The 72,089-nt window shown below is 39.3% G+C and overlaps 1 protein-coding gene across 1 annotated transcript; it reads left to right on the top strand.

The window, feature by feature from the left end:
• The first annotated feature begins 21,813 nt into the window (after positions 1-21,813).
• On the top strand, positions 21,814-66,884 carry IPO5 (importin 5). Its single transcript, XM_083854418.1, has 26 exons — positions 21,814-21,949; positions 26,887-26,967; positions 32,401-32,593; positions 33,067-33,169; positions 33,374-33,470; positions 34,469-34,573; positions 37,734-37,856; positions 37,945-38,065; positions 41,557-41,644; positions 44,763-44,869; positions 47,222-47,346; positions 47,436-47,525; positions 47,613-47,786; positions 48,011-48,229; positions 48,681-48,764; positions 49,466-49,598; positions 49,692-49,813; positions 50,318-50,414; positions 50,901-51,073; positions 51,511-51,622; positions 52,222-52,277; positions 55,492-55,614; positions 56,183-56,402; positions 59,678-59,906; positions 61,386-61,527; positions 64,123-66,884. The coding sequence occupies exons 1-26, from the start codon at positions 21,866-21,868 to the stop codon at positions 64,207-64,209; spliced, it is 3,288 nt and encodes a 1,095-aa protein (XP_083710544.1). The 5' UTR covers positions 21,814-21,865; the 3' UTR covers positions 64,210-66,884.
• Positions 66,885-72,089: the final 5,205 nt, after the last annotated feature.

Raw genomic sequence — 72,089 nt, 5'->3', positions numbered from 1 at the left:
TAATCTTCTAGTTAATCTTTAAGCAGTATCAATAGAGAAAGTGAAAGACAAATTATATTATCTTGGCTGGTCGCCAAAGAAAGATCATTCTGTTGATAGAGAGTGACTTCAGTGATTCACAAATGTCTACAGCCACAAGCCATGGGTACAGTGATTTTTTATTTAAAACTTCAATAAAGTACTGATAATTCATAACAAAACATTTTGACTCCTGCTAATAATGCAAATTTTAATTTTTTTTCAGTCAGCAATAAGAACTAGATTTACATCTTCTTCTGAAACTTACACACCTATCTGATGCATTTTCTAGGAAGTGCCTTAAATAATATACTATTGCTCAGCCCTATCGCCTACTGTTACTGCTGCATCTCTTGTCAGTATTGAGAAAACTGCATATCTATATAAGAAGTCTTCATATACATTTCACAATTTCTATACACCTAGAAATAATGTTCTTTTTTTTATCACATAAGGCCCACTTGTGGTTTTTTCATGACTTTTATTTGCAATTTTTTTTAAAGCCTCTGTGTTGTAAACAAAAAGGGTGTTTCTTACAATAAAATATCCTGTCCAGTGATCTTTCTGCATGTGTCTGTACCTGACTTGAAACAGGTATACTTTTCTTAAAGCACAATATCTTAGTCTCTTATTAGTAATTAGCAATTACAATATTAAACTACAGCTGGATCATTAAAACAAGAACGAACCACAATCACAGCTTGCAGTCTTTTCTTCCTTCTTTAGAAAGCTTAACACTAAAAAAATAATAAATTGAAAGTTATTTTTACTCCTTCTTGGAAAAGTACAAAGTTGAAGCATATGTTAGGAGGAATACACTAGAGGTTTCTAACATCATGGTGATGAAGATGGAAAGATTTTGCATCACCCCTGCTGGTGAATGAGTTTTCAGTGAAATTAGTAAGGAGCTGATTTGAACAAACAAGAGGAAGCAACTTTTTATACAACACACAGTGAAATCATAGAACACTGCACTAATGATTGCAATGAAGTAAAAATAAAATTACTTAAATAATTGATTGATAAATACTCAAATTATGGAAGGATAAATTGGTCATGCTTTTGAGTTTGGTTTTGTTTTTTTTTTTAATGTTCATCAGTACTAAAAGCAATATCTAAGACAGAAGAAACCCTGTAACCTTTATATATGGAACTAGTACGAGATGAGGGAGTGTATTTTCCCCTTGGCTTCAAGAGCACCTCAGTTCTTGCTTGAGCCTTGAAAGCCCAGCCCTGCTTTGGGAACAGCTCTGCAATGGCATGAAGGAGGCATGGTGCCACTATAGGAAATGTCAGCAGTGTTTCCCTTCCAGATTGACCAAGGCTGATGGCTGCTAGGCAGGATCTCACTATACATCAACCTTTAGGGACAGTTGCAGGCAGGCAAAAGCATATCTGGTGTCACAGGTATTTGTGGACTCCCTGTGCCATTCTTCAGGGTACAGCTGGATCTCTCTGGGTCACCGTAGCCAGCTCCTGCCATGTGCCCAGAAACTCTGCCAAAAAGGTAAACACAGCTTAGCTGGGTTTCCAGCTTTTCTTGGTGTATACACACAAGAGACAACTGGGGTTTAAGGAGTTACTGAGCATTATATGCTCCCCATGCTGATAAGACCTCTAAAAGAGCCTTTGCCAGCCCAGCAGGCATCAGGCAGGTGGAGAAGGGTCAATCCTGCTGCTCCAGGCTGTGACCTACCACCTCCTCACTACAATTTCCTTTAAGATTTTATACCTTTCCATATTGCTCAGTTTTGCCTCCTAAATTGTTCTCAACAGCCCTACCTTGGCCTGCAGTTCTGCCTTCCTTATATTCCATGATTTTCCTCACAGCTTGGCCACACCAGTTGATGCCTGAGCCAGGGCTGCATAGTTGAGACAAACCCAAGCTGGATTCTCCACATCAGAGTTCTTGAGGAGGGTGCTCACCATAAGGTAAAACAATGCAGTGATTACACCATGTGCCATCTCCAGGCAGTCCTAACATAAATTTAGCTTCCCTGGGACACTAGTGGGTACTTCTGTGGTCAAAAATAGTAGGGATGACGCACACCCTGCTGCTTGTCCCCTCCCCAGCTGCACACCCATGACAGCCGACCTGTGACAAGGGACATAAAGCTGTTCTGCCAGCTCCAAGCAATAAGTGGAGTCTTTGTGAGACAAAAATTTTTGTTTGTTACAAGAGAAACTTCTCTTTATAAGAAGAAAATTCTTCTGTGACCTTTTCCTCATGCCTTTGCTTCCATGTAGCTGTACAGTTGCACAAAATTTGATACCACAGAATTTCCTGCAGCACAAATCAGTTTTTTTGTGACCAGGAGTCACTAGCAGGATGTCATGGAAACAACTTGAGCTCTCTTATTTACATCAGAAAATTGTTTATGCTGAGTCCAAGACAGAGTGAAGTGAAGCTGCTAAAATATCTTCTCAGAGCTCTGAGGACATCCAGTTCCCTACATTATGTCCTGACTATTAATAATTTGGAAAAAAAATGCATCTGATTTTAATGAAATCAAAAGAAAAGTTTCAAAGCATGCCCTCAAGACACACACTGGATATACTTGAGAGCCTGTGCCTCAGCAGTCAGTTCACATGATCTTGGACCCTTGACCCACAGGCACATTGGGACCTGGCACCTGCCACACCATTTCTCCCCATCTTCTCAAATGATGCAGGATCCCCTGCTCTTTTTTCTTCCCTCTCCACTCTCACTCTTTTTCTAAAGAAGGATCCAGCAACCCCTCCCCTGCTTGACATTTTAGCCTAATTTTTGTACTTTCTGCTTGCAGCGGTGAGCTAAAGTGGAAAGGGACATTTCCATAATTAGCAATTTTTAAGAGTGGGAGTAGATGCTTCTGGGACATTGTGACTTCTGTGCAGCAGAGTTCAAAATTATAATCAGGGTGACTGACAGAGACACGGTACGCTTGGGGACTGTGGAGGACAGTTAGTAGGACAGAGCATGCAGTGTATGCTGGCACCATCCCAGAGGAAGCTTCTTAACCAAGGATGTGTTTCATTAGGGTGGTATCAAAAAGACAGGGATTGTCAGCATGGAAGATGAATACACACAGTTATGAAGAAAAGACATGTTTTTCCAGAAAAGCTTTAAATGCTCATCCTAGTTTATATTTTTTTTTCCCTAGTCCAGACCTATTTCAACAGAGATAAGGCTAATTCTCCCCTGGCGCATATATATTCACCCATATATCAGTTCCCTGCTTGAACTTAGAAATCAGTCTTGGTTTGATCATGCTGTTGGACTAGAGGGTCCTTTGGAGACTCTTTTCCAGCTGAAATTTTTTTGTGATTTGATATTTTAAATAGCTAGAAAGCACGATTGTAGCCAACCAGTTGGCTTTTAACATTCCTTTTTCACTCTCAGTGCCTCTGTACAAATGACAAATGTAATGCCAAGTGGTCAGAAAGCACGCTTCAGGTGTTTCACCATGAGCTTGACAGCTCGGATCACTCCCGAGCAGTTATCCCGGCTGGGTCTGTCTAATAGGGGCAAAGGGCAGGATCAGGAGGTGTCATCTCCAAAGGGATGATGGCTGCCTCTCGTTTGACCTATCTTCCTTTTATAACAGCTGAGAGTAACCTGAACTGCGTTTCAGCTCAGATACTTTCTCTTAGCTGCTTCAAATGAACAGCAGGCAAAGAAGAAAAGAATCTTACACAACAGCTAGAACACTATTTACCAGGATGATTTTTATGCAGTGAGACATAATTAACTTTTAATAGAATGATGCCTTAAGTTTTAATTTTACGATTTTTGAAATTTAGTCAGTTTGGTCAATAATTCCATTTTTGAACTCAGAGGAAGTGTCTCTGGTGATTCAACTACTCCTAAAGGAAGAATGCAAAGTATTTTCAATATCCTAGTGCCAGCCAACAAAGCACCAATATACATTAGTTTGGAAATTATGGGGTGAGGTGCACAATAATTCTCATGAAGAATAAGCAAGAATTCCAATTAAAAATAAAATTGCAAAATACATCCAATCAAATGATGCAAATGACAGGGAAATAGAATCATATGTTTTACTTGAGATAGTGACTGCCACAGCTAGAGTGACAGAACAATTTTTCACATTTTGAAATAGCTCTAGAGAGAAAAGCTTCACAGCTTTATTTAAAAAGTATTCAGACCAGAGGTGCTCCTGGTGATTAGCTGCTTTGAGAATTTCAGTTATGGTCATAAGCAGAGGTACAGTATAAGGAGCACCTTAAATTATTATTTTACCCATGAAATAAGTGTACACAAGAACTAAATTGGAATAAGCAGAGCAAACAAATCCAAATGTACTTTGTGGACATATACATTTAATTTTTATCTTACTGAAGAGGATTTTTACAACAGAGCAAAAGAAAACATTCTTTGCAATGAAGTAGAATAATGTAAAACTGAGGAGAAATGGTTGATCTTGAAGGCTCTTAGAAGGACTTGCTAATTTCAACACAAGTTCATATTACCTTTTAAGCACTGATGAGGGCAATCCAACAGTATTCAATTTCGAAGTGGAAAAAAAAAGTGCAACTAATCCTGCAAGGAATTCCCCTCTCCTGTGACCTCAATGGGACTCCTGGTCTAAAGGTTTAAAAACAGCAAGAGCACGACACATTAACTGAGTATCAGTTAAACTTCAGAAAAAACACTAAACGTTGTGGTTAGTCGACCTTGCCTGGACACCAGGTGACCCTGTACCACTATCGCTCTCCTCGTCACCTGGACAGAGGAGAGAGAATATAACAAAAGGCTCATGGGTCAAGATAAGGACAGGGAGAGATCACTCACCAATTATCTTTTTGGACTTGGGAAAATTTGTTTCATTTATTACCAGTCAAAGCAGAGTGGGGTGATGAAAAATAAAACCAAATTTCAAAGACTCTTTGTCCATTCCTCCCTTTTCTATGGGCTCAACTTCACTTCCAATTTCCTCTACCGTCTCCATCCAGAAGCTCAGAGGGACAGGGAATGGGGATTGTGGTTAGTTCATCACGTGTTGTCTCTGCTGCTCCTTCCTCCTCAGAGAGAGGACTTAGCACGCTCCTCCCCTGCTACAGGAGATGGTCCTTCATGGTCTTCTCCAACTGAGTCCTTCCCATGGGCTGCAGTTCTGCACCATTTGCTCCAGCATGGGTCCCTTCCATGGGGTGCAGTCCTTCAGGAACAGGCTGCTCCAGCTTGGGTGTTCTACAGGGTCACAAGTCCTGGCCAACCTGTTTCAGAGTGGGGTGATCTTTCCTTGGGGCCACAGGTCCTGCCAGGAGCTTGCTCTGGTGTGAGCTTCCCGTGTGGTGGTCATTTCCTTCTTTGGGCACTCACCAGCTCCAGATCTTTCACAAGCTGTAGGTGGATGTCTGTTCCACTGTGGACCTCCTTGGCTGCAGGAACACAGGTGCCTCACCATGGTCTTCACAACAAGCTGCAGGGGAATCTCTGTTCTACTGCCTGGAGCACCTCCTGGCCCTATTCACTCTCCTGTGGGGTCTGTCTGCACAGAATAAATTGCAAAGGTAAAGACAACTCCCTGTAACTTGTAAGAATAAGCCTTACCTGCTATCAGAGAGATCTTTATTTTGGTGAGCTGTTTTTGATACAAGGAGCAGGTTGGTACCTCATGAAACATCTGTTCAGTTGCTTCTTCTTTCTCACAGAATTTAAGTGCCTCTGGAGATGGCAGTGTTTTTTCCACTAGAAAAAAAGCATCTTTTCCCCCTTTTCACTGCTTAGATGAAGGAAAATATCTTTGTGACTCAAAGCCTATAATTTCATGCAGACATACAGAAAGGGTAAGGATAGATTTTATTTATTAATGGTCTCTTCTCCCCTTGTCCTTTGCCCAGACATGCAGTAGGCACCAAATTCATTTGCTTCCAAGATATGCTTCTTCCAGGAGACCAACTTCATTGGAAGAAGGGGGAAGGGACTTGCAAAAAGTTCTTAGCATGCAACCACAACTACTGCATCTCAGTCCATTGAGAATATAGAAGAGCCTGGTTAACAGGACATCTTTCTTCCTTTCTAGTATGTTACATCAAAAACTACTGTAATGCAGGGAGAGTTCTTTAGCATTTAATCTGGTTATTTCAAGAGAGTTAACTTTACCAGACCACTTCACAAATTGATGTCCAAAGAGGCTTCTCTGCAGCATTTCATACAGAGACAAGCACCAGACATGGGCTCTCTGTGCTCTGCATGGAGTCTATGCATTGATTCCTGCAGCACTCCACTTGCAAGATCCACTGATTTCTGCAATCCCTCTGCCAGATTTCTGAAATTTCTAGCACAGAGACATAGGTAGGTGACTTCAATCAGCAACTTCTCCAAGTGCCCAGTCAAAGGTTCTGCCAAATCCCTCATACTCAGTTTCTCAGTCTAACAACTTTTCAAGACCATTGGTAGAATCAGCAAGCAGGGAGTAAAGAAGGCCTCCTTCTCCCAGCTCCCGTGCAGTGTGACAAAAGACCTAGACCCATGCTACCTAAATGGCATAGTTACACTGGAAATCCTATCATCCTAGACTTTGACAATAGGAAGAAGGGAGCAACATCCTGGAAAAATCCCAGAGCCAAGTGAACTGAACTGCCGTTGGGTGGCAGCTACTGCTCCTCTTTAAATAGATAGGAAGCCTGCAGTAACTAAACACCAAAGAGATGCCTTATGGGGAGATGTGCCATGGTAAGTACAGAAAGGGATTAAAAAGGAAGGAAAACAACACAGGCAGTGCAGGACACAGATATGTGAGGGTTCTTGTATACATTCAGGATAGGGCAGCAAAACTGGTGAAAGGGTTGGAAGCCATGTCTTGTGAGGAGCAGCTGAGGACTTTGGGCTTGTCTAGTTTGGAGAAAAGGAGGCTAAGGAATGCCCTTTTCACCTTCTTTTGCAGGGAAAGGGGAGAGGGAGATGCTGGATCCAGCAATAGGATGTGTGGGAATGATTCAAAACTGTGTCAACAAAAAGTTTAGAGTGGATATTAGGAAGCACTTCTCTACAGAGAAAGTAGTCAAACCCTGAAAGAGGCTTCCTGGAGAAGTGGTTGATGCCCCAAGCCTGGCAGTGTTTACGAGATATTTGGACATACCCTTAATAACATGCTTTAACTTCTGGTCAGCCCTAAAGTGTCAGGTAGTTGGACTAGATGGTCAACATAGGCCCCTTCCAACCAAAACTGTTCTATTCTTTTTCATTACACCTGCCTGGCTTTTACTTTGATTTTTCAGATAGCATTTTGATAGTTAAGATGGTTAATTTTCTTTTTGAATCAGCCATCTCCAGTTTATTGATATTAAATTTGTATTAATGTAAATGTGTGGGTTTAATTACACTGTTTATCTAACCACAGCTTGTTGTCCAGTAACTGGGAAGAAATAAGAAGTGGCAGTCATACTCTAAAGTTTTTTCAAACATAATGAAACACCAAGCAACCCACACAAGCCAATAAAACCATGCCCAATATAACTATCACAGAAACACAGAATGTCAAGTTGGGAAGAGCTCTTCAAGATCATCTAGTCCAATCATCAACCTAGCACCACCATTAAGGAATGCTGCTCAATGGAGAGATTTACACATTATATTTGGTAAATAAAATTGATATTTCATTTGGCAAATAAATCAACCATCAGACAATGCAAATAAAGTGAATCTGGCAGGTGATGCTCATATCCTCATCCCAGGAAATTTAAACACTTGACACACCATCAGTTACCCACTACCCTCAAGAGACCCTCACGCATATTTCATGCTGTTTAATCTCAAAGCAGCACATACAATGGCAATTGCTCAGTGCAATCTGTACGTGTGGCATGGATATGTGCACAGACTACAGCGTTTTACTGTAGTGATTTCCACTAGTGCAAATTCATTGGTTTTGGTACATTCTTTAGGAGAAAAAAAACCCCAAAAACAACATTAACAAAACCAAACAAACCTCTGGTATCAGAGACATTTCCTTAAAAATTCTTGCTAAGCTCAAAAGCAGTCTTTCCTGTAAAGAATCTTTTTCATCAGGGAATCATTAACAGAGAAAATTATTCACCCATGTTTGTTCATAATTTAGAAGCCAAATTAAGCAACCCCATATCTGTCTCACTTCTTAAAGACCCTTTTACTGATTCATCCCCAAACCTATTTGTGTTGTTTCTCTCTTCTGGGAGGCTCAGTTAAGTGAGGAAGTGAACTTTGCTTAAGTATCCTGAGTATCCACTCAGCCTGCTCAGATTGCTCCTGGGCAATCTTTCTCTGCTCTATTAACAGTGTGTCTGCTGTGCTGCCTGGCTGATATGTTCCATGATGTGCCTGTGGTCCAGTACAAGGCTGCCTCACTGAAGGCTCCTTTTTCCAGAGTATTGATGTTGCCTCTTTCTTCTCCTAGCAAGAAAGTTGTTCCTTACCATCAGGAAGCCCCACTAACCCTAACCTGTGCTGGCAGCTCTACCTGTGCAATTTACAACATTCCCCATAGATAACAGAACATGGACCCTCTGTTGGCAAAGGTACTTTCAGGATGATGCAGGATTTCTCTGTGTGAGTTCCCAACCATATAGAGAATACAACCAAGGAGGCCAGTTGTCATCAGACTTGCCATGCACTACAGACAAGTGACTAGACTCACAGGCATGTGAGAAAACTGGTGACATTGCTAGAGGGAACAGCAAGCCAGATGTAGGGACCCTGAGTGGCTTTGACATGGAAATAAATCTTACACAGCATAAGATCTCTAAAACCAGAGATGAACCAAGCCATAGCATGAAGCTGCTCCTGCTGCATTGTGTGAGAGAGGCAATGCTGACAGCCCTCAGAGCCTGATTATTAAAATCCACATAGTTGGTAGTCCCAGAGGCTGTGCCCATTTCTTAAAATCAGCTAACCCTCAAGATAATCACAGCCAAGCATTTCCTTGCCTAAAACATCAAGATTTGCTGTTAGTCAAAGCAACCACATCTTGACTGTCATGTCTGCAAAGCTACTTCCTGCTATCACACAAATTAGACTGTGTTTTAACTGAGAATTGAATTGCTACCTGACATGAGACTCTTCTAGTCCTTGATGTAGCAGGAAAATAAGTATCTCCTGCACCCTCATACTTTTCTAGATCTAACCATTGAAAAAGTTCTTGAAACATACAATTCACAAGCAGATGCTTTCATCAGACAACTCAGTTGCTCTGCAGCAGGTAAGTCACTTCTGAGACATGTGGGAACACTACTCAATATAACTAAGGCAGAGCTGCTGGTTGCCTGGACAATGCTATCTGCTATGGAAGATGCTGTTACATCGTCATGCTTGTTTCTTCCCTAACACTGAGGACAAGCAGACATCCATTGCACTTCATAATCTGTTTTGGGAAAGGAGTGTTTCCTTCTGAGAAAGAACTTTGGGATACCCTCCAGTTACTATATTCTGTAATTGACAGACAACCGCTCATCATGTTAACAGCTTTCCCATTAAGATCAAAATTTGCCATATTGGGTCCAGCTTAATATCTTTTTAACCTGGCACCCTCCTTGGAACTGAAAGTACATCCAGACATTTCATGGGAAATCAGAGGGTTGGAAGGAACTCTTGAGCTTCTGATTTTAATGGTCCTAATGCCTCTAGTTTAATATCTCTTACGTTTTGTTATCTTCCATTCACAGATATTCCAGATGGGAATATTAAACGCTGATGTGCACAGGGATAGGACATGTGTCTTACTGCATTAGGAGCAAAGCAGGCAGGCAAGAAAGCAGAAGTGAGGACCTGCATATTCACAGACAGAACCCTAATGCAAGTTTTCACCTGCCACTTCCATCAGTGAATATTTGCAGGGGTATTTAATTACTATATTTTTATTCTGAATCTTTGTTAGTATTTTCCAAAACAGAATTATATCCTCCCAAGGAAACACATTTATTTATGACTGTAGTGCCAAAGGAGACCAAATATAGCAATAGTCGTGAAGATGGTTCTCTTCCTGCCCCTGTTTCTAAACAACCTACTTTCCAAGCTAGGTACGGCTTCCCTAGGAAGACTTCTACAATTTTAACACATCAAGGACCTGGAACTTGGGCTACAGCATCCAAATAACAAGCACATAAAGCACAGAGATAAAACATCACACATCCACTTTTTCCACAGGTTTTCTCTTTATATTGCACTATATGCCTAAGGGAAAAATCTGAGGAAGAGTTTTTTGCTGGTCCAGCATATCATTGATTTCCTTTGAGAATTTTTAAGAACAACAGAATGTGTCTGTCCCTGTATTTTTTAAGTATTTGTTTCAGCAAGTTAAAAAAAAAATCAAAACAAAAAAAATGATCTGAGAAAAACAGAAAATAAGGAAAAAACCTGCAGGAGATTTTTCTACAGATTTACCATGGTTTCCTGCAGATCTGTTTTTATTCTATTTTCTTACATTAATCTTAAAAAAAACCAACACATGTTCACCAATTTTTTTCCCAACCATTTTATTAGACCATTGTCTTGGCTGCACTTTAGAACAATAGAAATGCTGTGAGGAAACAAGAAATCAATTGGACCTAATTTACCAAATTTAAAAACCCTGTCCCACAAAAAGCTTTCATTAGATAAACTTGATCTTCCCTGAAAGATCTTAATTTATATACACTGAGATTCTGTCAATATCAAGCAAATATTGCTCTGTTAAGTCTAATCAGAGGTGTGGTGATTTCTAAACCTTCTGTTTAGATGGCTGTTACTGTTTGCCAGTATTTATTACCTGCAATAGAGCTCACTTGAAAGTGATAAACCATCCATCAGTAGGACATGCCTCTTCAGCAGTTGTTTTATCAACTGCTTCAAGTATTCTTTTTCATTAACTGTTTCATCAAACATCCGTCTGTCTTTCATCTTTTTACAAAAAAACCACCAGAACAAACCACCATTGGCACATCACCCCTTGCAATGATGATATCATGGGAGTTTTTTTTGGTTTGCATTACACTTTTCAATCTCCCCCAGAGAAAGAAGGCAAGCAAAGAATAGTATGTTTTACTGAACCACACAAAAAAAATCTCAGTCCAGCATGCATTTTCAGACATCCAGCCCTTCAACACATTGGTTAAAAAAAGAGTAAAGTCCTTTTACTATTTACACTTATTTACATATTATATTAAAATATGTAAATGTTAGAACCATAAAATGAGAGAATACTACTAAAAGCATACTCCTGTTGCTGTAGAAACTGAGCTTGTTTTTTTTCAGCTACACCAGTGAGAAGCAATTGAATGCAAATCAACATCTTGGCACCTTGACATTTTCAGATAAGTAAGGTGTAAGGCACAACAAAGAGATATTTGGAATGCTTTTGTAAAAAAAAAATACATTAGAAAAGGTTTTCAGGTAGAGCTGGAGGGAGAGAACCTGTTATAAAGGACAGAAACAACCATTAGAATCACAGAATCAATAAAGATTTGAAAAGACCTCCAATATGATCAAGACCAACTTTTGGCGGAATACTACCGTGACAACCAAACCATAGCCGTGTCCAGTTGTTTCTTGAACACTTCCAGGGATGGTAATTCCACCATCTGCCTGGGAAGGCCATTTAGATGCTTGACCACCTTTTCAGTGAAGAAAATCTACCTGATGTCCAACCTGAACCTCTGCTGGCACAGGTAGAGGCCACATCCTCTTTTCCTGTCCCTTGCTGCCTGGGAGAAGAGGCTGACCCCCACCTGGTTACACTCCCCTTTCTGGCAGTTGTAGAGGAGGATCAGGTCTCCCGTGCACCTCCTTTTTCTCCAGGCTAAACACCCCCAGCCCCCTCAGCCACTCCTCATAAGACTTCCTCTCAGGACCCTTTCCCAGTGCCATTGCCCTTCTCTGGACACGCTCCAGCTCCTCAATGTCCTTCTTGTAGGGAGGGGCCCAGAACTGGACAGAGAGCTCAAGGTGTGGCCTCACCAGTGCTGAGTACAGGGGGACAATCACTGCCCTGGTCCTGCTAGCCACACTAGTTTTGATACAAGCCAGGATGACATCTGCTTTCTTGAGCACACACTGGGTCACGTTCAGCAGCTGTTGATCAGCACACCCAGGTCCTTTTCCACCTCACAGTTTTCCAGACACTCTGTCCCAGCCTGTAGCACTGTATGGGGTCGTTGTGACCCAAGTACAGGACCCAGCACTCCACCTTATTGAACCTCATATTCTGACCTCAGCCCATCAATTTAGTCTGTCCAGATCCCTCTGCAGAGTCTTCCTGCCCTCCTGCAGATAGGCATTCCTGCCTCACTTGGTGTCATCTGTGAACTTACAGTGTGAAGGATACACTCCATCCCCTTGTCTCGTTCATTAATAAAGATACTAAGTATCTTTACTGGCCCAATAGTGAGCCCTGGGGAACTCCACTGGTGACCATCTGCCAGATGGATCCCACTCCAGTCACCACCACTCTCTGGGCCTGGCCATTCAGCCAGTTCTTAACCCAGCAAAGAGTGCACATGTCCAAGCCATGGGCTGCCAGCTTTTCCAGGAGAATGCTGTGGGAGACAGTGCCAAAGGCTTTACTGAAGTCCACGTAGGCAATATTCACACCCTTGCCCTCATCCACTAGTTGAGTTACCTGGTCATAAAAGGAGACCAGGTTGGTCAAGCAGGACCTGCCTTTCCTTAACCCATGCTGGCTGGTCCTGATGCCCTGGTTGTGCTGTGCATGCCATGTGATCACATTCCAGATGATCTGTTCCATAATCTTCCCAGGCACTGAGGTCAGGCTGATTGGCCTATAGTTCCCCAGGTCATCCTTCCGACCCTTTTTTTATCCAGGATCACATTGGCCAACCTCCAGTCACCTGGGACCACCTCAGTTAACCAGGACTGATGATAAATGGTTGAGAGTGGCTTGGTGAGCTCTTCCCCCAGCTCCCTCAGTACCCTTGGATGGACTCTCAGCAGGTCACTGACTGCTTCCTCCTGGATTGCAGGGGCTCTGTTCTGCTCCCTGTCCCTGACTACCAGCTCAAGGGCTGGTTGTCCTGAGGAAAACCAGTCCTTCTGTGAAAGACTGAGGCAAAGAAGCTATTAAGTTCCTCAGCCTTTTTCTTGGCTACAATATTCCCCTTAGCATCCAAAAAAAGATGGAGATTTTCCTTGGCCCAATTAGAACACATTTCTTTCCCAATACCATACATGATCTAACAATACATTGTTCAAATTTTGATATAGAATCATAGAATCATAGAATGTTAAGGGGTTGAAATGGACTTTATAGAACATTTAGTCCCAGCCTCCCCTGCCATGGGCAGGCACGCCTCCCAATAGACCAGGCTTCTCAAGGCTTTATCCAGCTTGGCTTTGAATATTGCAAGGGTTGGGGTACTCAAAACCTCCCTGGGCAGCCTGCTCCAGCATCTCACCATCCTCACAGTAATAAATTCTTGCAACATCTAACCTAATTTTCCCTTCTTTCAATTTGCAGCCATTACTCCTTGCCCTATCACTACAATTCCTGACAAAGTGTCCCTCTTTGGCTTCCCTGTATGCCCCCTTCAGATGCTGGAAGGCTGCTGTGAGGTCTCCATACAACCTTTTCTTCTCCAGGCTGAACAGCTCTGACTTCCTCAGCCTGTCTTCCATAGGGGAGATGCTCCAGTCCTCTTATCCACTTTGTGGCCCCTCTGTGGACTTCCTCCACCAGTTCCATGTCCTTCCTAAGTTGGTGGTACAGGAGCTGGATGCAGTGCAGTGCTCCAGGGGTGTCACAAGAGCAGAGCAGAGGGCGAGAATCACCTCCAACCCACTGGCCACTCTGCTCTTGGTGCAGCCCAGAATTTACTTGGCTTTCTGGGCTGTGAGCTCACACTGCCGGTTTATGGTGAGTTTTTTATCAACCACCAACCCCAAATCTTTCTCTGCAGTGCTGCTCTCAATCATTTCTCCACCTTATCTTTGGCATAGAAAAGAATGACAGGCTCCAAACAAATAAATTCAGTGAAAGCACAAATAACAGAGATACCTGAATTACAAATAGCTTATGTAAGATTTATTTGATGAAAGACAGCTAGAGAAAAGTAATGTTAGAAAGCTGGAAGAGACAAAGAGAAAAACAAAAGACTGCCTAGACTTCTAAGATAAGTTAGGTATTCAGGGCAATTAAAACTAAATTAAACTAGATTAAACTGAAACTCTTTGGAACTCAATATATCTTGCAGATTGTTCTCAGTCTCCATCTCTATTTAAAAAAATCAAATCTTCTTTTAATTAAACAATTTGACCTTCATTCTTCTTAGGGAACAACTTTCAGTTTCTACAGGATAATGAAAAACAAGTGAGTGGAACCAATGCCTCTTTATGTCTAACAGACCCCAGGAGCTATAGTCAAGAATGCAATTTAATAGCTGGAAGATGTCACAATTATTTGAGATGAGAGAACTACATAACTGATAAATAAGAAGGTAATTAAGCATGATATAAACTCAGCTGGTACCCAAACTACTGTTCAAATTTTATTGAACTCTACAACCTGGACTAAAGCTTGCCATGTTTGTATGAAACACTTATAGTTTGATTTCATGTAGAGCCATTAGGCATTTCTAAGAATGGAACTAAAGGACAGTATTTTAATTTTCTCACATCGGGAGATTTTTACAAGCTTTTATTTGAGACATGCCTGGTTGAAAGGTCTTGAAATTTGAACTGAGGAATATTTTGATGACATAAAATGTCCCTGGAAAAAGTAACTTTAGGTTAGCACATTCTCAAAATATTGCTCAACCTTCAGAAAAATCACAGTTCATACATGCCGAATAGAGAATTTTTATTAACCTTTCCAAGAACATTTCAGCAAGATGTTGACTAAAATGAGAATCCTGAGTTGAGCTGGATTTTTTTTTCTGCAGGACCACACCTGAGCAGGCTTTGTTCAGGTCAACAGCTGGAACCAATCTGTAGTACCTGAGAAGTACAGAAAGACAGGTTCACTCACTGGAAATACTCACTCACTGGAAAGCCAGGCCAGAGAGAAGACCATGCATTTGCAATGTTCTGTCTTAATCCTATATGATAGATGTTTTTATTTCTTTTTTTCTTTTTTAAAATAATAGTGTTGAAAAATATTTAAATTTTAACAAAGCTAAGCACTTAGAATTTGGAAAATACTTATGTTTCCTGTGCAAATACATTTTTTGGAAATCCTTTTCCATTACTGCAATTTCTTACATGTGACCTCATATGATCAGAGAAGTTCAAGGAAAATTTTCCAAAAATGTAGTGAAAGGATTTTTCCCCCTTAATTTAGCCCATTTGTAAAGACATGTAATACTTCATATAACTCTCAACAGTGTAATTTGTGTTTGCAGAATCTACCACGGTAATTGCTGATTATCACTTCTCGCTTTTCCTTTTAAATGCATCCTCCCAGACTCCAAATTCTAGGTTAGAGCCTTTCCTGTGATAATCACATTCAGTTTCCATCAAAGGGAATGGAAATGCCACATGCACAACTTGTAATCTGCACTTATGCTTGCTACTCTGCTCTGATCACAAGATGTGATGTTTGCATAGCAATGAGCATCTTCCCAAGCTTGGGGAGCCATGCTTCTGCGGAGCAACCCTAAACTACATTGGTGATTTTGCCACACTATTCTTTCACCAGACCAAACCCTATTTTCTACCTGTCTTGTCTCCATATGTCCTTCCTTTTACTTACCAAAGATCATGACTGACTGAATTTAGCGTCTTTTTTTTTCTTTCCATATGGATTATTTAACAGTTCCTTTACAATGACTCACATTTTGATGTTTTTCTTAGTCTCTTATTGAAACTGGCCCTATTAAATTTGCAATTAACCTTTTTTTAATCTCAAGATCTGAAAGTGTTCTTTCAGAAGGTGTGTTGAAACAGGTTAACAGTAGGTAAGCTTTTATCAAGGTGTCACAAATGCAGGATATTATATGCAGAATTTTAGCAAGTGATTTACCAGTTAAACCATAGAATGAATAAAATTTGACATTCAACTCATCTTTTGGCACATCAATCTTTGTAATTGGAAACACACTGTTATAATTATGTGCTTCCAGACTATGCTCCTTCCAATGGATTTGCCAATTATTAGCCAAATAATATGCCAAATCAATCTCTGTCTAATGCAGAAACAATTGCAAATTTGAGTCCTGCTGATAGGGCTATTTTTCTACCAATACAGCAAAATGAATTGTTGAATTGTGACTATTTAGCCATCTCTTTTCTCCCATACATATGGAAGCTGGAAGGAGAAAGGAAGTTATGTAACATTAAGGAAGAATCAGTTCTGGAGGGAGCAGAAACTGTGAATTCTGACAAGATGACCTAGATACAGCAGCATGGCATTTCCACAGTGGTTTCCATGATTTTACATTATTTCTGAATAATATCTGATGAAATGTCAAACCAGTTAAGAGCAAAGAGGCTCTTACCATCTTAATACAGCAGACAGCTTTCAATTTTTTCAGTAGGAACAGCAAATTTTTTTTTTTGTGGGAGCTCAGCAGGTATTCCACAGCATCTTGTTCACCGCTTCACAAAAAAATATGACTTTACCATCATTCTGTGTGCTTATAAAACATGCTATATAATAAAAAATGTTATTGAGTTACTAACAGAAATTTCTGAAAATGGTTTAGAATCTGCCTATTTCCTTGCAGCTTGGCAACATGCTTGGAGAAGAGGGACTTGTCAAATAAATAAATATGTAACCAGACCTGCCAACATTCACTCATTCAAAACTACATTCTTTCATACTGAATTTATTTTAATGTTGTCAAGTTTTTCCCTATAGGGATAAAGGACATTTACCATGAATATTATGAGACATTGATAAAAATGTCACTGCTATTTATTCCCTGAGGACACTGAATTTGTGAGTGAGGAAATGGTATTTCACCTAATAGCCCACACAGTGGCAATGTACTCATTCTGAAGTAATTCTGTTCATATCTTGCTTTTAAAGGCAATACTCCCTTTCCATCTCAAGAAAAACATCCTTCACAGACCTGTATTTGAAGCAGTGGCAGGATAATTCATGTATTTTCCTGTTCCTTTCCAGGCTAACACAGGGAGGGTCAGAAAGCTTCTTTAATCTGCTCAAAGCCTGTGTTCAGATCGCCTTGTCAGATGCATGCTTTTGACAAACTGCCTTAATAAAAGCAACAATACCACTCAAGCCATCTACAAATCTTCAATAATAATTGAATTCTATAACATTGAATTCTATTCTAAGAAAGAAATTCTATGAATGGTCAATTTTTGGTTTTGTTTTTGGTTTTTTTTTGTTCAAGCTAATCTCCTGTGTCTTTATGTTAGTCTCTCAGAGAGCAGTTACATCTTTCACTAGCACTTCTTGCTCTTATTGACTAAAAGTAAATTGTTTTTTTCATAATTTATCCTTTTTTCTTCAATACAAACCCCACAGGTTTTGCACTCTTCTCAGCTTCTGTGTTGTCAATACATCAAAACATGCAGTTCTAGGAACACTGGGTTTATAAGTGTCAGAAAGTTGCCTCCTAAATTAATAAAATCACAGTATTATCTGGAACTCAAAGGCCTACGTTCATGGTGCATGCAAACCACTATTTTTAAGTGCTAATGCAGCTTTGCAAAGCTTGGCAGGTTGTAGAACTTGGCATTGCTCAGGCTGTTCAATAAATTATCTGCCTTGTCTTCTGACACAGCAGGTACAGCCTCAGTGTAGTATTATCTGTAATCCACACAAAAGCCTTGTCTCCTACTTCTTCCACTGTATCACTCTGGTAAAATGACCTGGGACAGAGCCCTGTTTAAGAAGTCACTTATCTCCACAGGTTATCCCAGCTCTGTACACTTCATTATTCTGTACTGTCTGGTGGTCTCTGGCAAGGTTAGAGTGAACTTCTTTATCAGGTATACTTGTTCAGAAAATACTCCTAAACATATATACAGGTCCCTCTGCATTCTTCTTCCTGGGAGTAGTGAAATTTCATGTCAGTTCCTCAGTTTGATGTCCTCCAAGGGATATCTGACTTCAGTGAGAAGATCTGGCAGGAGAGAAGTGTGGGATGCCTTTTTGCAGCTCTACAGGATGTTCAAAGCTTCTTCACAACAAAAGCTTCTCAAGTTTGTGGTGTGTAGGACCTACGGTATAACCTGCATTTGAAGCTTTCCTGCCTTGTCATTAAGCTTATTAGCCATTTCAATGGCTTCAGAAAGTTCCCAGTAAAGATCCTTTCTTCAGAAAGATCCCAGTGGATCTCAGTAGTGGTTGATGGCTATTCTCCAGACACCCAGCATGCTCCCCAGTCTAGTAGACCCCTCAGCTTATGGCTCGACATGGTTGTATCACCTCCCAGCTCTGCCTTACCAACACAGAAAACCAGTAAGTAGCCACAGGTCAGGGTTTCTTGGCATTGAATTGAAAGAGCAGCATCTCTCTCAGCACCCTTTATAGTTACAGGCATCCCATCCCCGTGCTTCAGGCATGGGAACTGACTACTGTGCCCTTTCTGTGCTCTGAGCAAAAGAAACAGATTAACAGATGAACAATGTGTGAAAACTATAGTCCACTACTGATAGTCATTACTGACAGGATTGTAACTCTTTGCCTCACCCCACATTTTGGCCAGAGCAATTGTCAGACATTGCCTGCTCTTTGCACACAGCTTGTTCTGCCAAAATAGCTTCAGACAGCCCCCGCTAGAGCATAGCTTCCCACTGACATCAACTTTGTTCTCTTGACTTTTGCTGGAAATCTGCCCTCATGCACTTTCTAGCTCTTCTCTGGCCTCTCAGACTATCATGGTTGCACTTTTTTGTGATAAGCAGAGTATATGGAATCCATATGGATCAACAGTCACTTTCAACTTTTGGTAAATCTCCTCATATGACAGAGCTGACCTGTTATTGTGCTTCACAAATGTTTGAATTTATTTTGCTGTATCTTCTTTTCTGTATCTTTCTTTACCTTCATCTTGTTCTTTGCTTCTGAATGTTAAAACACATATATGTCAAACCCTTTGCCTGTCAGCATCAGAAAGTGAGACACCTTTCCTCATTTTGTCATTTCACATCTCCTATTACTCTGCAAGAAACATTATAGCATTCCTCAGGTATAATAAATAGTTTTCTAGCTCTCCCTCTCTTTAGAATCCATTTGTATGCAGAGTTGTGAAGTTTAATAAATACTAAAGTTTCTGCCTTTGAAGACTTGAAATTTCAATTTCAGAGTCCATCCAAGTTTTAAAACACCAATAAAAATTCATTGGATAAGCTACAGTTCAACACACATCTTGCACCTTAACTGTTTAGAAGTGGTCAAGGTAATTCTTCTGATCTTGGCTATTGTACTTTCTCCTGTCTTTTTTTATGTTGTTGTTGTTGTTTTTGTTTTAAACAGACTGCAGGGATTGGGCAATATCCAGCAATACCAACATTGCTGCTGGCTGCTTTGTGGCTGTATCTATTTGAGCTCTCCTCAGGTACTTGTTCAAACCGTCTTTAGTGCTGGTACCTGCTTCTTTGGCATAGTTTCTGGCTGCTTCCCACACTTCAAACTTGTCCTGAGTGAGAACGAGCACCTGATGTGGCAGACTCTGATCACATTGCATTAGTGACAACTTTGTTTGCCTGGGACTCTTTCCAATATCTTAACTGCTTTTTACCTAGGTGAAGTTTTAAATCTGCTTTCCCCAAACTGTCAGGATTTGAAGTGGGACAGCATTAATCTGCTGTGTTTACCAGCAGGTTCTTCTGAACCCAGTATAGGTGCTCCCTTCCATGCTTTGAATACCAGGGTGAAATATACTCAAATGTATTCCTAGAGCATTACCCTACTAAGTTTATTGATCATTACACACACAGGAACAGAAACACGCACACACACACATGTAGAAAGACACACTCGCTTGGCTTGCTCTAATGAACTGCATCAGGCTGTTTCTGCCTTCCCTGCCTCCACCTTTTAAGTGAGCTCTATTGGAATCTGATGTTCATCACTGGGACTCCAAAGATAATTTGACAACTGTTTTTCAGGTCTTAGGCAAATTTCACACGCCTCGCTCTTTCTCAAAGACAACTAGGCAGTTGTTATATAACAACCCACTCCCTGCATCTACAGATGCAAAAACCAGCAGGAGTAAGAAAACAATTTTCCTTATCCTGTGGTTTACATACTCTCCCCAACCCCCATCAGATACTCTATTCCTTAGCTAACAATCCTACTACAGATTTATGGTGAAATCACCATTAAGACAAGTCAAGATGAAAACAAATGCATTTATTTGTTTATGCAGGGAAAGCAGACAGGATTGTTACTGAAGTTCATACAAATTCGTTTACAGGTGATAAAAAGGCAGGGAAATCATGCCTATTTCAAGCAGACATCCAAAAGGCCCTCCAGAACCTGTAACAAGCTGTACACACCTAATCCACATAGCTGAGGTCTGAGGACATTTAAAGGGGTGCACTTCACACTAGAAAGCATGCTTGCTTTTAGACTTCATCTTCACTTACGGCCCTTCTGAGTTTTGAGTTTTCAGTCAGCTTAAAATCATTCTCTATCCTTGCCTGCAATTCTTTCTTGATGTAGTGAAGATCTTTCCCTTTCCTTTCCTTTCCTTTCCTTTCCTTTCCTTTCCTTTCCTTTCCTTTCCTTTCCTTTCCTTTCCTTCCATCTTTTCTCCACCAGCTCACTGGCTGACGAGTCCTGCTTTTAAAGCACTGGCATTCCCTGGGCACAGCCTAGGCACAGTAGAAGGAGATACTTGACCCAGCCATCCACTGCCCATGGCTGCACCCCAAACAGCTGGCTGGAGCACCCCGAACAGCCTGCTGGAGCACCCTGAGGCAGAGCCCTCCATGAAGGAGCAGGATAATGCTCAAAGCTTCTCACCATGCACGTTATGAACCTGTGACATCCCCTGTGACTAAAGAGAATACCAAGAAATTTTATTCACCTAATAAAACCTTGACGGGTTGGAGAGATGAGCAGAGAAGAACCTTCTAAATTTCAACAGGAGAATGAGAGGACTGGAGCAACTCTCTTCCAAAGAGAGGCTGGGGCAGCTGTGTCTGCTCGCTCTGGAGAAGAGAGGCTGAGAGCAGATCTCATCAGCGTTTATCAGAATGTGAAGGGAGGGTGCCGAGGGATTGCCAGGCTCCGCTCGGCGCTGCTGAGCAATGAACAACGGGCAGAGACTGGTGCACAGAAGTTACACCTGAACATGATGGTGAACTTCTGTACTGTGCCAGTGACTGAGCACCGGAACAGGCTGCCCGGAGAGGCTGTGGGTTATCCGTCACTGGAAATACTCAACAACTGTGCCATGTGCTCTAGGACGCCCCTGCCCGAGCAGAGAGCTCGGACCAGAGATCCCCGCGCTCCGTGCCAGCCCGGCCCGTCCTGTGACTCACAGAGTCCCTGTGGCGGGACAGCAGCGCGACGTCACCGAGCGCCGGAGGCACCGCCCCGCCATCTCCCGCGCTTTCCGCCCCTCCCCTTCCCCCGGCCCGGCCCCAGCTCCGCGTCCCGGCACGACCCCTCCCTGCCCGCGCCGCCCGACTGCGGCTCAGCCAATCCCGCCGGGGCTGCCGGAGCCGCCCGCCAATCAGAGCGCTCCACCGCCCCTGCCTCCCGCCCCCGACGCGGCGGCGCACCAATGACACGCGAGGAGACAAACCCCCATTGAGGGTCGGTTGAGCCGCCGTTCCTCGCTGCCCGCCTCGCCCCGAGCCGCCGGGACGTCAGAGGGAGGCAGGGCCAATCGGGGGCGAGGCTCCGTGCGCCGCGGCCAATGGGAGCGCGGCTGGCGTTGCGGCCCCGCCCCTTGTTCCCCCGCCGGCGGCGCGGCCGGCGCTCCCCCTTCCTCCCTCTCCTTCCCTCTCGCAGCAATGGCGGCGACGGAGCAGGAGCAGTTCTACGCCCTCCTCGGCAACCTGCTCAGCCCGGACAATGCGGTCCGCAAGCAGGCCGAGGTAACGGGGCCGCCGCGTCAGCGGCCGCCGAGACGGCCTGTCAGAGCCGCCGGGCCTCGCTGGAGGGCGGGAGGGAGGGAGGAAGGGAGGGAGGGGGGCAGGGAGGCGGCGGGGCCGGCCGAGCCCCACGTGTGAACAGCGGCACCAGCTGCCGCCGGGCGCTCCGGGCCTTCCCCCGGCCGGGGCGGCGGGGCCGGGCGGTGGCGGCCGTTTTGCCCGGCGGGCGCGGGGCCCGCGCCGGCCCCTGGCCCGTGAGGGCGCGAAGGGTCCCGTTACTCCCCTCGGCGCCCGCCCGGCGTGTCCGGCACCGCTCCCCCTCCCCGCCCGCCTCGAGACCGCCTCCCCCCGTGCCCCGTGCGGGGCCGTCCCCGGGGGCCGCTCGTCCCCGCTGCCCGCGGCTGGCTCCGCCTGAGCGCCCGGCGTGAGGGAGCGCGGCCCCGGCCCCGCCGCGCAGGGGGCCCAGGCCGGTGGCGGGGCAGGGGGGCGGCTCCCGGAGGAGGTCAGAGCCGGGTGGGAGCGCTCTCGTGTGCGCTCCGGGCCCCCGCCCCGGCTGGAGCGGCACCGAGGTCCTGCTCTGTTCCCGCACACTAGTTTGGTTTTTTAACTTTCCGGAACGGCCCCGTGTGTATTCAAGTGTTTCGTCAGCTAAGAAGTATTTCACCCAGAAGAAGTGTTTTCAATATGCTGAGTTTCTCTTGTTATCAGCAAAAAGTTTTCAGACGTGTTGTTTCAGCTGAAATTCTTTGTGGCTGCTAAGCCACGTTAATTCTTTCTCTCTGTCATGCTTAAGGCTCCATTGTCAGGCCTGGTGGGGAATCTCTCCCGTTGAATTAAATACCAGCGTCTAGGTTTAGCGTGAATTCCCGCTGCATGGCTGCTTTGGGTCTTTTATCGCTCTCATCACTCCAGCGGTCAGCAGAGTTCAGCGCATTGTTTGGGGAAGAATAAAAAGCATTATTCCTGATGCTGCAGTGAAAATTCCTGAAATATGAATCCAGAGTGAGAAGGAGGGGAGACATACATTTTTAGAAAGCTAATGCATTCAGGTATTGATAACTGCACTTTCTAGAGAGTCAGCAAGAATTTTTCCCACATTCCTGAACATAGAGCTGCGATGGAGGCCGTTCCCTGGGAGCTGAATTTCTTTCTCTTCTCAACTGCCTACATATAACCTAAAAGCATTTCTATAAAATTTTGAATTCAACTGGAATTGTAACCAAGCAAGTTCGTTGTGCAGCTGTGTCACAATGCCTATGAAATAAAACTCTGGATAAGAACTCTAAAGCTTAGGTTCTTAAAATTGGCGTATTTTGTCAGAAACTTGCTTGAAACTGAGTTGGAGTTCTTTTCAGTCTTCATAGATACATATGCACTATGATCAATCAGAATAAGAAACCGTAATTGGCATGATAGATACCAAGCTTTTCAAGTCTGTTAGTTTCCTATAAAAATACAAGGAGTAGTATAACTTTTAACTTACTTAATTTGGCATTAGTTTCTGAATATTTCCAAGGTATGCTGCAAATACTTTTCTGGTTTAGGATCATTCAGAGTGAAAGGGTCCTCAGGAGGTCTGTCACGCTCAAAGCAGTGTCAGCTATCAGGTCAGATCAGGTCACTCGGGGCTTTGTCCTGCTGACTCTTGAAAACCTCTAAGAATGGAGACTGCACAAGCTCTTTGAGTTACTCACTCCTGCTTGACTTGTCCTCATTAGGACAGAGAAATCTGGACCTCTTCCAGTCTGAACCTCCTTTTTTTCAATTTATGCCTGTTGTCTCAATTTTCCACCATGCATGGCTGTGAAGAACCCCCCTTAGTCTTCATGGTGGGTCAATGAACTTTCACCTGGAAACACAGATCTGTCTCTCTACAGTGTAACTAGAACTGACTTAAGTTGTCTATTTCTTGAAGTAAGATTTCTTTGGATAAAAGCTTTGCATAGTCTTTAAAATATTTGCTTCCTAAAATCATACAGGACTCATTCTTGGTTTTAAACATAGGCAGAATCCAATCAGTTCTTCAAAGTGTACTTACTGTTGGAAGGTAATATTGAATACATAAAGGATTCAAATAACTGCAGGTAAATTGAATAGCAGGTTTTTGCTTGTATCCTGTGAAAACCAGTCAGAATGAGAAATGGATAGACAGGGAACTAAGTAGACTCAGCTTATTTCAAATAGGTTTGGTCATTGAAATGAGAATGATGAGGGGTGTTCAGTCAAAGGCTGAACTTGAAGAGGTAGAGTCATATCCTGTTTGGGAGGATTGTAGTGAAAGCTGTTAAAAAAAAAAAAAAGACGAGGAAGAAAGACCGGTGATACAATTTATGTGCATGGATTTAGATGTGTATAGTCTGCTCTTGTGAGAGCCTGCCAGAGTACTGTGTCCACCTCTGTGGCCCCTAACAAAGGAAGGACATGGGCCTGTTGGAGTGGCTCCAGAGGAGGGTCACAAAGATGATCAGAGGGACTGAACAGCTCTCCTGTGAAAGACAGGCTGAGACAGTTGGGGTTGTTCAGCCTGGAGGAGACTTGGAGACACCTTAAAGCAGCCTTCAAGTACCTAAAGGGGACCTGCAAGAAAGGTGGAGCGGGGCTTTTACCAGGACATGCAGTGATAGGACAAGGGGCAGTGGCTTTAAACTTGAGGAGGGCAGCTTTAGATTGGATATATGGAATGAATTCTTTACTGTGAGGGTATTGAGATGCTGGAACAGGCTGCCCAGAGAAGCTGTAATGCCCTGTTCTTGGAAGTATTTAAGTCTAGGTTAGCTGGGGCTTTGAGTTACCTAGTCTGGTGGAAGGTGCCCCTGCCCATGGCAAAACCAAAGAAGGTTCCAAACCAGGAAAGTTTGGAACTAGATGGTCATTAATGTCCCTTCCAATCCAGAACATTCTGTGATTATGTGTATGAGCTAGCATGCTCATAACCTGACTAGCTGGCTGAAATCTGGTTGGTTTATTACCATCCATCCTGGAACGTTTTCTGTTGACTATAAAAGCCTGTCTTCCTCTTACTTGTATATCTGTCTTCTAAGAGAGAAACTTTTATTTACTTTGTTTCAGTGATTTTATGCTCTCTTTTAAAGTGCATTTCTCAGGTTTGGGAGAACATGAATACTAAGTGGAGACAATAGATACTTTCCTGCATGTGTTATGAAAGTTGGTCATGGTGCATGAGAAATTTGTACTTCTGTATAAGATAACTGGGGAACTAATTGTAAACTTAAAGGATACAGTGAGATGTAGCAGGATCCAGGTACACAGAGTGTAGGTAAGATTGGTAATAAGATGGATAGGGCCAGCAAAGTCTCCCACCAGCCCAGAGGGAAGGTTCTATGTTTGGCCATGTAATCCTTGTGCCCCTTTGCTTTAGCATCCTTTGAATGAGTTACTGAATTGACAGAGTTATACCACTGAACAACTGCTTAGGTTGCTGCCATTTTTAGTGAGTTAAACAACTCAAAATAGAATTTTATGGTTATCAGAATTGACATGAAAGAGGCCGGCTTTGCTGTGCCTCAGCCGTCTGTGGAGGTCCAGCCTGGGCCTGGGTTTAGGGAACCATCATATTTCTGTATTAGTCTTTGGATTTGTAGGTAATAATGCAATGTAAATACATACATTCGTGGAAGAGGTTAACCTGAGAAGACTTTCTATTCTGACCCTAAACCTCATTTAATTTCGCAGTCTCCATGAAACGATTAGATTAAATGCAGAGATTCATTGGGGATTCAGAGTCTCGTTGACTCTGAGTGTATGTTGGCAACTAGAGAGAATATGAAATGAGGGTTGACTTTGTGAAGAAGGCCTACTAGGAAGCAGGTACAGAAAGGGAGGAAGATGATGTCTAATATTAAATGCAAAACTGCCTAATTGACAATAGCAAGTATCCTGTCAAGTTGTCAAAGAGTTTTGTTAGAGTATTGGAAGGAGTTACTGCAGTATTGGAAATGGGAAGTAGGCAGGCAGAGAACTGATAGAAATGAACTTCAGCTTTGCAGAACAGTCTCATTCCTTGAGTTCAGGATGGGCTAACAAATATTTGAAAAGGATGAAGTAGTTCATTTTCAAGATTGTCCACAAAAAGTAACTTGGAGGTACTAAGTATAGAACTATTTCTGAATGTTATGAGGGGTTGATATTTAGCTTGTGATTCTCCTGCTCCTACCTATGTTTAAAAAAAAACATTTAATTTTAAAATGCTCTCATATGCCATGTTTTGGTTAGTAAATGTTGTTTTACTGTAGCTTCAGTAACAATGTAGCTTCTAAGTAACAATGTAATTTAAAAAGGAGACCTATAAAATGCATGCCAGAAGCATGTAAGGCAATGTAACTGAACTTCTCATGAAACTTTTCATTTTGTTAAGGTTTTCCTAAGGAGGAGACTAAGTAGCCTCTCTTTCTGAAATTCAGGCAGGAGTTTAAAAAAGACATTGTTATTCAGAATGTATGGTTGAGATGTGTGGCCACATAACACTGTAGAAGTTTTAAAAAGGTTGAAAACCAGAACTGATCTGATTTTTGGGCTATATATTTGTCTGTGATTATTAACCTGTTGGTCACATCTTGGTCTCAGACTTCCAAAGTTCTTAATTCTTTGATATGATAGGAGCTATGATGGATTCCCAGTAGGACATGCTTGGTGTATGTTGTATTTCTACGAGTTTATGTTCTATTTATATTTTGCAACTAATCTCCTAGATGTAGATCATTCCAGTATGGCAGATCTTTCTAGATAACGAATATTTCACTCATAATTTTAAAGTAGGTCATACATTTTTATTTTGATAAGCTTAAGTTTTTTTCTGCTGTGTTTTTTTTAAATTGGATGGATACTGATGTTGTTTTAAAAGCAAAGTCAATTAATATTAATGCTTGACACATGCTTTCTAATAAATGTTTACAATAACCTGCATTTCTTTTTTTTTGCAGGAGACCTATGAGACTATTCCAGGCCCATCAAAGATCACTTACCTCCTGCAGGCAATCAGGAACAATGCTACTCCCGAGGAGGTATGGCTCAATAACCTTGGATTTGTGCAGATTTTCAAGGGGACATGGATAAGAGGGGAAGAAATCAGTGCTGATCATTTTGGGATAAATGAGCAAGTTTGGCATTAACTGAGGCATCTTAATTTACTGTACATTTGTGAAGGGAACGCTCATCTTCTCATCTTGTTTGTTGCATGCCCAATTCACTAGCTGAGACTTTTTGGTGCAGGATATTTAGTTTCAGGAATAGTTTTTCGTATGCAATTGCTTGGATCTCCATTTTTTTGTTGTTGTTGTGTGCTTTGCTTAATGAGTGCTATTTTCCATTAAATGTGTAACTAATATGTGACTTATTGACATGTTTCTTCAAGTTACATTTGAGAAGTGATTTCTACTTGGGGTCCTGTGCCTAAACATATTAAACTTGTGTGTTGTCTGAAGCTTATTGTGCTTCTTAAATCATCTAGCAGTTTTATGGAATGAGTGGAGAATAGTCTAAATATTATACATATTTTTTAATCTGGGCATAAAGTAAGGGTGCCTTTTAGTTACTCCTTAGTTTTGTAAGGTTCACAACTTTAGCAGTCAGTTAAAGTATTTACTGGTAAAACCATTATTCACTTGGATATGCAGAGTGAACAACTACTAATTTTTGAAGATATTACAAATTTTAGAGGAACTTAATTTCTGAACAATATTATAAGAGCATAAGTGCGCTGTTTCTCTATAAATAAAAATCTTTTCTGGCAGACCATTCAATTTAGAGTTAGTCGACATTTGTGCTTTTTAATGCTAAGAAAGTACCAGTTTACTCATACTGATGCTTATCGATCTACAGTGTTGTGTTCTTCTGACAGACTCCTTCAATATTATACTAGCAACTGGTTGCATAAGAGGTATCTGCTTTTCCTTGCTGCTCCTCTGAGATGTTTCAAATGATAGAAAAGTGTAGAGCAGTGTTACTACATAGTGTAAACAAATACTTATTTCATGTGTTTGCTGATTTTATTCCCTTTATATCAGCTAAGGAAATAGCCCAGTGTAAAACTTAGGAATCTTGCCAATGACTTGGATTCCAAACCTGAAAAGTACAAAAAAAAACCCCTTTTCACCTCTAGAAATTACTCTTGCCGAAGACATCAAAGGCTAACATTTGTAGAAAACCTTGACATTTAACTCCACCAATGGATTAAAAAGAATGGTTTTCATGTTAGCTCTTAACATAAGTAAGCATTAGGTGCTGGACTCAAAAAATCCTGATTAATAGAACCTACAACCTCTTCCCTGTAAATCCAACTACTTAGTAGCCTAATTAGAGCCTAAGTGAAGTAATCCCTGTGCTCAATCTAAACACTGCATATAAACATGCTAGGAAACATTCTGTGCATGTTTAATATGGTGCTGGTATCAACAGGTAGTTTCTGCATATGTTTTATAGAGATCCAAATGCTGAGCAGAATATTGCATGTCACCAGTGGATAGAGCTTTGGGCCTGGTGTGTGTCCTCTGAGCACACTGGATGTATCAGTGCCACCAAACACAGGACACTGGAAGGAGCTTCAGAACTTTAAACCTTGTCCAGCCTTGTCCAGACTGTGTGAAAGCTGGGTTCAGATCCCTCTTCATCCTGAAGCCTCTGTATTGCTTTACCTCCTTGCAGGAAAATTAGGCTGAAGAAAATACCTCATCCTATTTGCATGAGCTGGGTGTCTGTGTTGTAGAGAGTACAAGATTTCTAGGGCTATTCAGACAGCAGTTGGGGAAATTCTCCCTCTGCAACCCAGTAATTTCAGCATTTAAATGGAGAAACAAGGGTACAGATGGTGCTCCCAGTACCTCTTGCATTCGAGGTAGGAAACACCATGTAGCTAATGCTAACATTTGCATTAATAGCAAATTAACACTGTTCACTGAAGTGGGGGGAAGCATCTGACTTAGCAGTTATAACACTTCTGTGTCAGGGGATGTGCAAGTTTGTATACCTCAGTCTGAGGCAGGGTTTGTCCTTACTTCCTGCGCCTGTAGCCTCACTGTTAAAAAGTTAAGACTCTATTTTCTATGCAGCTGTACAGAACTGTACAGAAAGGGCTGTACAGAAAGATGAGATATATGCACAGTTTATTGGATTCCTTTTATTCTTGGGACTTGTCTTAGATATTTTAGGCTTTTACCTTGCAGTTTTGATTTACCATGTAAATCTTTGAGAGGAGCAGAAGTTCTGCATTTTCTCCTGCGTTTGTTTTTTCTTGGTTAGCTCTGGATTGGCAGGTTTTGATTGTGTCCTAATTTACAGATGACTGATAAAATAACAAATGCTCTGTAAAACTGTTTCTGCTGTACTCACAGCTTTCTTGGAGGGCCCTGACCTCTCCCTGACCTCTGCCCATATTGTCACATGAAGGGATGCATTTCTTAGTTTGAAGACTGCTGCTGTGGACAGCTTCCTGTTCAGCCTTTGGGAAGGAAGGCAGCCCAAGGATGCCCCACAGTTCTACCTTTGAGCTGTCTGTGGACCTTGGGCACTCTGTGCTTTGAATTCCACATAGGACTAGATCTCTGAATGACATTGTGCATATCCATCTTTGGACCATGTGCTAAATGTTCTTTACTTCCATCCCTGCATGTTTTCCTCCTTGAGGACTTGAAAGGAATAATAAAACAAAAGTGCAACACAAGATAGTCAGACTTTTTCTTAGAAAATACATAGAGTTACGTGGATGCTTTGAGTATTGGTGGAGAGCATGGCATCCCAGATTGCTGTTCATAATTGTACTGCTGCCCTGTTCAGCAAATTGATTTTCTTCTTGTGCCTTGTTTCCATCATCCCGAAAATACTAAAACATTTTAACACCCTATAAATTCTACTAATCAGAAGCAGTATGTTGGAATTTAAATATTGTGACTACTTTTTATATTAATAACTATAACACTTCAGTTGAATGTGAGCATCTCAGTAATTTAGCCATGCAGAAGACCCAATGCTGGGAAAAAATGTGTTCTCTTTATGCTTCATTGGTAGCTGGAATTCCTTCTTTGGGGATGTATGCTTTATATTGTTCCTCTCCTCATTAAAAGCTATTGCCGCTAAATTGCAGGATTTTAAAATGCTTGTTTGAGTACATATATTGAAATACTTAAATATAAAAGAACCTCTGGGGTATGTGAAAAATACATATAGTCTTTCTCAGAGTAGAAGAAACAGCCCTGGAGGTGCCATTAATTCAGCCATGTTTGTCATAATTAAGTTGACAATGATAGTTTTCATATGTAAGTGAATATCTGCTGAGGAAAATATGCTATTTTTTTATTATTAGAAGTCAGTTAGTAATTTTTCACTCCTTAAAACACTTGAGTTTGCTATAGGGATTTTGGGGATTTTTTTTCCCTAAGCTAGTAACTATAACCAGGAGATAATTCAGGTATTGCTGATCTTGTGTCTTTTTGTATGCCTTGCTACTTGTGTTTTTACTTTGCAATCAGTCTTCTAATATTTTAAATTCTTCAGAGTTGGAAATTCTTATCCCTGTTTTCGTAAAGCATGTAGTCTCCACCTCTATTCCCTGTCTGTCCACCTGCTATTACTTCATGAAGGAATATAATATAATGTGAGTTCAGTCATTATCAAATGTCAGGAAATATGCACTGAAACACGATGCCTTGAGTAAAGGAAGACATAACACCAGAGGTTGTGCTGTGTTTAGTCCCAGTGAACTTGCTCCCCACTCAAGGCATTTCTGTGGAAGTTTACCATACTAATGTTGAAAATTTTAATATTCCCCAGTATTGATGCTCCAAGGGATGGGAGACAGAAAGATACCATTATGTTGCAGTACCGTGAATGTTTTTGGACACATTGTTAGTGAGATTCCCACAGGCAATGAGGAAGAATGTCATTCCAAACTTGTGTTCCCCTTCTGTATGACAGCCTATTGCTAGAGAATCTTGGCTTCTGATGGGAGCTACAGCACAGGTGGGCACTGTGACTGTTCACCTGCTGCCTTCCTTACATCTGCTAGGGAAGAGCTAGTCCTACATCTGTGGTGGCCTTAGTCCACACTGGAGATGGTGAAGAGGAGATAAGGAATGATAAAGAGTTGGGTCCAGTTCTACTCCTTTCCGTCCGCTGATACAGAGACACTTTGTGTGCACTACCCTTTGGCTGTGCAGAAGAGAGCTGGGTAGATTAGAAAAAGACACAGTGAGTCTGGAGACTGCAGAACATAAGAACAGTATCTTGGGTGATGTTCTAGCAATACCTGATATTTACAGGGTATGTTAGAAGTTGACACTTTGCAGCAGTTTGTGTTTCACATCTATAGGTTGTGCTATAGTAACACCATTGAGAAATTGGAATTGATTACTTTCGCTGCTCACTGAACAGTTTTGAATTTCAAAGGCTTATAGTCATAATGTCATTCAAGTGCACATTAAATAAGAATATCTTAGGAAAAAATTGAGTCTGGGTTAGTTTTTGTGCGAATTTAAAACACATAAGGTTTTGTTACATGTGTTAAACTTCAGAAGTTTGGATGGTGATTTTTAACTACTGTGTGTCTTTAAACACCAATTGGTGAACATTCTATTAAGTTATTCAGAGAGCTTCATTTGTCTTTTTGCCTTTACTGCATGTGTTGCTCTATTAGTTTTGAATCACTAAGCCATGTTTTTTGCTTCTAATTCTTGTACAATTGTAAATAAACAGGGATATCTAAATTGTACTCTTGTGAAATAGGTGTACACATACATACACATACAGGAAACAAGATTGTAGTATGTGATATTGAGGTTCCTATGCTTGAGTTCAAGTTTAAAGGAAAATGTTTCATCATAGGGCTGCAAAATGCTGTAAGCTTTGGTTTGACTTGGATTTGGGTTTTCTTTTTCCATATGTGGCTTTTTTATTGTTCAGAGAAGAGTTTTATTTGCCAAATTCTAACTGTAGGTTCCTGAATCTTGAGCTTAACTTAAACTTAGCTTTAAGTTTATTTGTTTGAGAAAGTGGAAGAGTATTTATAGATTAATTATCTGATGAAGTTGTCTCAATAAGTCACTTTTTAATCCAGAAAAACCTGTCTTGATTATAATGACCTCATGAGGCCATTTAAAATAGAAAGAATTAATGCTTTAAAGATCTTTCGGTAACACAGCTCAGTTCTTAACTTGCCACAAAATATATCTGAGGTTCAGCTGTATGAAAATCCTGAATACTTCAGTACTGTGATTATTTCTTTGAAGGGCTGTAAGTGTCAGAAACATGGCTGTAAGCTGATGTTTCTTTACTGTGTTATTTTTTTTTAATATCATTAATGTCATCTGTTGCTTGAGAGGTATTTCATTCACCAAAGGAGTCTACACAACGGAAGTGTCATTTGGAAGCATGATGTTGCTGTTCCCTTGTAGGAACATGATTATCGCATCGTACACTTTATAACACACACACGTCTCCTTCCACAGGCTCGGCAGATGGCAGCTGTCCTTCTGCGCCGCCTGTTGTCATCTGCATTTGAAGAAGTTTATCCAGCCCTGTCACCTGAGGATCAGACATCAGTCAAGACTGAATTGCTGCTCTTTATCCAGTTAGAAAGGCAGTCCACCATGAGAAAGAAAATATGTGACATAGTCGCTGAATTGGCCAGGAATTTAATAGGTACTTTATTTATATAAGTTGATACTGTAATAAAATGTTTCTGTATTGATAGTGGTTGTATTTGTATCTCTTGTTCTCTAGTCCTGCTTGGGCATTTGCACATGGTGTGTTTACTGATTCCAGGGCCTATAACAGAACCTAGTATTTGTTCACACTATCCTTGACCAGATAAAAATAATATTCTTAGACTCTGCTTTTTAATTTGCTCGAGTTTAAGTGTATAAATTGTGTAAATTGTTACGAGTTATGCTGAACATTGCATCAGTTTCTTTTTTTGGGTGCTGCTATGTAGCAGTAAACAGAGATCATCTGTTCTGGAGTGTTTTTAGATTAAACATTTCACAGTATTTTACATTGTGACATTGTGGCACATCTTCAGATCAGGGAGTCAGTGATGACTGGTTTTCCTGCACAATTGATATCTCACCATTCTGAAGTTTGCTTATCCTAAAACTTTGTTGTGTTTAATGTAGATGAAGATGGCAACAACCAGTGGCCAGAAGTTCTGAAATTCTTATTTGACTCTGTCAGCTCTCAGGATGTGGGACTGCGTGAGGCTGCTCTACATATTTTCTGGTAAGCTACGTTTTTGTAGGTTAGCCAAGTCACATCTGAAAATAAAAGAAAAACTGTCACAATGTAATTAACTAGCAATCATATTTATTTCATTTGTTTTAAACATGTACAGTTACAATCTGTAACTTAATGGATAAGTTTGAAATAGTAGTTTAACATGAACTTGTGTAAATTTTTTTATTAATGTTTTGGTCTTATCCTTAGGAATTTTCCTGGGATTTTTGGGAATCAACAGCAACACTATTTAGATGTCATTAAGAGAATGCTGGTTCAATGTATGCAAGATCAGGAGCATCCCTCAGTAAGACCTTTATATTCTTTGGGGGTTTTAGTATGGTCTGAGCATAGAAACTCAGTGCAGTAGTCTCAAAGGTTAAACATAGATGTCAACCAGAGAATTTCATTACCTGAAACTGATGTACATATGGAGTTTTGACTGTGCCTGCTGCAAAACCAAAGGCTCAGACCCTTTTGTGGTGCTAAAGCTGACTGGGTGCTCATTGCTCAGGCCCAGATTCTTCCCTAGTTATCCTTGGAGAAAACCAGTTGCAGTGACCCCAAGCAGATGGGATTGTAGCCAGCAGCATTGAGGGGTCAGAAACTCCTTGTTAAATTCTCTTTCTGGCCTTTGTGTTTAACAGTGTAAGTCTGTCCTGTCTCTACATACAGTATCTGTACATGGTATGTCTCAAAATTCTGAATATATGACAGCTGCTTGAACTGTTTGTGCATGTTTTGCTTCAAGGGTGTGTAAGCAAGCCTTGCTTTTTCTGGAAGGCTTCAGATTAATTGATTTGTGCAGAGAATTGTACTTTGAAAATGTTTCTCTTGTGGAAAATGCTGGGCAAGGATGGGAAACCCTGCTGTGATATATGGGTTCAGTTTGCTGCTCCCCCAAGGATTACTTTTTCTGACCTTTGAAAGTCAACTGAATAACATTTTCTAAAGTACCACAAGTCATGCCTTTAAAGAAGAATGTCTTAAACACTTAGATCACACTTCTTGAAAAATGAGACTGACACTTGCATGCACATTTGAAGTTTTGATGGAAGTTGAAAACAATGGGTTTTTTCCTTTTTTCTTTCATTAAATGAAAACCACCAAAACAAAAAGCAGAACTAGGGACTACTTGCCACCTCCTATGATAAACTTTTTGTATTGTAGACAACATAGATGCTGATGGTCTTCATTATCACTTTACTTTAATTTGAAGTAAAATTTAAAATCCCATGTTAAAAACTAGCAGAGGCATGTTTCAGTACTAGTTTCTCACATTATTCTTCCAATCATGTCTTTTAGATCAAAACTTTGTCTGCTAGAGCTGCAGCTGCATTTGTGCTTGCTAATGAGCTCAATGCTCCCCTTCTTAAACATTTTGCGGACTTGCTACCTGGAATCTTGCAGGTAAGAAACCAAACATCACTTAATGTGCCATAACAGTCTGTATTGACTGCATTCAAAAGTAAATTATTGGTCTGCAAATTCATGAATTTTTGCTGAGACCTGAATTAACTGAGCATTTTAGCCAGACAGCAGTCACCAGCAAGATAGGGACTAATAAGGAATTTTGCAAACAGAGAATCATTGATAGGATTTTAAAGAAAGTAGCTCAGTGCTGATCAACTTAAGCAGTGTTACAGAGATAAATGTGTTAAAATTCTTTGTAAGGTATATAGGTCAAAATCATATAGCTTTTAAATTAACCATGATATTGAAATATAGTTTAAATATGGGCTTCCCTGAGATTTGAAGTAATCTGTAATTGGGGAGTTCATGGACTTGCGATGTCCCGTATCTCTTCACTTTAGAGGAAAGCATGGAATTATTCTGAACATAAATTCTCTGACTGAGAACAAGAGTCTGTACAAATGGTCTTTATTGTTTGATAAAGTAGAAAATTGCAAATAAAAGGCCATTTTAAGCTTCATGTAATTTCTGAGGCTGGATAAGATCTCTTGGATGGATGAATTTGAGCAAAAGTTGAAATTCTAGTGTAAGGTTATTTAGTTTTGCAGAGAAGCCTATTGTAAGCCCAACCAGAGAGAGAGAAATGGTTTGAGCTCTGAAGGATGAAATTTCACAGTACACTTCCCTTTCTGTATCAAGAAACAGTGGAAGCAACTAAGTTTGATAACACAGGAAGTGAACTTCTGGTGATTTTAAATTAGGCTAAATTTACATTAAAGACAGACTTCTCACTAAGTCAGAACAGCAGGTTCCTGTTGACAGTGTGAGCTGTAAACTGCATGTGCTTTGTGGCAAGCTGAAGAAAAATTTTGCCAAATCTACTGGAATCTGCAACTGGTGGAATTCTGCTTGATCCTTAAGTGCAAACCGAGAGGAATTTATTCAAATCATCTGAACTTGAAAATGGGCTATAGTGTGTATAAATTAAGTATTTTGATATTGAGGTCTCTGTTTGATGATTAGTCCCTGTATGTCAGTAACAATTTTAAAAGTTGTGACAGCTTGAGAGGACCTTGGCTACATAGTACTGTGTAAGTGGAGGGGGAGGCAGGGTTTGGGATGGTCACAGAGTTTGTCTTGATGTGTGGCACTTAGAGGTTTGGGGCTAATAGCCCACTCTGTGTGCTCTAACTTCAAGTGCTACTGTTACACTCTGTAGACACTGTAACGACACATGCACTTGGCTCCCTCGCATTGCCAAGCTTTCCTTTGCAAATACAGAGCACAGAGCTGTGTTATGAGATCTGTCTTTTTTTAAAGTATTTACTGCAAGAAGAACTAGATTTTCTGGCTGTGGTAACACAAGATGGATATGAAGATCTGAGTTTATAAATAGGAATGTGTTAGAATAGTGATGAGTGACCTTTGGAGACAGTTGGATGCTTTTTTTGTTGCTGTTGAAATTCATTTTGTTGAAATACTGATGCAGTAAAAAAGCTAAAAATAAAATTCTGACTTGGCGTATCAGTCCTTTCAGTACAAGATCTATAAAGGTTATGCTGGAAGTTGAACGTCCTAAACTGACAGTTGAAACTTTTACCCAAAGCTTTCTCCTGCAAAGGGAGGTAAAAGCTGATAGAACTTCACTGACTTCCTTGGATGTTGTTTGATACTAGAGAAAAGTGCTTCGACCTTTTAGGGCTCACTTTTCACTTGGAGCTGCTTTTTTCAGAAAGCCAGTCTTGCTTTAAAAAACTGTCGGAGTTGCAATGGGTATAAAATACAGTTTTGCAGAAAATTCCAGTAAATATTACATTGTCCTTTGAGAGAATCAGAGGATGCTCTAGCTATTAGACCAAAAGCCCTTAACCGTGACAGATTTTTTTTCCAGATTTATCCAGAACATTTCTGGTATTAGAAGATGTTGCTGCTGTGTTGAAAGTGTGGGTTATATAAGTGCCATTATCAAAAACTTTGATATATAGACTTAAATATTAAAAATCACTTAGTTACTTCAAAAAATGTTTCAACATTAAGAAGACATAAAATACTTTGCTAATGAAAATTCCTCTCAAAATCTCAGAAGTGAGTGTAAAGACTTTTTTCTTTGAAGCTTTGTTTACTTCTGGATTGTAACACCATTGAGTAACAGTGTTCTGTTTTGGCACAAAAATGCCACCCTGATCACTTAAAAGTAAGTTTTAAATTACTTTTCAGAATGTGGATATGGGTTAGGAAAGATAGTTGCAAGAAGCTTGATTTCTGTTTCTCTTTTCCTTGTCTATTGACTGGGGGCTAAAAGGTCTGCTTTAATTTGATGACTCTTGAGGGGTGTCTGGAAAAAGTCTTTTATCTTGTGGTTCCTGGTGTTTATAAGCATAAGCTATTCAAAACTTTTCTAATGTAACAGGCAAAAGAGGCTCATTTTCCTTCCTTTGGGCAGAGTTACTTTCTTTTACATGGATTTTGAAGTTGTCAGAACTCGGTGGTTTTGCATGTTGGAGCCTCTGATGTGTGACCTTAATTCTTTCTGATTATCTGCAGATTTGTTAGATTTGAACATTGTAAGCCATAACTTAGTTGCAGAAAACTTGTTTTGAATGCTGCATAGTATCCTGTAATGGATTTATGCACACAGGTCATATAGCAGGGTCTGACTCTGGGATCCTGCTGAAAGTTGGAGTGAAGGTTTCTAATTAATTATATTCTATGAGTTCTCAGTTTACAGCTTGAGCTGGTGTCTCCAGAGAGGGACCCCTACCCCAATTCATGTGTCTCAACTGTACGTGTGCCACTGGTGGCCCAGTTCCCAGCCACTTACTTCTGCTTAGTGGTCTCTTGATTTCTTGCTAGTTTTCACTGTTGTAGGGCTGATCTTCTGATAAAGTTACTTGATTCTTTGGAATTGTCTGTTTGATTCTTATCTTCTTCATTCTGCTTGTATCTGCTGGAATCAGCTAGTTCATTGTTAGTTTTAACAAAAAGTTTACTCTGGTCAATTCTTGTGGCCACAGGCTTCAGCTACTTAGCTACTAATACTAAATGAGACTGTTCAGAGAAACAAGAATACAATTAATGAAATTCCTTCTATAATACTGGTCCTATTCATAATGTTGTTTGTTTTTATTTAATCTTGTCTCCATCTTATCTTTTATAGGCTCTAAATGATTCCTGCTACCAAAATGATGATTCTGTTCTGAAATCCCTTGTAGAAATTGCAGATTCTGTTCCTAAGTATTTACGACCACATTTAGAAGCTACTTTGCAACTAACTCTGAAGGTAAAGCTAGGAATGTTTTTTTAAGAATCACTTCTTTCCACCTCAAAACTTCTGTTCTAACCATTTTCTCTAATCTTTTGGGTTGTAGTTGTGTGCAGATGCCAGTCTCAGTAACATGCAGCGTCAGTTGGCACTAGAAGTAATTGTGGCCTTGTCAGAAACTGCTGCTGCTATGCTGAGGAGGCATACAAATATTATTGCACAAGCCAGTAAGTATTTTCCTCATTTTCTTTGTTGAAACAGTTGTCCTTTGCAGTATTAAATTCACTTTTCTGTTGGTCAGTGGCAAAACCACATCCAACTGAGAGTTTGCTGGTGCTCATAACTTAAGAGAACTCAATTCAGTGTCACCTAATGGAGCAATCCCCTTCCTATCATTACTCTTCATAAATTAATCCATGCCTGTGCAGCACCAAAATTTTGAATAAAAATACAGTGGACTCTTATTAGATGTTTCCAAAGAAAACACCACTTGCATGCTTTTCTGCTGGCTTTGGAAAATTTTACTGTAACAGCAAAAAAAAAAAAAAAAAAATAAGGCATTTAGTTCTTAAGTTCTACGTTTGGAGTTTGATATGTAGGCCAGATACTCTGTGGTGCTGGCAAGTCAAGACTGAAGGAATTCAGCATGCATGTTGAGCATCAGTGGTTAGTTAAAGCTGTGAATTAAAGAATCAGATGCTGGTATAAATACATAGAAATGATCTAATTAGTCTATTTAACATGTGGATGATAAAGTCTTTGAAGAGGCACTGTTTAAATCATGGATTATTATTTGAAATGCTAAAAATAAATGTCTTCCGGGCAGCCTCAGCACCAATGCTATTTGCACTGGTGTTTCTTTGCCTTTTAAACCCTTTCTTTGACTAGATCAGGGCACTGGCACAGCAGTGTAGCCTGCTTCTCCCTCCCTGTCACACTTGTGTTTGTCGAAATTCTTGCTTTTTTCTGCAACTTGCATAAAAGCCAACTTTTTCTGTGTGCTCGGCTCAACAATACTACAATTTTGCTGTGTGCTCAGCTTGAGAAAAGTTGTAGATGTCACTAAAATTATAAAACTTCTGTTGGAAAATGTTGTAAAGTGGATCTGCTTGGCTTAAGTATTTAAAATATTGATGTGAGTTTTGTAGAATAATTTTGAAGAGGTTCTGTAGAACATGTTTTGAAATCTGTAAATTTTCAGAATGCTTTATTTTCGCTCCATCCTGTAGCTTGTTGGAATTATTAATGCTTGACACATGCTGACCCCACATCATTACAAGCTTGTTCTTTGTTCAGAAGAGAAGTACCCCTTACCTCTTTAGAATGTATTCCTATTATTTAAGGTTGCTAGTTGCTGTTTAAGAAAGAAATACTTCTATTAAGATAAAGAACCATATGGGAATCAAATGCCTTTCATTTGGAATTCATCATAAAATTAGTCTTATTATTAATGTATCACTAAGGAGAAGGACATTTATTTTGCAGAACTGGTAAAGCAGTTGTGTCCAGGGAATGATAAAAAGGTAGCAAAAAAAGAATTGGTTTTGTCTTGGCTTTGTGTCTTAATTTAAAAGGCTTTCTGTTTTCATTCAACTGAGAAGCTGCTAGATCACTTGGTAGATCACAACTAGAACTGGGAGTTAGGCAAAATTGTCATCTTGTGTTGGTTTTACTGATCACAGTGCTGGTTTAGGAGTGTGTGTCCTGTGTGCCAATTAGCTGCTCAGGAATCCACTTGGATTAAGACTTCCCTTCTTGAGCTCAAAGGATTGCAGAGAGTTTTATTGCTCTGATAAGAAGCAGGCTTAGTGGGCTTATGCTTAACATGTTTGTAAGAGTCTATATATTGGCAGTAGTTAAATTTTGAGGACTTGTTGGGACAATGTTGAAATTTCTATGCATGCTCTACAATTTTTTTTAAAAACTCTCTGAAACTACACTTTCTGGCAGCCACATTGGTGTAAAACATCAATAGGAAACAACATGTTGCAGGTTCTAGATACAATGATGGCCAGAACACATTGGATGAGAGTTTGTTCTCAGCCTTGTTTGTTAGTAGCAAAATAACATTGATATGACTTTTTGGAGCCGCAGAGCATTTTTGTTAGGTTATGTTTGTCTTCCATATTCCATAGCTATTGCGACAGTCCATAGTCCTCATGTGTGTACTTCTGTGTGTCTGTGTCTGAAAATCTTAACTTTAATAACTGTAAAACTGTAATACTTTGGCATTTTTTGAGGTCTAATGAATGTACGTAAAACTGACATGTGGGCATCGTGCTAGAGAGATCACAGTGTCTCTTAAGTTACCTTGATAGTACATAAGAGGCCTCTGAAAGTTTTTGAAGCCATAGAATATCCTCTGCCTGAAAAGGTACACCCACACCAAGCAAATAAATCCATAATTTGACCTTTTTTTGATACTTGCCCTACAATGCTGTCAGTGAGCAGTATTTTTTTTTTCTGTCATCAGCTGACCAGAAGTTTCTCATCTGTCCAGATGTGTGGTGGTGAGTTTGCTTAGGGTGTTATCTCTATGGTAGTTTACAATAGTGCAGGTATATTATGAAATTCATTAGTTGCACTATACTTAATTAGTTCCAGTAAATGTCATTAGCAGCATGAACAGTTAGTGGATGCCTGCTAGTTTTCCAGGTAGGTTGCTGTAGAGGGCAGTTACCTGTGATGACTGTCTTCAAGATGTGTGGTACTCTGTGCTAAAAAGATGGTTAATGGTCAAAGGTTGAGTATTTCACTGAAATCTTTTGTTTCCAAGCCAAAGTGAAACTTTGTTGCATAAATGACACTAAATTCAAACTGCTCTGAGTGATCGGTGTATGATACAGAGTAAAGAAGTGCTTAAGAGTGCCTTATTTTGCTCTGAAAAGTGCAAGGTAGACTTCACCCCTTGCTTCACCTCAGGGCAGAGCAACTGGCAGACTTAGAGCAGACAAACCATTGTACTCCTTCCTCCTGCAAGAACTCATAAGAATAGGTGATCCTTATTGCACAGTAGTTTAATACTTTGATGAGATTTTGTAATAGTCTCTATAAAGACATGGAATGAGAAGAATGGACAAAATAAATCTACAGAGATAGAAGTTGAAAACTGGTGGATTATAATGTGCAAGATATGTTGATTATACAAAAGAAAAATTTGCATTTGGTGGGAAAAAAAAAATCTCAAGTTTTAAACTGTGGCCTCATTGTAAGAGAGAAGCTTTATGCTAAGTGACCGCTGCATCAATAGTTGACAAAACTTATTCTGTTAACAAAACTAAGGGTTTAGTAGTATTCTTTCATAATTAATAGTCTCTTTCATTAGTAAATGTTCAAAGGATGATGTCAGAGTTTCAGAAAAAATAAGGAAGTATATCAGAATTCTTAAGGCATATAATACTGTTTTTAACTCTTTCAAGAATATAGACATTAGTAAGGAATTTGCTTTTTATAATTGTCATGATATTTTGAGTCTTGGTAAGTTATACACTCAAAATTTTTTTATTCTCAATTTGAGTTTCTGAAAATACTTCTTTGGCAATCAGTTCTGGATTATTGGCTGATGCAGTGTGACAGACCTGGCCATTTGCTACTGGTTTTCTTCAAAAAGCTGTTTTTCTTCAAAAATGTTTGAAAAGAGAAAACTTGAAATTCATATTTGTTATTTGAGAATCTATTTTAAGAGATCAGACTGAGTTTAAATCTGTTTTATTTTCAGTTCCTCAGATGTTAGCAATGATGGTTGACTTGGAAGAAGATGAAGATTGGGCAAATGCAGATGAGCTTGCAGATGATGATTTTGACAGGTAATTATGAAACCAGTAGTTTCAATGTGTTATCAAGGCTGTGGGTAAGGGCACATTTAAAGTGCAGAATGCAAATACCTGTAGTGCATTACTTTTTTTTATTCAAATAACTATTGTAATTTTGTTCCTTCAGTCATCAGCAGCTTATGTTACTAAACTTAGGTTACTTAGGCAGTGTTCAGCAAGGAAGTAAATTATTTCAGTTTTCATATTTGCTGTAATTAGACAAGTTGCATGTCTCCATGTTTGCTGTTTTGTACTTTTGTAACTTTTTAAAGCCTTTAGCTTTTGTTTTTTTTCTGTCATTTATATTACTCAGTTCAGAAGTCATTGCCTCCTGATCCTCTAAATTGAGGGCTAATCCTGAAGTTAGCTGGAAGCCAGGTTGAAGCATATTGACCTGTTCAATCATCCACAACCAATGTCTTTGTATTTTTATGTATCTGTGCCCTTGAAAATTTGTTGTTTTAGAAAAAAAAAAATATTTTGGAGAGATGTCATCATGCATGGCAGAATTCCTTGTTAGATTTCAACCAGTCCAAAAATACTACAGTTTTGCTATTTTTTTACATCCCTTGGTATGGCTAGCAATAGGTTATCTTGTTGTGTGTTAGGCAAGGAGGATCTAAAGATGTCCAGTCATTTGGATTTGCTTATTCCTACATGCTTTGTAGCTTGCTCCAGCCTTTTACTAAAATAGTGGTTAGTGTACAGCATCCTGTTACATTTGCTCTTGTCCAGCTACTCTTAGAGTGAAGTGGAAGAAAGCAGAAATAGGTGTAGGAGGTAACTATTTTCACACTTTTATAAAGACATGGATGTTCATTTACCAGTCTAGACACTTCTTTGACATACATGGCTCACCCAGACTCAGATGTAATTAGTATTTTGAGACAATTTATCTCAGAACACTTAGAGATCTTCCAGGAAAATAGATAATAGAAGAGATGTTCATTTACCCTAAGCTGTAAAGCAACTTCTAACAGCTGGCAGGTATGTAAAGACACCCATGTAGGAATTTATGGAATAATACATTTAATCTTTGCCTTCCTTGAAATAATTTTTTTAGTTCACTTTGATTATGAAATTGAAAGTGAACTGTCCTTTCTTCTCTCCCTCACGTAGTAGACCATACCCTTTTAACCTGTTTCCTCAGTGCTGAAATTTTGCTATACAGGTGTCAGACACCACCACTATATTCAGGTTTGTTAAGTATTTGAATCTTTTCAGTCAATAAAATTTCAAGAGGGAATAGAATATTCAAGTTCATATCCTTATCAAGCCTTTCAGGGTGTGGAAATTTATTCAGATGTCTTGCTTTAGGCAGCTTAGTAAGGATGCTGAATCATGCACTTGAGGCATGCCATTTTCTCTTTATTGTCAGCAGAGTAACTTAGTTCTTCTAAATAGAGCGTAGCTGGCTATGGATTTCATAATGAAAATTTTCCTTTTCTTTGTTAGAAGTCACAAGTAGAGTGAGCACAGACCAGAAAACAAGTTATGCTTGACAACCTTAGCCTGAAGGAGCTCCATTGGCTCTGGAAGTGCTAGGAGAGCTTGAGACTTAGACACAAAGTACGGGATATGAGCTTGTCTCTGGTGATTGTGTGTCTGAGGGCAGTTTTTCTTATAGCAGGGTCACTCCTAGTGCTGCTATGTGCTTCCCACCATTAAAGCTTACCTTTGTAGAGAGCTCAGTGCCTGATGCGCATGCTGATGTCTCCTGGTGCTTGAGTCTTTGTAGCTTCATAAAAAGACTAAAGTTTTTGTGCAGTCCCAGGCACAGGCTAATGATCATCAGGCTGCACCCTAGTTAGGGTGTGTTCAGATCTGATTAAGGGGGATATGAGTCAGCCCACACAAAAGCAGCAGGGAATACTTTAGCATTTCCAGTTTTTTGTTGCTCTGATTTCATAAAGGAATGAAATTCTAAAGGAGGAAAAGATTATCCAACTTCCTCTTTGCTTGGCAAAAGCCTTGCAAACATTAGAGGGAGATGTGTTTGTCTTCTGAGATAAACTATCTTTATTTCTTGAAACTGAATGTGTGAATTAATGGTGGGAAGAAAGCTCAAGGAATGGAATTTCAGATGAAAGCTGCTGTTGACTTTAGTGAGTTTGCTCCAGTTTAACTCTGTGCCCATGCTCCATTGTCCTGCTGGTGATGTGTCTGTTTATTTGAACATGACTAATCTGAGCAACAAATACAATGCTATCAGTATCTTTTTCACAATCACTTTTGTTCACCATGTGTCAGTTTCTAGATTATTCGTGGTTTTAATGAGACTTGGGGATTCAAGCACAGTAATTTGAAGACCTGTTTCTGACCCACTTTACTGAAACTTTAAAGAGGGAGATTGATTTCTTTCTGAACCATTACTCAGTTTTTTCATCATCGTGGGTGTCTAGGATGGACTGTAATAACCTTGAGTTACTACACTGCCAGCCATACCCAGACTTAACAGTAGTTATTTGTGTCCTGGAAACTTTCTTGCTTTTTTGTAGGGAATAATTCCATTGGGTGGTGGGACAAATCATTTTGTACAGATAATGTTGGGCAACTTTAAGTTCTGTAACTGGCCAAGAGTAACAAATTCCTCACCTGGACTGGATGTTTTCTGCCTGGGTCATTGACAAGAGACCATGCTACTGAGTACAGTCATACAAGAAAGGTCTCTTGTGTGCCAAAGTTTGAATTCTGCTGGTTCACCTGAATCATAGCAAGTCTGAACTGGTTTATGTTCTCATGACAAAATTACTGCTTCATTCATTGCAAATTTAGTTTCAGCTTTCTAGGTGTGTGTAACTGCTGTGTAATTAAATCTGTGCCTTGGGATCTAGTGCTAGTAAGACTCAAGTTTCTTTGGTAGTAGACTTAATCAGTGGCCTGCAAATAACAGGAATAGTAAATAACTATCCAAGGAATAGTAAATAACTATTTACTGGTGTGTGACTGCTGTGTGTGTTTTTAGATTTGGGTATGGTTTATTTATTTAAAGAGGCTCCTGTTTTCAGATGGCAAAAGTTAGAAGACTAGAGCTGCAGGGAAAAGCACTCTGTTGGGCTGCTTGTTTTATTGTAGGTATCAAACCTCTAATATTTGTGTAATCAATATTTAGCAATGCAGTGGCTGGTGAGAGTGCGCTGGACAGGATGGCATGTGGCCTTGGAGGGAAACTTGTTTTGCCTATGATTAAAGAACATATTATGCAAATGCTTCAGAATCGTAAGTAACTGCATTTTCTTTTATTATTTTTTAACAATTCTGTCCTTTCCAGGAACTGCAGTACCTCTTAAGTCTTTGTGTTTAGCCACTTGATATGTTATTATACATTTCCATCTTTGATCTCAGCAGCAAAAACTGTAAATGTTGTGTACTTGAAAGTTTATACCTTCTCTTAGATCAATTTATTAAACTTACATAGAGTGCATTACAACATTTTTTTCTGGTACATGGACAGCTGAGCAGAGATATCATTAAAAAAAAAACACCAATTTTTTTTATGAATTACATAAAATAAGGAAAGACTTGGAGTTTTTCTCTCTAAATCCCTAAACAAACCCTCACAGTACTTTAAGTTTGTCTAAAGTGCCACCTGTTTTTCTGTAGCTCAGTGTTTTTTGCTTCTTCAGAAGTGCTGCACTTAAGTGGAATTTTAATATGTTACAGTTTGTAGAGGAAAACTTGTTTTTTTTTCCCTTGGAATTTGATGGACAGAGGTCCATTGGTAGGCTGTCTTTTTGGTATGTTGATTTTAATACTTGTTTCATGAGGTGTTTCAATATATTCTTATCAGTTGTTTTGTATGCTTCTTTTCCTCTTAAAATGCTTGTAATGCCTGCTCAGCCAGTGATTAAAAAAAATACTGTGCATTGCTTTCATGTGCTTTCACCTGACCTGTGGTTTTAACCTGAGTAGAAGATAACACAGAAGTTGTGGGTAGTATTTTTGCCTTTGTGGTTTAAAACCCAGTCCAGAAAAGACTGTTAGCATTTTGAGTATGGAACAGAGGGCTACTCAAGGTAGTATAGCACCTGCTGTGTGTGAACACTTTCAAAATCTGTTTGGAATTAAAGGGGTTTATAAAGGAAGTTTTATTAATGAAATGAGCTAACCTGACCCAGTGTTGGTGCCTTCTAGGCTAGCAACTAGCTAATTTTTTAATACATTCAGAGAAGTGTGGAGTCGAATCACTGAAGACCTGACTCCTGTGAAGAGGAGATCTTGCAGTTCATGCCTGATGCTTGTTTCCTTGTGGATCAGAACTGTCCATAGCCATTAATCTCTTTGGAGAAGGAAAATGCAAAAGATGTTTGGATTGGAAGCTCTCACTGGTAGGGACTTGGGAGGAAAGATGAGGACACTTTGATTAAAACATTGACAATACTCTCAAAAGTCAAATTTTTCCTTCTCCTATCCCCTCTTTCTTACAAATATTTATTGAAATAATAATTAAAGACTTTTGAATTTTGATTGGGTGGCCAGATGGTGCAAAGAAGATTGTGTTTCCCTTTGTAGGTTCATTAATTTCAAGTTTGGAATACATGCTAACAGTAATGCAGTGGGAGTCACAAGGTGTAGGCTTAACTAGGAACATCTAATGAACTGAAATAGCACACAATAAGCTTTTCTGTTGTACCTTCTGTCAAGATGATACTTCGTCGCATCCTGGTCAGACAGAAGCTTGAGTGTCAGGATTCTACTGCTCCAAACTGTGATGTTCTTCATTCCAGGAATGCAATATGTTACCAGCAATAATGAAATATTGTGCTATTTTGGGAGATAAGTTCTGTAACATGCCTTTCCCACAGGTCATGTAGTAAACCTGTTTATTCCTTTGGTTTTCTCTTCTGTAATCCTAGTGATTTCTAGCACAGAGAAAGATTTTTGTAAAAAAGAAATAAAAGAAATTGGAGTTTTGCACATGTTGATCAATAAAAAAGAGAGAGGGGCATGAAAGATTAATTTCTACAATAACCACTACCCTGAGCGTAAGCTAATACAACTTGGAGGTGGGGAAAGTTTACATCATTGGTGGAATGTTACTCTTCTTTACAGCCTTGAGAAGACTGCTGAAAAGTTTAGTACCAATCATTTATTTGTTATAAATTCAGATGTTGTTTGAGTCATTAGACCTTTTCCTTCAGGAAGGTATGGGCTCTTCTGATGATACTAAAAACGTATCATCTTCTGATGATACTAGAAAAAAGATGGAGGAGAGGGAAAGAAAAATACTAAAAACCCTGTCCTGATGTTTGCCTGGTCAGCTCATTTAATTAAAATGTAGTTTCCAGGTATTAGTACTATGTATGTACTTGTATCAGCAGTTAAGAATTCTTTTTTCTAGGTCTAGATTTGGCCTGGATTAGACACTCAATTTTTTGTGCATCTCTGGAAGTATGTATGAGGAAAATGGAAAAGTATTTAACAAATCAAGTAGATGCATTAGCTTCCATCTTCTGTTCTTCACTCTGCCTCCTCCTGTGTCCCCCAGCCCCTGCAAAGAAAAGGTGATTAATCTTTGTAGTTCTTGGTAGTTTCCAAAATGAGTAACACTTCATTTTCCCTCCTCTGTAGCTGACTGGAAGTACAGGCATGCTGGCTTGATGGCACTCTCTGCCATCGGAGAAGGTTGCCACCAACAGATGGAGGGAATTTTAAATGAAATCGTTAATTTTGTTTTGCTATTCCTTCAGGATCCTGTGAGTATAGTTCTAGTAATTATTTCAAAATGTTTTCATTTCTGTTTTCACAACTGCTTGTTAACTATTTGAGGGAAATACTTTTTCAGCATCCCAGAGTAAGATACGCTGCTTGTAACGCTGTTGGACAAATGGCTACTGACTTTGCACCTGGGTTTCAAAAGAAATTTCATGAGAAGGCAAGTAGTAGAGTAGCAGAGAAAAAAAAAGTAAAATTATGTCCCATTCAGAAATTTGTTGTCTAAAAAGGAGTATTTCTTTCTCAGGTGATAGGAGCTCTTCTACAAACCATGGAGGATCAAGGCAGCCGGCGTGTTCAAGCCCATGCAGCTGCAGCACTCATAAACTTCACTGAAGATTGTCCCAAGTCACTGCTTATTCCGTATTTGGATAATCTAGTGAAGCATCTTCATTCCATTATGGTGATAAAATTACAAGAGGTATAATACACTGAACAAACTGCTTGATGGAGGGTAACCTTGTTACGTAGGCAGAATAAGTATAGCTGACGTAAGACCTCAGAAATGAGCCAGTGTACATGTCTGCTGATGGTCTAAACTGGTGAGATTTAGCATATGTGCAAGAGCAGATTCTTACTTTTGGCATGCTTTTAAATAAAATGTGTGCTTTAGAAATCTAACGCTTTATTCTTCCTCTTTCCAAGCTGATACAGAAAGGCACTAAGCTAGTTCTGGAGCAAGTTGTGACTTCAATTGCATCAGTTGCAGATACAGTAGAGGAGAAGTTTGTTCCCTACTATGATTTATTTATGCCCTCCTTAAAACACATTGTTGAAAATGCTGTTCAGAAGGAATTAAGACTTCTACGAGGAAAGACTATTGAATGCATCAGTCTAATTGGTCTTGCTGTTGGCAAAGAAAAGGTAAGTTTAGATTTTATATAATGGTCTAAATATATTTTTAAATGCCTTTGTTTTTTATGGTATTTGCACTAAATTGGTATAATCACTTATTAAACATACAGCTATATTGTTGTTTATTTCTATGCTTGTCTTTATGTTTCTGAGGTGACTGTGTTGCTGCTTAGGTTCACAAATTTGGAATAGAATCTTATTGTTGCTTAAGTAATTCTTGTCACACTGAAAAATGTTGAAAGCAAGAATTTTTTTCTTCCTTTCAGATTTATTTTTGCCTTAAGGGAAATGACATGGCATCTCATTTAGGCAGTGTCAGGGACAAAATTTATGCAGTTCAAAGGAATCTTGGTATAGTTTTGTATGTGGATGCCAGAAAAAGTTTAATTTAAGTGAGCTTTTAAGTCTCTGATAAGCAGCATCTTAATTTGCCTTTAAAAACGTTGTTTCCTGTGTCTAGTTTATGCAGGATGCATCAGATGTAATGCAGCTATTATTGAAGACACAGACAGACTTCAGTGAACTAGAAGATGATGACCCACAGGTATGTTAAAATTGTGTCTTTGTAGCTCATTGGTATTAAAAACATTCCTTGTATACATGATGTTTCTGACCCTTCAGGCTAATTGTCTAGCCTGTCTTACAAAACATGACATTGAGATGGCCCTAGAATCTTCACAGAAGCGTGGTTAGGAAATGAGACTTCCAGGACCTATATTTGCAGAAGAAATCTGAGCTTGCTGTCACCTTCTTATAAATAGATCAACAAGACTTGTTAAGCAACTGTTCTAATGAGCAGAGAGCTATTTTAACTTGTACATTTGAAAACAAATACTCCTCTGAAATCATAGTACTGCAGCCTTCTTTACTTTCTGCTCTATTTTACCATTTTCAGGAGTGTGGCTTGGTAGTATTGTTTAAATCTGGGAAATATTTCAGAAAAATTTGTTTTTTGAAACAAGCACTTTGCAATGCAATCAGGAATCTTACACTGTCACATTTTTACATTTATAGCAAGTTTGATCAGAGGTGCTGTCAAGGTGTTGTTAAACTTGGGATGTCTTTTGAAGATGCACTTTTATGTGGATTGCATGTTGGATTACTTCTCTTTGAAATAAGCTTTATGAACTGCTAACAAATTCTTTTCAGAAGTCCTATTGTGTAATGTATTTCCCTTATGCTTTCCTTTTAAGTATGCATTAAAATAAAATGTGGGACATGAAAATTCTGCCTTCTCTTTTCTAGATTTCTTACATGATCTCTGCATGGGCCAGAATGTGTAAAATTCTTGGAAAAGAATTTCAGCAGTACCTCCCTGTTGTCATGGGACCTTTAATGAAGACTGCATCCATTAAACCTGAAGTAGCTCTTTTAGACAGTAGGTTTAAAATGATGTTTTGCTTGAAAAGTGTACTGAAATGAATGATTTTGTAGCACTTTTAGATTATTTTTCCTCCCCTCTGTGTAACAGCGCAAGATATGGAGAATATGAGTGATGATGATGGTTGGGAATTTGTAAACATAGGCGATCAGCAGAGTTTTGGAATTAAAACTGCAGGCCTTGAAGAAAAAGCAACTGCATGCCAAATGCTGGTGAGTAATAAAACAGTTTTGGTGATCTATGTGTTTCTGGTCAGTCAAGTCTGAAGCCAAAGTCTGTAACCAAAGTATTCTTTTTTGTCTCATGTGAGTTTTTTGGGTGATACTGCTTAGTTTGATCACAGGCACATAGTTTTGTGTGGTTTACTTGATTAAAAATGGGTTTTTTAGTTAAAAATTTTAAAATTAACAGATGGTTTGCCTATGTTAGCAAAACTCAAAGAATTGAATATGTTAAAAAGTAGTACTTTTTTCAAATATTACTGTTTTCGAATTTGGTTTAAAAATACATGCATGCCCTGAGAATGAGAACTCATGCTGCTGTCAGGGTTTCTCAAATTATCACAATTGAGGGGGAAGGTAAATGGAATATTAAATGTTTTTTTAAATTAACTAAAAAAACCTTGCACTTTTAACAATCTCCCTCTCACCTTTACGTAGTTGAAAAATATAAGTATTTTTCCCTTAAAAGAGGCATATTTGTGCTCTATTTTTCAGGTTTGCTATGCAAAAGAGCTAAAAGAAGGATTTGTGGAATACACAGAGCAAGTTGTGAAGCTGATGGTTCCGTTGTTGAAGTTCTATTTCCATGATGATATCCTATGAACAAATTCTACTGTGAACACAGAAACTTAGAATCAAAATTGTACTTGCTGTTTTCCTAAATGAATTGAAAGTGTTAGTGTTAAAACAGTCTGTGACTTTATAGCACAAATGGTTGAGAATATGCTCTGAGTATAGCAGAGAATTTTGGTTTACACACCCTATTTTCGGCAATGTATTCCAACTTTTCCCCCTAGTTTCTTTTTAAGTAACCAATCAGTAGAAAACATGATGTTTGTGTAACCAAGCAGAAGAGAACTTCTTTTCGTTATGGCCTGAAACAGGCTTGAAGTCACTGTTAAATAGCAGACAGCGTAATTTTCCTATGATTTAATCTCTATCTAATTAAGAAATCAAATGCATGGAATGTAATAAAATAAGTTGTGGGTAGAAAACTAAGAACTTCATTATGGTGATGTGGTCTTAAATCCTAAGCACTTTGTTGGTGTTGATTGCTGTATTTCCTTAATAATGACACGTGTCCGAGTGGCAGCAGCAGAGTCAATGCCCCTCCTTCTTGAATGCGCCAGGGTTCGTGGGCCGGAGTACCTCACACAGATGTGGCACTTCATGTGTGATGCTCTCATCAAAGCCATTGGGACAGAGCCAGAGTCTGATGTCCTCTCAGAAATAATGCATTCTTTTGCGAAGGTAATGTTCTTACTGATTTCATGGTGTTACTCTTTGTAGCTTTTTGAAATAAGAATGGACACATATGATGTTCCTTTAAATGGCTTAAATAAATGCAAGGCTTCCTCTAAAGGAAATTTGTTGTGACTATAAATGTTGTTATAGCTGATGGAAAAAGTTGTATTTTGTTTTGCAAGAATACCAAAGTATTAACCTAAAACAGTTACCAAATTTTTTTCATTTTTACCATGAGCAAGTGAAATGATGGGTATGAAATGTATAATGGTACTATGCCTTACTTATATAATTTGAGCATTGATTACAGTATGACTGTTCTTCTAAGATCATTCCTGCTAGTGATCCAGAGCATGTATTAATATTCTTTGTGTGCTTAGACTTCATTAAGACTGCGCATGTTACATTTTCAAGCTGAAAAACTGGTTGTTTTATTTCACAAGTGCATTGAGGTAATGGGAGATGGATGCCTTAACAATGAACACTTTGAAGAACTTGGAGGAATACTGAAAGAAAAACTAGAAGAGCACTTTAAAAATCAAGAATTAAGACAGGGTAGGTTAACATAAATCCTGTTAACATGTGATGTGACTGTTCTTTAAAGCAGCATTTCTAATTATTTCTGAACACAGAGAAAAAAAATGTTTAGATTTCATTGATATGTGTATTTATGTAAAGTAATTGGACTGTGAACCAACAGAATTCATGAGTTGTATTTGTAAGCTTTTGGGGGATGAAGATGGCATAATTTTCAGCAATACTGTAGTTTAATCAAAAGTCAACAGACAGGTTTACTTGAAAGACAGTGCACATCCATAGTGTTATCATTTCCATGGGTCTTTTTCATCTGAAGTCTTGCAGTTTTCTCAAAGCAATAGTAGTTTCTTGTTTCTAAGCACTTTTCTTGTCTTTGTAGACAAGCTAGTGTGTTTGTTTCTATTTCGTGGGCATTTTTATACATTCCTAAAGTGAGCTGTGCTTTACTTTTCTGTGGAAGTTTTTTGAAGCTTCTTAAAAACGGAAAATTCCTGATGCATCTTCAGCTACTGTTTCCTGTTTTCTAAATTTCTTTCTGCATATTTTTTCTCTTTCACAGGCTTCTTATGCACTTATAGAAAAGTAGTGGTTTAATATATATATTTTTTTTAATTTAGTGAAAAGACAAGATGAAGACTATGATGAACAAGTTGAAGAGTCATTACAAGATGAAGTAAGTTAGTTTGAAGAGTTTTTCTACTCATCAAGCACCAGGATAGAAATATTGCACAAAAATGCTTTCATTTAGAGCATAGTGCATCCTCAGAATTACTTCTTCATGGAAGAATCTTGTTACCACAGTCCTTCACAACTTTCAGTAAGAAGTGGGTCACACTACATTTGTGAACTAGAAAATATGAAAGGTTTCTTTTTCTGATATGCCAAAGTTAGAAGTTTAGGATATAGCTTTTTATTTTCTTCATCTGCTCAAACAATTCTTGGATGACAATAACAGTGATACAGATTTGACAGCAGACTATTTAATTACAGAATAAGCTGAGTTGAAAGGGACCCATAAGGATCATTGACTCCACTCCTGCCCCTGCACAGGGCATCTCAAGAATCACACCATGTGCCTGAGAGCATTGTCCAAATACTTTGTGAGCTCTGTCAGGCTGGTGCTGTGATCACTTCCCTGGGCAGCTGTGCCAGTGCCCAGCCACCCTGTAGGTGAAGAGCCTTTTTCTAATATCCAACCAAAACCTTTCATGACACAACTCGAGGCCATTCCTTTTGGTCCTGTCACTGGTCACCATAGAGAAAAAATGAGTGCCTGCCCCTCCTTTTCCCCCAGTGAGAAAGCTGTAATTGCAGTGAGGCCATCCCTTGGGTCTAGCCTTGCTGACTTGCATTTTCTTTGAGCCTTGCAAGCTGGATGGCTCTTAACCTCTGATCTGGCCTCTATACCTCCGATCCCAAGAAATCTGGAGTGTCATGTCAGGAGCCTGTCTCAAAAAGAATAGCCCAAAAACAGTATCAGAAAAAGACAGGAGGATAAACAGGTGCCATCATGTGTTTGCTTATGAGAGAATATCAAAGTGACTACTTAACTACTTACACTAGGGTATACTAAGGTAACAAAATGAATTAGTAGTTTAAAATGGAAGTGATTGTAGACAAGATACAATAATTTTATTAAATCATTATTAGTATGGAGAGAGTAATAATGAATGCTGCTGATAGCATGAGACAAAGGATGCTCAGTAAATTTAAGAATTAAGAATTTTTTTTTGCTGCACAATGCAGATACGAAGCTTGATCACATGAGTTTAACCTGTATGCAGACTCCAGAAATCATACACCCATATGTAAATACTGTCTTAAATAACAGTGTGGTTCTTGAGCCTCTTTTTAGGCTTTTTAGAATTAGGCCAGCATTCAAGAGGATAGGTTTTTGTTGCCTCCAAGACCCTTTTATTTTCTATGTGTCACTCTGTACTGAGAGAAAATGCAAGCTGGCAGCATTTTGATAAAAGCTGAGTCCCTATGCTGCAACAGAGTTGCAAGGCATTTTTTAAAAATTTCTAATGTTTGCTGATTTTTCTATAGTCTGGAGAAATACTTGTCTGCATTACCCTGTGAAAGAAGGGGTGGGATAAGGGCATCCCTTGCCATATGAACAGAATTAACAAATGGGTAACATGTGGATACATACCTTTGGTCTTGGAGTATGTTTATGTAGCCCTTACCTCAAGGCAGCAGAAATATAAGACGCACAGAAGTCATGAAAGTTATTCAAACAGTAGTTTCAGATCCAGCCCTCACTTCAGCTATAACTGAACTGCTGATTTGGTAGAGAGCAGAAGGCATACACCAAGCAAGAGTAACACTCTCTTCCCCAAGCATCTGTTATCAACTGTTGGTCAACAGGCAGTACCAGCCTAGGTGGACCTTGTGGTGTGCTGCAGCAGTTCTCTACCTCTTAAAGTCATTGTGTGCATGTTCCAGGGTTCCTGCTTGAGTTGTGCCTTCACATTGCAGAAATTGGCTCGCTAGGAAGGATTTAAATATCCAGTTGTGGGACGCTGCCTGTTGCACAAGAAATAATTACTAGTTTGTCACCAGAAGGTGAGAAAGGTGAAGGTCACTAGGGACCAGACACTGGCTGTACTGTTTTCCCTGCCTGTTAAACTATAAACTGGCTAAAGGGATTGTACTGAGTACAACAGAAGTTGCTGTAAAGTAAAGTTTTCCAGTGTAAGTGTGTCCAGGGAATAATCCTCACCTGTAGATATAACTTGAATTTATAGCTCTGAGGTAAGGCTCTTTATTTGACCAGTTTGATGTATTAACTGGGCAAGGTGAAAAAGTAATTTAAACAAGAGGAAGAGAATAGTATTTGTTGTATTTTTGCCACAATCTTTATCACAAAGGCAGTTATCCATGTACTTTTCCATAGAAGCTTCTTATGGTATCTGTAAGGTACAGAAGAGGAAAAAGGCTTTTTGCCTTCTGTAAAGGGAACCCCTTGAAGCAGTAAATGTGCACAAGACAGTTTTGTTTTGATCTGAAACAAACTTGCAAGTCCTAGGTGACTGAGTTCTAGCAATCTACTTAGATTTTTAAGAAGAGTGAAATGGAGGATTCCTGGAACTACCAGTCAGTCAGTCAGTCTCATTCTGTGCCCGGTACCATCATTGAACACATTTTCCTGACAGCTGTAGAAGATGGGGAGGTGATTAGAGACAGCTGATATAGCTTCCAAAATGCAAATCATGCCTGATAATATTAGTGGGTTCTGTGATGGAGTGACTGTATTGATGGACTAAGGAAGAACAATTGATGTCACCCGTCTTGATTTCTGTAAGGCCTTTAAGAGAGTCCCACACAACATTCTTGTCACCAATTTGAGGAGATCCATATTTCATTAATTCAGCAGGTAAGGAATTGACTGGATGGCCATGTTAAAAAGATTTTCCTTTTTAAAAAAGAAAATATTTAGTCATCTAAGTACATATTCAGTGCTTCAATATCCACATGACATTAACAAGTGATGTCCCTTGAGGCACTGGAACACGTTGCCTAGAAAAAGGTGTGTATGCTCCCTTCCTGGGAATGATCAAGGCCAGGTTGAATGGAGCTCTGCGCAACCTGGTCTAGTGGGAAGTGTCTCTGACTAGTGGGATGTGTCCCTGCCCGTGGCTGGGGCTTTGGAACTAGATGATTTTTAAGGTGCCTTCCAACCCAAACCATTTTGTTATTCTATCATTCTGCAATTATATAAAAAATTGAAAAGTGGTGAACTTCGAAAAAAATTTTTTTTTTTTTACAAAAAAACGTCATAAACCAACTTTATTCCATTAGTTTAGACACCTTAGCACTTCATATGAGTTCCACTCCATTAAAGATTGCTAGTCTTCATGTGAATTGTATCCTTTTCCTTTCAGGATGACAGTGACGTTTATATTTTGACTAAAGTATCGGACATTTTGCACTCAATATTCAGTAGTTACAAGGAGAAGGTACTGCCGTGGTTTGAAAGGTTACTTCCACTAATTGTCAACCTAATTGTAAGTACCTTGTTTTACTTTAATTTAAATTTAGGGTTTTTTTCTGATGTGTTAATATGCCTTCCATGCTGAAGTCTTAGAGAACTTGGTAGATGGAATGTAGCAATTACTGTTTTATAAAATAGAAGGTTTATTCTAGATCAAGGATGAAGTTGTTACCCTGTGCATTTTGAGCGGGGTCGCTGCTGTACTACTTAAAATTTATGTTGCAAGACCCAGGATCATTGACGCACACAATTGTTTTGAGAAATTGAATTCCTTGAGACTGTCCAGTATCTCAAAACTGGATTTCAAGAGGAGGGACAAAAAAGTGTTGTGGGGAAAAATTGAGACTGATATATGTAATGGAGTGTGAAATGGAGGTGCAAAAACAGACACCTGGATTTTGTTTTGTTCATGGTATTGCTGGAACGATCACTACCACAAATTACATAGTTTTAGGATTGAATTTAATCCATGAAGATTTTAATGAAAGTATTAGACCACTGTTCCTGTGATTGTTGTCGATACAATCATTGGCTGTACAATAATTTGAAGGTGTCTCAGCTGTCGGGTGTTTGTGCCGCAGTGTCCGCATCGGCCGTGGCCGGACCGGCAGTGGGGGCTGTGCATTTTTGACGATGTGGTGGAGCACTGCAGCCCCGCCTCGTTCAAGTACGCCGAGTACTTCCTGAGGCCCATGCTGGAGGCGGTGTGTGACAGCAGCCCCGAGGTCCGGCAGGCAGCCGCCTACGGAGTGGGAGTCATCGCGCAGTTCGGCGGGGACAGCTACCGGCCCGTCTGCCCAGGTACGGACCCGCAGCCCACAGAGCTCTCCGAGTGTGGGGGTCAGGGGAGGAAATAGAAGTGGTTGGTGAGCTCTCTTCCCCTTGGCAGTGAAATAGATTGCCAGGATTACCTGTGTCATAAACTGGTGATGGATTCATAAAGTACCTGAATTCCTCAGGCTTTTATTGTTGTTCTGCTTAGTAGCATTTCTGTTGCAGCGCTGACTGCTTAGCAAACTTGATTTATATATTCTTTTTTAAAATATGATCTGGCATGCAAATGTTAATTTCATAAAAAACATCTTTTTGATACACAGCTGTCTGATAGATGCTTTCTGCTAATGTTGATGTGATTACATATTAATGCAAAGGCCTTTGGATGTCTGGAAAAACTACACAAGAGACCTATATTAAGGAATAGCCTAGAATACAAACTTATGTGGCTCTCTGCTTTCTGATTATATAAAAAGGAGCCTGATTTCTGTAAAGACGTGAAATGAGTGTGACAGTATTTATCAGAAATGCTGTCTCCTTTCTTTCTGAATGTTTCAAATTTCTTTGAAACTTCAAATTCATCTTAGATTTAAAGAAATTATTGTCTACTTGCACTCTTCTTGCCAGTCACCAAAGTTAATTTTGCACACTAAGTAGCATCCCTTATCAAAGGTTTTCCTTTTTTTAAAAGAAAAATATTTAGTCATCTGAGTATATATTTAAAATATGTATTTCTCATGAATATTAAATGAAAGCTGAATTAGATGATGTAAGAACATAAGAATCATCTAATAGGAATTAACACAAATCTTGCCCACAAATCTTGCAGGGTTGTAATTTTCATTGTTAATTGTAACTGTTACATGATAACAATCAGGATAAGGTGTCTCTTTAAAAAGAAAAGAAAAAGCAGTGTGGGAAGCCTTGCAATGAGTCATTAAGAGCATGAAAATTTAGAATTGTCTAGACAGTTGTGATTTTGAAATTTTCTGAGCTTTTTAGCATCTGTTGAATTTTATTTTTCATTAATTACGCTTTATCTTACTCCACTTAAACTTTGTCATATCTTTGAACCTTCTCTTTATATTTGGACAAATAATCCTTGATTATGCCCAGACACTTGGCTTCTCCTTAAGTTGAATTCTAGATAAAATAAACTTTCAGCTTTACAGCATACAATTTATCAGCAGACACCTCGACAGTGTCTGTGTCTAAATCCCACTGTGCATACATGAACAAATTTTGTGATTTATTTTAATAGATGAAGATACACTGTGATTTGGAACAAAGTAAATCCATGACATTAGACATTACTTACCCCACAGGTTTTGCTATATCTCTGGAAAACATAATGTTTGTGAGCTTTTATTTGTAAATTATTTCTTTACTGGTTGACATATAGCACTGGCATATTGTTCTTTCAGATGTTTGAAAAGTATGTAAATACTTTTCAGAAAAATCAGAGGTATTGATCTGAGCATTTTTGGCAGTCAGTTAAAAGAAGTCCAGGAATATAGCAAGAACTTGTAAATGGCATGTCAGCTACACTGATGAAACAAACATCACTAAAACCCTGTATTGTAAAGAGCACAGAAATAAGGTGGAAGGAAAACCTACAGCAAATCAAGTCACTTTCTAAACGGGGATACAGGGTTACAATTGATGCAACTGGCAAGATTGCTTCTAGTACATTGGTGGAAGAATATAATCAGCTGTTCTCTGTGAAAATTGTATCTATCAACTGCATGGATGTCTTCCTAAATCACATTAGTGGCCGCAAAACTGGATGGTGCCAGATGTCAGAGCAGTCAGTCCTTGGAAAAAAGCTTAACATTATAGAAGATGGGTATTCTATTGTCAAAAGGCTTTTTTAAGGTTTATCTAGCACAATATCTTTGTGAGAATGGATCTGTTTTATAGACAAGACGAAAATTCGTCTGGTAGGCTGTAGGGAGAAAATTATACTGATTCATTTTGATGTGATCCTAATTTTACAGTTGCAAGGACACACATACCTACAGAGTCATCCATTAGTATTAGTGAGTGAGATATACAGATGAGATTTAACTTCAGCAGCCATGAAAGCCTGAGGTATAAAATGCAGGCTCCAGTTGTCCTGGACATTGTAGACCCTTGTGAAACAAACTCTGCTTTGGGGAATAGTCCAGCATCATTATCCTGCACTTGATACATGAGCTAGTGGGTCTTATGTTTCTGTAGTTCTGTAATGTTTAACAATTCTTCATAGCTGCTTAATTCTTCAAAAATCTAATGCAGTGGAGTTAATATAGAAAGTGATTGTATATTCCTTCCTGCAAACCTTCTACTTACTCATCAAAATTCAGAAGTGTGAGATCTCACTCTTCTTCAGTAATTAGAGTTATTTTGACGTATGCTTTCTGTTCAATTTCACAACCTGCTTACTCTGCTGATAGATAATTTCACAGTTTTAGCATTTTATTTTTAGCAGAAGAACACAAGGACAATTGTTCCTTCTTGCATGTAGTGTGCTTGGAAGTCTGCATGGACACTAGTAGCTAAAAAAGTGATAATAATGTTCATTTAGAAGTGTGCATGTGGTTACCTACATGACTGTTAAAAAATATAATTGCTATTAACCTAGGAAGAAAACTGGCATTTTTCCTCCACTGCAAGACATTTCCTTTCCTTGATTTTTATGATCTAAACTATGCCAAATTGATTCACCTGGTGAGATTATTCCTATCAGCTTTTCCTAGGGCACCTCTTAGTGGTGGGAAGTGTGCATGTGTACATCCATACATATTTTTATATACGGATGTGCCCACTAGCAATAGATGCACAGCAGGCATACACTGAGGATGTGCACTGTAGCTCACATTGAATGAATGAGTGACATTCACAGTGAATGTCACTGTATCAGTGCATTTCCTCCTCCTGTTTTTATAGAGCACATTTGATTAAAGAGATAATGCTTGCTATCTATAGTGTCTTGTGTGTGCATAACTCCAATTGCATAACTCCAATTGAGAGACATGGGAATATTATTTTCTTCTGAACTTCTAAAGCAAATTCAAACTTTTGCAGTAGCTGTTCTCTTCTTCTTTCCTTGCAGAGTTTTATTTATCTGTTTGATTTTCATTTAATTATTGAGCAGAGAAGAACCTAGAAGCAGTGGAACATTGGAATGACTTGATTATAGTGCTTGGAACCCAAAAAATCCTGGTTTTAATACATACAGTTGTCTCAAGTAGAATTTATGATATTAATCAAGTATAGCATGATTGTGCATTAAACTTTATTCTTGTCTTTTTAATAATTAGAGGCGCTTCCATTGCTGGTGAGAGTCATTCAGTCACCAGATGCCAAAGCCAAAGAGAATGTCAATGCAACAGAAAACTGCATTTCAGCAATAGGAAAGATAATGAAGTTCAAGCCTGACTGTATAAATGTTGAAGAAGTCCTTCCACACTGGTTATCATGGCTTCCACTTCATGAAGACAAAGAAGAAGCTGTTCATACTTTCAATTATCTGTGTGACTTACTTGAGAGGTAAGGCAAAGTCTTCACACTAATGCAGAAAGTAAGCATGTTTGTATGCTCTTTCCTTGCACTCTTTTTTCCAAAACTGAGAATCTATGAGGTTTATCTACATACAGTTTAGAGAAGATCATTTGAAATGTCAGAACTGAGCCTTTCCTGATGTTATTGCTGCTTTTTTAAAGTTACTGTTTTTGTCGTAAATAGTGTCTATATGGCTGGAATAAAATCCTGGCTGCTTTCTATGTCTGTAATGGGAAAGGATCTGCAGAAAACTGGTACAGAAAATTTCAGGAGAAGTTTTTTATACTCTACTTACATATTAGGACCAGTAATTGATCAGGTCTTTTCTCTTAAAAGCAACACACATGCTCTTGCAGCCTTCTTTTAAGTCCTTTTGCACCTTTTTGCTTTCCAACAAAGTGATGTCTAAAGTAGAGAAATAATATGGAAAAATTTATTGTACAGTGCTATCTCCCTTAATAAATATTTCAGTTATTATTGAAAGCATCCCATAGTTTACTCTTTGGATTTGTTCTCCGTCCTGTAGGTAAATGGAGAAAAAAAGTAAGCAGTTATTCCAGTGTGATGCATTTCATAAATGAATGAAAGAATGTAGCCTCTGAGGTGTTATGTAATAAGCACATTCTGGCTGGCACGGTAGTACATCTGGTAGTACATCTTCAGAGAAAAATATAAAGGAAGTAACTTAGATTTCTTACAGTCTTTTCTATTTTGTGACTACCTTGTATCTCTGGGTGCTTTATTAAGGCAGAATCTCAAAATGGCAACTGAGGTCCCTAGACTGATTATAGAACAATTGTGTAGAGACACCATAATAATCCTGCCAGGTGTGCATGTAAACAGGAAGACAGAAACTGAGAATTGCAGTACTAGCCCACTTCTGTACCCAGCTCTGTGCAGGTGGCTCAGCCTGGCTTCTCTGCCAGTCCTACATTCACAGCCTCTGCATTCCAGCACTGGTAGGTGGCAGGGCTGGAAGCAGATCATGTGTTCCTGATTGCTAATACTCCTCCACTCCAGCATTTGGCTGGGAAAGAGGGAGCAGAGCTGCTTACTTGCTGTGTCATGGAGAGTGCTGGCAGAGAGCTGAAGTTACCGACGCTCCCGATGCCAGTAACACAACGTCCTGGGAGTCACAGAGAGAGGAGTTAGTCCTTTTAGGCAGGGTATTTCTGTCACACTATTTACAGTTCCATCTGCATGGAACGCAGCCATTCTGTAAAGTTCAGAACTTCTTCTTGATAAAGTTTAGGCTGAGTGAAAAATCAGCTGGTTAAATATTAACAGAAGGGGGAACATGCTGTCAGCAGGCAACAAAGCTGTGCATACTTACTCAGCTGTGTGGAACTTAAATCTAAATAAGCAGCTTTAGAATAAGCTCATTCAAAATCACTTCACTTACGTGTAAAGTGTTTACATTATTTTAAAATAAATGTTAATTCCTTTGCAATACATCTTTTGTAACAGCAATAACCCAGTTGTCCTCGGTCCCAACAATTCCAACCTTCCCAGAATACTTGGTATAATTGCGGATGGTGAAATCCACGAAGCGATCAAACATGAAGATCCATGTACCAAGCGGCTGGCTAATGTTGTTCGCCAAGTGCAGGTAAATAAATGCTTGCTTAAGTATAAAGGGAACATTTAGAATCTATTTGCAGAAGGAATTAAGCTGTTAAACCAGTTTTGAAAGCGTTATCTCCTTAGAGAATAATGGTTTGACCAGTGATCTTGGAGATCTGTGAATGTTCCTTGAATGATTAAAACTTGGTGACACGTGCACTCGAATAAAATAACGGTAACTAACTTTCATGCAGCAAGATGGTTAATGTGCAGGACAGTATTAGTTTTTTGTGAAGTTTTTTTCTGAGTCAGAAATTAGAATCTGGAGAAATATCTGCATGTCCTTTTATCAGTGAACTGTACTGCAAGATTTGATCCAACCTGTGGTTCTTGTAAGGGCTGCCAGCATCCTGTGGTGACTTTCTAGTACTGCAGCAGTTTGAGTTCTTTGTTAGAGAATGAGTGCAAACCACAAGTTATTTTACTACTGCCCTTTTCAATCCAGTGCAAATATAGGTGGCTGTTCGATGTTTTCCCTGCCTTTGGGGAACTGCCTTGAGGTTCACTTCCTTTATGCCATGATGAGTCACTTAATGGTGATTAAGTGGGGGTCCAGGTGCACTTACAGTGCTTCTTTATAGTGCTGTGATAGTGCTCATAGTGTAGATCTGCTCCAGTGCCAAATGTTGTTGGGTAGATGTAGTACTAATAAGAGAAAGGAGTGTATCTCATGAGCATCTCACTCATAAAAAAGCATGGAGGATTTTGAGCATCAGATCTTCAATTATTGGCCTTTCTACCTGACCTGCTTTGGCAAAATTCAGGTTCAAGAATTTTAGGAACACCTGATACTGGAAAGGATTCACCTGCATGAGTTTATCAGCTTGAGAGGTCCATTTTGTCTGGTAGAAAAAGTTGTTACAATTCTGAAGGCATAAAGAGAAGGAAATTGAGCCAAGTTTCAAAGTGAAAGTAGTATAAGTGACTGCTCTAGATTCTGCCTGCCAGATACAAATCCTTGCTGTTAGTACTTTAAGTATGGGAATGGACCTTTTGTATTAGGGTTTACCTAATGCATTTGTTCATTTTACATCAAATCATCAAGGTTTATTTTTTTAACAATACAGTGGCACATACATGTATAGATTAGTTGTATAATTGTGTACAGCAGTGTCTGGTTTTGGCCAGGATTGATAGGAACATTAACATGAGACAAGACCTTTAGCATTGGCTGAATGATTTACCTTCAGACCAAGGAGGGAAAAAAAAAATCTTAAAAGTCATGTCTTTTAAAAAATGCATTTTTAGTACAGTGTTACCAATCCTATTTCTCTTAGTATTTTGACTTTAATAATGCTATAAGACTTTTATACTCTTACTGACTGTAAGAGTTTTAAATTATGATAGGAATTTTGAAGCTTGTATAGTTGCTAACAAGCTCCTGCTTCCCAGATTCCAGGAGATTTGGTTTTTTTACTTATCTCAGTAAGCTGTTTCACTGCCAGGGATTGACATGAGCAGTGTGGTCATTATTGGAATTGAATATCAACTTCTTTACTACTTTGCTTAGGTATTGTCAGGCCAGAAATATTTCAGTGTAAAGTATCAGTTTAAATGTGCATCAGAAATGCTGGAAGAGTACATTTAATTCTGCGATATTTCATCATACATGAAGAGTCTAAAATGCCTAATGGTATTTAAAATTAAACCCATAAACTTACATCTGAGAGCATTTAGTTTTGAATTTTTTTCATCCATTTTTTATATTTTTTAAACTTTTTAAATTTTGAGAAAAGGACGTTATAATTGAACTGAATGTAAAATATACCAAATATAAACCTTTTTTAAAATTTTATTTAAATTATACTGTTATTGCAAAAGCGAATCTAAAGACCTAAAGTCAGTCACCTGGAATTTTTTTCCCTGTCATTGTCCTAAAGAAAGCAGGGTGCCAACTGCTTCTAGTTTCTATTGATAAGTGAATAAATACTACTTCTTCACTCTTGATTAATATTCAGCACTTTCTGGTGCCATTAGAACAGTCCTTACTGATGGTGACTTTAAAAGCTAATGTCTCAGCTGAGGGCTGTGGTAGCACAGATGAAGGATTTATGTTTACCCAGACAGGTGCTGTGCAGTTCTCTCTGGGAAGTAATTGACCTTTCCTTTCACTAAGGCCCTGTGTTGGAGCAGAGTTTTGCACACCTGCATGTAGCACATCATGCTGTAATCCCAGTACTCACCTTGAAGCTCTGAGTGTGTTACTGCTGCGCCAGTGCCAAAACACTCATGTGGAAGAGGCATGGTTCAGTTTTGCCTGAACATTGGTCTTTTAACTTCAGTGCAAAACGAGCAAATGGCTTAGGCTGTGGTTAACACAGAGATGTCATTTGTCAAGCCATGTAGTTGTTACAGAGAGTTCCCAGGAGTTCTGAATCAATTACTCTGCTGCTGTTCAGCCTTTTGGAGCATCTCAAGTTGAACCTATGTAACACTGTGTATCACTGAAGATTTTGGTCTGTTTGGCACATATATTACAGGAGTAAGCTGAGTGAATGTTGAGCTTTGTAAACATAGCAAAGTTTAGGATGTGCCTTGGATACTTTCAGCCTGCATAAAGATGATTTCTTTTTTTTTCTAGACATCCGGAGGACTGTGGACAGAATGCATATCACAGCTCAATGCAGATCAACAGGCAGCCATACAGGAGCTCCTGAACTCTGCTTGAAGGGCCTTAATTATCATCTGCAAGAAAACTAACTCCAAATAAACGTTTACCCTATTGTTTAGGTTTCTTTTGTTTCTTTTCTGAGTAAAACCAGAACTGTAGTGCGTGTAGGCCATTCTTCTGCAACCTACAGGCAGTGGCAGCCAGAAGAAGCATTCTTTCAGAACGGTGTTTAAATGAATTTCTATCCCACAACATGAAAGAAGTTTCCTGTAAACCCTACAATAGCACTGAAGAGTATTTTTCTAACAGTATCAGCCATCCATACGATGGTGAAAGGGAAACAAATTGAATTTTCTCATTAGACATAAGACCTTCAGCAGTAGATGTACGTTATAACAGATAAATGTTTCTCTACATCTAGTGTTAATTGTATTAATTGGAGTGTGAGTCTTTGTAGGGTAGAAAGTGTCCTTCTGCCCAACAAGGTAGTAGATCAAAAGATGAAAAACTGAAGACTAACATCGAGCATGAAGACCTCATTGATCGCACTTTCAATTCCCAAAAACAACTTGTACAGTGACTCAATGAGGAAAGCTGTTCAGCTTCCAGCCCTTGAATGTGAAGTCTCTTTGGCATGTCTGACAGTATCTCATTCACTCCTCAATAAATGACATTGAAACACAAGAAGCTTGTGTAGAAGTTCAGTGATGTGTGGTTCTTTTAATTTACTCTTGTTAAAAAATGAAAATAACAAGCTATACAAGTCACGATTTTATATTTGAAACTTTGTATATTGTTGCCTATTACAGATTTTATGCTTTTTGTTTCTTGACTTTTTAACAAAATTTTCACCTGAGTGTGTAGAATGGAAACTTAATGGCATTCCTTGTGTGACAGTAAATATACATATCTTGACTTTAAATTGTTTTTCATGTTCAGATGCAATTGCATTTCTTAACTTATAAAATGTAGTGTTGTTCCAGCTGCAAATGTGCAACATGATCTGGTAGGCAGCAAACCTGTTGTAGTAGCCTGTGTTTCATTTAAAACAATCATGCAGTTGACAGCCTGACCTGAAAGAATCAAAAAACTTTCTCAGGTCTTTCTGGTACTTCGAGAGCAATACATCATTTACCAGCAAACACAGGCACAGAGTATCTGATTTCTAACAAAGGTGAGTGAGGTTTTTCCACTCTCTTACTTCAAAGCTGTTAATATATGCATTGATCTTTAAAAACTAAGTTCTTACTGAAATGTTCTTCAAGCTGATCTCAATTGTCTCTTGAAATAGATCTTTTCACAAAGAGGGTGTAAGTTTTCTTTTATAAGAAGAAAAGGTAGAATTTTACATGTAATAAATGCCTCTCATACTAAAGAATAAACTTAGTTTTGCCTTTGAAAGTGTTTCAGAAAAGAAAATAAAGAATGAGGTGTCCCAAAACCAGCCCAGGACCATTAATACCCAAAGGTTTGTGAGACAAACTGCCTTAACCATAGAACTTGACAATGTAGTTTGTTTAGAGGCAGCTGAAACAGTGCAAGAAAGTACTGTTCCAGTTTTCTTTTTTTTTTCAGTATTGGTAATCTCTTATTTACAGAAATTCAAGCATTTGTGCATCTGGAAGATGAATGCTAAGGATTGGATACCAGTACTGAGAGAGGACTAGTAAGTCGTCAGTTATCTCAAGCACTGGTCCTAACAATGATTTTGCTATACTCTGTCCATCATCTTCCTTCTTTGTGGGGTTTGGTTTTTTAGGTATTTGGTATTTCAATTTCCCCTCAGTCTAAAACATGTAAATTTTTCCCTGCAGCAGACTTTTTGTACTTTTTCTTAGATCGTAAAGCTTAGATTTTTTTTTTTACCCCTTCTTTAGACTACGTGGTGAGAATTGTAGCACATTTGGCGTTTCCCAGAAAACAGTGTCAGCTTTGGCTTTCTGTAACATAAGCAGCATTTGAATTGCTCTCCTAATGGACCAGCTGTAATCCTCTTGCCTTCCTTTCAGTCACAGTAACTGAGAACAAATAGAACCAGGAGATGGGGTTGGTCTGTGTGGCAGAGCCAGCACAGAGCAACTTTGTGCACCTGCTTTTACCTTGTTAATTGTTTTATCAAAGCAAAGGGCACCGAGTGAATCACTGTCAGCCTGACAGGTAGGTTGGTTCCAAGTCCCAGCTGGAGATCTGTTCTTGCCTGTCCCCACTGAACTAGTGAGGGTTAATCCAAAAGCTTTTGTGGCATTTTCTCAATTTGCATGAGCTTTAAAAACTACGCTCCTTTTCCGCCTATTTAAAAACTGTCTTGATCACTAATCTTGGCTTTTCTGGTTCCTTAATACAGGATTTTTAAGCAGTCAATTGGTCCTGTTCTTCATTGCACTTAAGGACTGTTGCCCAAAGAAAGTATAGTAGTAGAACAGTAACTTTATCTGCAGCTATCTATTATGAAGGATCCAAAGTAATCTTAAATTGTGGTACTGATATGGGAAAGGTAGTTTTGATTCAACCATTTTTCCAGGGTATAACTCCAATCTTGCTTTAACAAACTGCTCAGCTATTTGTGTGGGTTGAGACATATACCTAGTGTAGCGTAAAGAGCACTGCAAACAATAGCAGTGTTTCACTTTGCCTGAACAAAGAGATACCAAATCCATGTTAGACATTCACACAAAAGTGCTCTAAGTTGCACTCGGTAACAAAGCACAACTAGAGAACACCCTGCAGGTGTTCCAGTACTGGAGTAACATTAGCCTGTTTAATAAGTATATGATACTAACTAGCGTTCATGAGCACTGCTTTCAAAAGTAGCTCATCTCCCTGAAGTGTGGGTGAGTTCCCATCTAAATGGGTTTCCATCACCCGTTCTTATTGTTCTGAAGGTGAAGCTATTTGCTTTGTGTTTGCAGCTCTAGGTTGCTCATGACTGATAATAATGCAGATGAATATCGAGTCTCCTTTACCTGGCTTTGTCTAGAAGATCCCCCAGAGAATCCTGTGCAAAATCTATGTAAGTGACTTGTAGCCTTCCTGCTTTCAACATGGGCTTTGTGTACTGCTTAGGCATTCTGTCATTGCTTTTTCCCTGCAGAGACTTCAAAATGTTGCTGAGTGCAAGGACTGGTATTCCCCAGCATAGAACAGTTGTTGTTATGCCAAATGTTGTCTGTTCTCTACACATCTAGATCTGTCTGTCTCATGTATGGAGTACATGCGTGAGAGTAAGACGTGTTGCACAGTTGGAATTTTTGATGAAATAAAGAATTAAGGAAGGTGAATTTCCTATTGACTCTGTGTATGCTTGTCTGTATTGGCTATGCAGCTGCCTCAGGCTCTTGAACTGGAGCTTTGTTTTTGCCTTAGCGGTATCTGTAGGGGTGCACACATACACTGACTGAGTCTTCAAAATACAATGAGGGTGCTTTTTAAAATAATACAAAAGTCAAGTACTTGCCACCCTATGTTATCTCAACTTCTAAGTATTTTGTTGGGCATCTTTGTGGAGGAGCCTTAGCCTTTGCTATTCAATCATTTGGTTTGCTCTTCCTTTGCTACCTTAGACAATGCTACTTTCTTTTTATGGGGCTCAATAGTACCTTAAATTCTAGGAGATCCATTTGTTGTCTTCCAAGAAGCAATAAACAGGATCTAAGTGTCTGTCTAGTACAGGCCCTTTCCCTTCTTGGTTACCATGAAGATGTTTGTATTGCTTCGAGGAAGAACATCTGTCAGGACAGCTTAACCTCTGTTGAGACTTGGAGGTATGGGCTCAATACTGAATAAAACTCACGGCATTTGTTCAGGAAAAGGCTTTTACAGCATCTTCTCTGATGCTAAAGAGAAGTGAGGAATGGAGGCTTACTCAGAACATAAAAGCTGTGTTTCTTATCTTTGAATACTAAATGCTAACCTCAGCCACAGTGCAGTTACTCCAGTAGAAAACTGGGTTTGTCTCTTGAGTTTTTTATGTATCAGTATTTGCTTTTCAAAAGTAGTATCTTTTTCCTCACAGCCCAGGAGGCCTAAATGTTAGGTCTTTACATTTGTCACAAGTTCAGAGATTGTGCTCGTTGAATTTATTCTGATCTGGTAGAGAAGTCACATCACCTCTCAGCTCTTCTGAGCCTATTTAGGAAATCAGCATGGGAGTGGCAGCCTGGGACATCTCCTCCTGATGAGCAAACAAACGATGCTCAGTGCAATTGCTCACCACTTGCTGAGTGATTCCAGACCCACCTTCCCAAACCCAGATCAGCCACCCTTCCAGGTAACCCCCCCAGTTTACACACTGGACATGGCATACTGTGGTGGGGGATATCCCCTTGCTTAGTTTGGGTCACCTGTCCCAGCTATGGTTCCTCCCAGTTTATTTTGTGTACCTCTTCATTGGCAGAACATGAGACAAAGAGGGAGAAATAAATCCTTGACTTAGGATAAACACAACTTGGCTAAACCCAAAACATCAGTGTGTTACCAACAACATTCTCATTCCGAATCCAAAACACAGCACTGAAACAGCTACTGAGAAGAAATTTACGTTACCGTAGCTGAAACCAGGACATCCTGCAAGACTGGAGTTAGTGTGAAATTCATTTCTTTGGTTTGGAGATAAGGAATTGCAGTTTCTGCTGTGGAGAGACCGTTTCTACAACCTCTACTACAGATAATTTCCTGTCATTCCAGTTCAGACCAGTGATAAACTTGCTGTGCATTTTCAGGAAGTAAAGGTAGGACCTAGTCAGTTTAGACTTTCATGATTTTGCTTTATCACTCCAAAGGCTGCCCATGACCTCAGTTTCGGTATGGGGAGTTTTTGTGGCTGCTAAACCATGAAATCAGAATGTCTTTTGAGTTTAGTATTGTTAGCACTCTATGGTTTTGGGGGTTTTTGTTTGGGTGGAGTTTGTTTTGGTTTTGGTGGTTTTCTTGGAGGGGGAGGGGTTGTGTGCTCTTGCTAGCAGAAGAGGCTCAAAGCCCCCTTGAGGCACCAGATGAGCCATATTCATTGATGGACTGGAAGTTTCTTCCAGAAGAGTGGGAAGTGTACATGTTGGCAGAATTTCCTCAAGGGATCACTACCCAGGAGTATATAGTGAAATATTCTTAACTTAATGGTGACTGATGGGAATTACAAGTTTACCTTCAGTCAGTTTTGCTCTGCAGGTTGTTGTTACATGTCTCTCATTTTGCCAACACCATTACCACGGCTTGCTACCTACTGCAGATGGCCAGTGTCTTCTGATGGTGCATAACAAGCAAAAAAGGAAGGGGATATTTCTTCAACTTAGTATTTCTGCACTAAATGTGTGGCTGCTTTTTTCCCTATGAAGCAACATAAAGTTTTATTTTAAATATATCTGAAGTACAATTTTTCAGGTAATATGTGCTGTTAACAAAATGCTGTTCCTTAATAACTGCACAAGCCTATCTTGTGTCTGGTGGTGATAAGATTTGCTATAAATTAATTAAAAGGGCTAATATTCAATTCATATACTGTCTTAAAAACCCATGCTAATCTTTCAACCAAAAACAAAGCTTGGAATAAAATTCTTATTTTGGATTCAGATCAGTGAGAAATAATATAACACAGGATATTGCATCAGGGAAGCTAACTTTGCCTATATTACTTGAACTAAAATATGCAACATCACCATTTTTAAACACCTGAGAATAAAAGTCCAAGACACATGTTTTACTGTGAAGTTTTGTCTCTTTAAAGATTTAGTGTCCCTGGAAAACAAAACAAAACAAAACAAAACAAAACAAAACAAAAAAAAAAAAAAAAAAAAAAAAAAAAAAAAAAAAAGAAACACCAAACCCCACAAAACTGCCAATTTTTGTCAGTTAGTGTGTGGATGCAGTGGTTGTATTTCAGCCGTTCTGTGCTGCAGCTAAAGCTGCTTCTGGCCAGTAGATGGAGATGAAAGAAAACAAAGAGAAAGTGAAGTGTTTAAATCAGTACAGGTTTAGCCAGGTCTTCTCCCTATCCCTGTTTCTCCCGTCATTAAAGAGTGTGAATAAAGTAGGAAAGTAGGAGCCCATGGATAAAAGCCTTGTAAAATGAGACAGCCATAGCAACTTTCTCCTTGCAGCTACAAAGCCAAACTCTGTTTGGAACCTGCCACCTCTCATCCTCAGGATAAGGAGGAAATAAGTTTCATTTGGGATGTCTGTCAGTCTCTGGGAGCAAGTCAAAAAGAATGTCAGCTCTGTAGATGAGCTCCTGAGGCTCTGTATTAACACCAACAAGTGTGGACTCCTGTCCTTAAAAGGAGTAAAAGCTTAAAGACATAGCTGGAAATGACAGTGTGGTGAGAAAACACATTTCAAGTGCAAAGCTAAAAAGAGTTAACTGGTAAAGAAGTTATATTAAATTTTAAGAGATGATCTTCATCTGCCCTCATTGCTATTATTATTATTATTACTGTCCCATAGTATTTATTATCACTGAGGGGAAACAAACAGAAGACCTCCTCAACCTTCAAGCTGCTGGAATTGGACTCATCATTCTTATGCCTGATCTCCAAACTGAACTCTGAGTGGTTGCAGGATGGACAGAAACGGGGGAGTACATGAATCAGTAACAATTCACTGTTTCTCATATCACAAGACTGCCCAAATAAAGTATTAAACAGGATGTTAAACCAATTTTTATTTCCTATACTGTGATTTCTAATGGATGTGTCTGGAAGACAAAAATAGATTATTAAAACAAATTATTCAAGGGAGTGTGAATGGTTAATAAGCAACGTGCTGCTGAGGAAAGTACTTGCTCAAGAAGATCATAAATCATTGGCTGTCAGAAGCTGGGAGAGTAGGCTAGGAAAAGGATTGCTCTACATTTGTCCCATTTGTTGTTTTCTTTCCCTAAAGCTCCATTATTCCATCTTCTTTTAGACACCCAGTCCTCTGACCAGGCTTCACACAGCCCTTTGTACACACCCTTCTCCACAGCACTCCTCACCTCTCACTGATTTTGTTTATACAGATCAAAACTCAGTGTCTTTGCCATGGGGCTTTGGGAGATATAAATAATTGTTCACCTAGCTCATACAGGATCAACTAGAGCAGGAATCACTTTGTAGAAAACAGATCTCAGTTCTAATATTCATGGAGACACTTCCTCTGGGGGCTGAGAAGGAAACAAAAAATGTTTTCTTACCTTGACACTGTTACATGGATTCTAAATAAAAGACAAAAGAGAAATCTATAATTAAGTACAAGCATAATAAAATCTCTGTCCTTTATTGTCTGCACCATTTTGAAGGAGATAATGGATTTTTTTGTGTATTCAAATATGGCAGATCTGAAATGCTAAATATTTGCAGCTTATACAAAGGATCAAAGTGCAGTAGAAAGTAAGGCATGTGGTGAGACTCTCTGGCTTTCTCTAGTAGAAGATTAAACCATTTTAATATTTGGGTAGTTTTATGAGAACTGCAACTCCTTTGTTACTGATCTGCCTCTTTAGGATGAGAGATGACAGCAGGAAACAAGGATTAAGATTTCCTCTCCAGTGCCAGAGGCAGATGTGGCACAGAACAGATGTGTGATACCCAATGTTGTTATCAACTGCAGAGAGGATGTGGAGGGAACAAATTAAACAGGCGGGGTTGAAGCAATTGGAAATATCAAAGAAAAGACTGCATTTCAGAATTTAAAAGCATAAGATAATAGGCAGCTTCTTTTTTTTTTTTTTTTTTTTTTTTTTTTTTTTTTTTTTTTTTTAATCAAGAACCAGTTAAATTTAGTATGGACTATTATTACAACTCCTGGTGCTTTAATAGAGTTCCTGGGAACTGTTCTGGTTAAGGCTGTCTCATTTCAGCAGACTGAACTCAATCCAATTCTATATTAAGCTCATGTCCATTTTGAAATCTAGTATTTTAATTTTTTTTTTATTTTGGTTCACTTGCAAATACCAAATGGTCACTAGA

The sequence above is a fragment of the Zosterops lateralis genome (genome assembly GCF_965231275.1).
Source record: "Zosterops lateralis genome assembly, chromosome: 2".
Classification (NCBI taxonomy): domain Eukaryota; kingdom Metazoa; phylum Chordata; class Aves; order Passeriformes; family Zosteropidae; genus Zosterops; species Zosterops lateralis.
The sequence above is the reverse complement of the archived record's forward strand: the minus strand, read 5'-3'. Positions and strand labels throughout refer to the sequence as shown.

Bases quoted from the DNA above. Each gene is read 5' to 3' on its own strand.
- IPO5 (XM_083854418.1), top strand. From the start codon at position 21,866: ATGGCGGCGACGGAGCAGGAGCAGTTCTACGCCCTCCTCGGCAACCTG. The intron at 33,471-34,468 runs GTAAGACCTTTA...CATGTCTTTTAG, and splicing joins AAGATCAGGAGCATCCCTCA to ATCAAAACTTTGTCTGCTAG. The intron at 49,599-49,691 runs GTAGGTTTAAAA...TCTGTGTAACAG, and splicing joins TGAAGTAGCTCTTTTAGACA to CGCAAGATATGGAGAATATG.